Source organism: Lynx canadensis, chromosome C1, assembly GCF_007474595.2.
Source record: "Lynx canadensis isolate LIC74 chromosome C1, mLynCan4.pri.v2, whole genome shotgun sequence".
Classification (NCBI taxonomy): Eukaryota; Metazoa; Chordata; class Mammalia; order Carnivora; family Felidae; genus Lynx; species Lynx canadensis.
The window spans coordinates 96,297,895-96,369,983 of NC_044310.1; positions in this window are offsets into that span (position 1 = coordinate 96,297,895).

Sequence of the window (72,089 nt, forward strand, 5' to 3'; positions counted from 1 at the left end):
CAAAGGCATGGAGTTCACAAGCCACAGCTCTTTGTTGCAAAACGAGCGAGCCTGGGCTTACCCCTCCTTCGTTTTCTTTTTCTGGCTCTGAATAGGTCTGTGCGTACATAGCAGATGGCTTTCTGACGAGGCTCGAATTCATCCCGTCTTTGGGGAAAAAACTACAGCAAGAAGGACTGTTATTCCAATCTGATAAGGCTTTCTATTTCCAGCTAGAAAAATGAGTGTCTGTAAGTAGAAGGGGGAAAAAAAATAATGGGAAAGTGTAAGGAACAAAAGCAGTCCATACTTTACTTGAGAGATGGATTTGGGGAGTTTTCAATTATGTAAATCCTCTGCCTCCACACCCCTGATCTCCTCGTGGCTCAGAAGCCACTGGGAAGGCAGTTCCAAACAGTCAGATATACACCTAAAATATACAACTTCAGGACTGTGTTTACCTCTGAGGAAGGCTGCAGGGGGTCAGAACTGGGAAGGCTTCAACAGTTTCTATAACTTTTTTCCCTTAAATTTTTTTTTTCTTTAAAAAATTGCATATAGGGCGCCTGGGTGGCTCAGTGTGGTTAAGTGTTAGATTTCGGCTCAGGTCATGATCTCACCGTTCCCTAGTTCGAGCCCCGCGTTGGGCTCTGTATGACAGCTCAGAGCCTGGAGCCTGCTTCAGATTCTGTGTCTCCCTGTCTCTCTGCCCCTCCCTAGCTCACTCTCTGTCTCTCTGTCTCTCTCTCTCTCTAAAATAAATAAACATTAAAAAAAAAAAAGGGTGCCTGGGTGGCTCAGTCAGTTGAGTGACCAACTTCAGCTCAGGTCATGATCTCCCAGTTCATGAGTTCGAGCCCCGTATCAGGCTCTGTGCTGACAGCTCAGAGCTCAGAACTTGGAGCCTGCTTTGGATTCTGTGTCTCCCTCTCTCTTTGCCCCTCCTCCACTCATGCTCAGTCTCTTTTTGTCTCTCAAAAATAAGTGTTAAAAAAAGTTAAAAAAATTTTTTTTAATAATTAAAAAAAAAAAAAAAAAAAGGAGGACTATGGAACCAGTCTGCTGGGGTTAGGATACCAGCTCTTTCCTTTACAAGTTAGTAACCTTAGCAAGTTACTTAACTATTCTGTGCCTCGGTTTTCCCATCTTCAAAATGGGGATAATAATAGCAGATATCTTATGAGGTGGTAGTGAAGATTAAATGAGTTCATTCATTCATTCATTCATTCAACAAGTATTTATTGAGAGCCCACCATGTGCCAGGTACTGTTCTAGGTGCTGGAGTATCTAATAATGACCAGAGCACTTGAAAATCTATGTCCTCAGGGGCCATATATTCCAGAGAATAATAAGAAACAAATAATGAAAAATATAGTATGTGAGGAATGAACACTAAGGAGAAAAAAAGCAAAATAGATCGTAATGGTCAGCATTGACATTTTTAGATACAGTAGCTGAAGAGGGTCTCACTGAGAAGGGAGCATCTGAGTAAAGCTCAAAGTTGGAGATTACCACCAAGTCTCAGAAGAACACCTGGTACTTGATAAACGTTAGCTGTTGTTTTTATTATCTGTATTTGAAATATATCTCACTTGTTATGTTAATAATAAAACTCTCTAAATCACCAAGAGGAAGGATATATGGACATATAAAAATGACTGCAGTAAATAACAGAACCTTCACAGGATTTTGGAAATGCTTTGTCGTATTAAGAAACCTTACTACCAGGTGATACTGACCCACAAAGGGGGGAAAAATCAGCCCCAAACCAAATGACTCAAAGGTAATTTATATTTTAAAGAGAGACATAAAAAGAATTCAGTCATCTTCCTTCAAAACTGGGAATAGAAAACTATTGAATATTTAGGACTAGAAATGGACCGCCATTCAATATACAGAACAAAATTGTAAATGGGAGAAGAATTCCATATTATAACCTGGTAGAGAAGAGGGAAAGAATGGTAGAAAAGCTAATGAGGGGGAAAAATGAAAAGGACAATGAAATAGGTATAGAGAGTGAGCAGCAGATATGGACAAGCTGACACATATCCAAAAATAGGCAGAGAAAGAAGATACAAAATGACAGACTCACAAAAAGAGCAAGGAAAAGGCATAGAGCGAATTTCGTGGAGTCTAATCTCTATCTTTTTGTTTCTGGTGATGTTATCATTAAAAATTAAAATTAGTGCTGTGTTTCTGTGACTTCACATATTAATGGGCACAGTATTGGTGGTGCCTTTTTTTAAGGGAAGGATAAATGGAATTAAGGGCACAGGAGCCCCTGTCCCTGAGGAAGACTCTCAAGCTTATTTACTGTTGGGCTTTAAATTATGCTAGAATGTCCTTGGGGACTCCATGTGTGTCTGAAATTAGGAGACGGTGAGCCCAACAGGGACTGCGCTCCACCCATGGGTCTCCTCCCCCGAACCCAAAATATGCTCAGGTCAACAGACAATAAAAAGTGGAGAAGCTCGAGCGGATCACCCTGCGAAGTTTTAGCAAGAGAGGTTTTATCTATACACAGCACTCGCCCCATTTTTTAAGCAAGCTCTCTCTTTTTCCTGAGAGGAGACCACCAAAATCACAGGCACATTTAGTCATGCGATCGCCTTAGAGATAGTAAAATATGGACTGTCACCACCAAGGCCCAGATATCCATCCCACCAACAAGTAGAAGAGCAGCGAGAATGTCACGACAGAAACCGGAAAGCAAAAGATCTGCATTCTGATGAAGCGTCTTATACAGCAGAGCCAAAATGGAAATTCAGGCTAGATGAAAAATGCAAAACATTGTTGGAAGAGAGCCCTGTGGAGTGTTTCAGGAGGACATTTTGACCCTGGTTAGGTGAGCTCAGAGCAAGAAGCCAGTTCCCTGAGGCCCAGAGAAACTGAGTGGAGGGATTAGCAGCCAAACAAGAGTAAAGTCAAACAGAATTGAGGCCCACTCTTCAAGGAGAGACGATGCAGGAGACAGTGGAGCACCAAGAGAGGTGGCAGGCTCTGGGGGGCAGAGAAGGGAACAGCTCCAGAAAGTTCTAGTGGAATAGAAAATGGACAACCGTCCCAGGCACCTGGGTGGCTCAGTCGGTTGAGCGTCTGACTTCGGCTCAGGTCATGGTCTTGCAGTTCGTGAGTTTGGGCCCCACATCGGGCTCCCTGCTCTCAGCCTGTCAGCGTGGAGCCCGCTTCGGATCCTCTTTCCCCCTCTCTCTGCCCCTCCCCGACTTGCACTCTCTCAAAAATAAATACTTTTTTTTTTTTTTTAAAAAAAGGACAACCATCCACTATGAGGGATTCTTAGGGCCAACAGGTCCACATTTTGCATTTTATCTTAATAAATAACATAGGCCAAAAGGTACCTGTAAGATAAGGTTAAGCAAATTATAGCACATCCATATGCAAGAGTTATTATGTGATCATTAAAAATATAAAATATTTCAGGGGCGCCTGGGTGGCTCAGTCGGTTAAGCGACCGACTTCGGCTCAGGTCATGATCTCACAGTCCGTGAGTTCGAACCCCGCGTCGGGCTCTGTGCTGATAGCTCAGAGCCCGGAGCCTGCTTCAGATTCTGTGTCTCCCTCTCTCTCTGACCCTCCCTCGTTCATGCTCTCTCTCTGTCTCAAAAATAAATAAACATTAAAAAATATATATATATATAAAATATTTCAAACAGTATATGGGCACTCGTAGTTAAAGATACAAGTTGAATGTATACATTTACATCTACTCCCTTGGGAAACTCTGTAAGATTACATTAAAGGATCAAAAAGGCAAAAGCCGGGAAAGGAGAGGAGATCACAGCACATAAGAGATGTCATGACATTTTAGAAACTTGAAGACGAACAGATGAGCATTCCTGACTGGACATACCAAAAACATGACCACTAAGGGCCTGGGGGCAGGAGCCAGAGGGGAGCTAGAAGCAAGCCAATTGGGTCCTCAGAACCCCAGAAAGGCTCGGGAAGGTGGAGCTTGGTATGGGTGAAGCTGAAAAAAGTAGAGTGGTTGAGAGATTATAAAAATGATCTCGGGGCACCTGGGTGGCTCAGTAGGTTGAGTGTCTGACTCTTGATTTCAGCTCAGGTCATGATCCCAGGGTTATAGGTTTGAGCTCCGAGTCAGGCTCTGCATTGAGTGTGGAGCCTGCTTAAGATGTTTTCTCTCTCTCTCTCTCTCTCTCTCTCTCTGTCCTTCTCCCCTGCTTGTGTGTGCTCTGTCTCTAAAATAAATCTAAAAATTAAAAATTATCTAGATAACTTATCTAGATAATTTAATTATTAACTAATTAATTAAATATCTAGATAATCATCTAATTAATTTAATTATCTAGATAATTAAAAAATTATCAAGATAACCTTTTTCCAGCCATGGGTCTGTTCGTTTCCTCTCCTCCCGCCCCATGGAAGCCCAGAGGGTCCCTGCTGGGAGGGGCTAAGTGGCATCCACACTGAGGACAAGGCTCACCAGGCACAGCCAAAGGCAGGAATAGTTTTTGAGTTTTCCCTTTTTCACTATTCTACAAATTATCTACAATGAACTACTTGTAATCACTACACTACTTATAATCAGGAAAAAAATATTTTAAAGTGGTAGAAGCAGCACAGTAAAATGAAATTTTAACAGTGCTGAAGGGACCAAAGTTAAAAGTCCCCTCTTGCCCACCCTACTTCCACAGGGACAACCCTGATTTATAGTTGTTTTGTATATCCTTACAAAAGAAAAAGTTTTAAAAAATAAAATGAAAGCAAAACAGAAAAAAACAAGGCGGGGTGAAGATCGGGAGATTTCAGTTTTGTTAAAACTCAGGGAAAGGAGCAGAGATTAAGGCTTCCCTCCGAGATTCCAAGAGATTCTAGAGCATGAAGGAAAGGAAGTGGTGGGGGGAGGAGAGAGGAAATGAATCTGTCTTATTTTCAGAGTTGTTGGCCAAGGTATGGGGGCCTAAGGTCTCTTAATTTAACAGTGTTATTCCATCATTAAAAACATTTTTTTTTAACATTTATTCATTTTTGAGAGACAGAGAGCACGAGTGGGGAAGGACAGAGAGAGAGACACAGAATCCAAAGCAGGCTCCAGGCTCTGAGTTGTCAGCACAGAGCCAGATGCAGGGCTCAAACTCATCACGAGATCACGACCTGAGCTGAAGTCTGACACTTAACTGAGCCACCCAGGCATCCCAGGGTCGTTCCATCATTAAAGAAACAACCTGTGGCACAAGAATAAATAAGGAATAAGCTCATCTCTTCCCTGTGATTCCTACATTTGCCCATAAGGCTCTGACTTCCTGGGATTTTTAATAAAAACTCTGAATGTTTCAGCAGAACCATTTTTTGTTGTTAACAAATTGGCTGCACAAGTGGTGAAATACCATAGCAGAGAGGTAGACAGAGAAGATCCTAATACAGAGATGTTTTGCAAATTTTAAATTTATGGTGGGAAAGATTTGCTCTGTGTCTCTCCTTCTAATGATTAGATTTGGGGGTTGTACCCTGCCCGTATTCTGCCTCCACAGTAAAACCAAAGATCTTCCTGGGGCACCTGGATGGCTCAGTCGGTTAAACATCTGACTCAAGTCAAAATCTCAGGGTCGTGAGTTCAAGCCCCGCACTGGGCTCCACACACACAAAAATCATGGCTCTTTTTGCCTTATGCAAATACACAGATTTGCTTTTCTGTGCCCCTGCTGGCTGTCTGCACAGGGGTATCTTGCCAAGGTGAAGAATCTTGATTACATTAAGGATTTCCAAGGTCTTCTATGCACTTAAGGAAATATACCACATATGAAGTGAAGGTTTGATAGGTCTTCTAAGTAGGTTAGCCAGGCTCTTTCTTAAATCAAATTAGCAAATTCAAAATGCCTTAATGTGCCAAGGGATTCCCTAGCCCTTCTGTACTTGAATCATGACATTTTGTTAAAAGGAACTATGGAACGGATGTAGAAAAAAAATCCTATTATATGGTGAGCTGCACTTTAGAAGATCGTTTTTCTTATAATGTTCCTGGGAAGTGTTTCTAATATACTCAAGAACCTTGAGAGATTATAGAAGAGAGAGAATTTGAGACTTACCCGAAATATTGTTAATGACTTTGCTCTTGAACGTAAAACAAATGCAGCCGGGGGATGTGGGGGCCTGTTAAACATGTTTTCGTCTTACCAGAAGCCAGCAGATCCACTCACAGAAAATCTGTGGCAGACAATCACTGAGGTTGCTCCCTGGCATGTTTGGTGGGTTTTGCCTCAGAATTTCTGAGTTGATAAGGCTTATTTCCACCTGACACGCTGTATTTAAAGCTCTTTTCTTTACAGTGTGTTGCACTTACACATGCTGCGGCAGTTCCATACGCCCCCACGTGAGCTTGTTAAGGAGTGAGCGAGAATCTTCGATATGAGAGCATGGTGGCAGTGAGCACAGCAACCCCCCCACACCGCCCCTGGCTCCTCTGGGCCCCAGAAGGGCACCTGCAGAGCCACACTTCATTTTGAGAGAAAGGGTGCCCTGCACAGCTCGCCCCTCCGCATACATGAGAGGCCTCCTTCCTTCCACTCCAAACATTTCTTTTTTTACTTCCTTTTCCCCCAGTTTAATGGAATGCCCACCCCACCTCTTTTTGTGGTCCTTAAGAGAAGGTCACTTTTTGTAAAATAATCCAAGTGTAGAAAGGAGAGAAGAAACTCTTTGGTCTAATAAAGTGTGAGAGAATCAGAACGAGGTTAAATTTAGCAGGAGAAAAGTCTGCTGGTCTCTTCAGTACTCCGTTCTGAGGCCAGACCTCTGCACGGGCTTCTATCCTGCCTTCCTCCAGCTTCAGGATCTGAAGCTCCTTTTCGTGCCTCCTCCCCATCCAGCTGCGGGAGTAAGATTTGCTGCAGTGACTAATCACTGGGGCTGGAGCCTGGGTCAGGGTGGGAGGCAGAGACTAGATATGTGTAAGGGATTCGGTGGAGAGAAATGAGAGCGGGTAGGAATTGGGGGTGTTGTCAGGGGGATCGCTATGAGCGAGGGGTGACCTGTGGGACCTGCCCAGCATCTAGCTGATTAAATATTCCCCAGGATTCTCTGCCTATGCTCATGTGGCTAAAAGTTAGACCTTTTATTACTTTTGTCTGGACTGTATGCCCTCCTCCCGCTTTCCATGATAAGGGGTATAGTGATGGTATAACATAAGTAATACAAATTATAGCAAAATCAGAAAATGTAAGTAAGCAAATAATAATAATTACATATTTTGAAAACCCAGCACCCTGTAAAATCTAGAATTTAAGATTTTGGTGTGCAGACTACCAGACACGTTCCTAAGCAAATGGGTACAGAATCAGCCTAGAGCCCAACAAATCCATATGGGACCTGGGTGGGAGCTGGCAGAGAGTTCCAGGGGGGCAGCTCACCAAGAAAAAAAATGGAACTAATGGTGTCCTGATATATGTGAGCGCCTTGAGGGGGATTTCACAGCCCTGACAGAGTTTGGGAAGTATTGGTACCAAGTAAATAACAAATCAAAGCAAATGAGATATGAGGCGATCTTTAAATCTAGAAGGAAAAAATGTCACACAAGAAAGGACATGCAAACGGGAAAGGAAAGGACATGTACACTATGTGGCTCAGCTGTGAACTATATTTAGGCTTTATAATATAAACACTACCTACCGTTTTCAAAAAATGTTTCTTTTACAATTATAGATGCACAAGAAGTTGCAAAGATCATGCAGAGAGGTCCCACCAGTAACCTTCACCCAGTTTTCTGCACCCAGTTTCACGCAGTGGTTACGTTTACACCACCATGCTACAGTATCAGTCAGGAAACTGACATTGATATAATGTGTGTGTATTTCTTTGCCATTTAATCACATGTGCAGACTCATGTGACCACCACTGCCGCCCAGGTACACAAAACCATCGCCCCACAGAGTTAGAACAAACAATCCTAAAATTTGTAGGAACTACAAAAGACCCCAAATATCCAAAAAAATCCTGAAAAAGAAAAACAAAACTGGAGGCATTCTGATTCTGGATTTCAAGCTATTATTACAAAGCTGTAATCATCAAGGCTATATGGTCCTGGCACAAAAACAGACACATGGTTCAATGGAACAGAATAGAAAACCCAGAAATGGACCCACAACTATATGGTTAACTAATCTTCAACAAAGCAGGAAAGAGTCTCCATGGAAAAAAGACACTCTCTTCAACAAATGGTGTTGGGAAAACTGGACAGTGATACACAAAAGAATGAAACTGGACCCCTTTCTTACACCACACGCAAAAATAAATTCAAAATGGGTGAGAGACCTAACTGTGAGACAGGAGACCAACAAAATCCTAAAGCAGAACACAGCAGCAACCTCTTTGACATCAGCCAGAGCAACTTCTTACTTCACAAAGGCAAGGGAAACAAAAGCAAACATGAACTACTGGGACTTCATCAAAATAAAAACCTTCTACCCAGTGAAGGAAACAATCAACAAAACTAAAAGGCAGCCTATGGAATGGGAGGATATATATGATGAAGGATTAGCATCCAAAATCTGTAAAGAGCTTATAAAACTCAATACCCAAAAAACAATAACCCAATTAAGAAATGGACATGGGGCGCCTGGGTGGCGCAGTCGGTTAAGCGTCCGACTTCAGCCAGGTCACGATCTCGCGGTCCGTGGGTTCGAGCCCCGCGTCGGGCTCTGGGCTGATGGCTCAGAGCCTGGAGCCTGTTTCCGATTCTGTGTCTCCCTCTCTCTCTGCCCCTCCCCCGTTCATGCTCTGTGTCTCTCTGTCCCAAAAATAAAATAAAAAACGTTGAAAAAAATTTTTTAAAAAGAAATGGACAGAAGACGTGAAAGACACTTTTCCAAAGAAAGCATCCAGAGGGCCAACAGACACATGAAAGGATGCTCAACATCACTCATTAGGGAAATACGAATCAAAACCACAATGAGATACCACCTCACACCTGTCAGAATGGCTAACATTAACAACACAAGAAACAACAGGTGTTGGTGAGGATGTAGAGAAAGGGGAACCCTCTTGAACTCTCGGTGGGGATGCAAACTGTGCAGCTACTCTGGAAGAGAGTATGGAGGTTCTTCAAGAAACTAAAAATAGAACTACCCTTCCATCCAGCAACTGCACTATTAGGTATTTACCCAAAGGATAAAAAAATACAGATCTGAAGGGGTGTATGCAACCCGGTGTTTATAGCAGCATTATCAATGGTAACAAAACTACGGAGAGAGCCCAAATGTCCACCGACTGATGAATGGATAAAGAAGATGTGGTTATATACACAACAGACTATTACTCAGCCATCCAAAAGAATGGAATCTTGCCCTTTGCAACTATGTGGATGGAGCTAGAATATATCGTACTAAGCAGAATTAGCCAGAGAAAGACAAATATCATATTATTTCACTCACTCACGTGGAATTTCATTCAGATGAACATATAAGAAAAGTGGGGGAGAGAAGAGAGGGAAACAAACCACAAGAGACTCTTAACAATGAGAACAAATGGAGGGAGGTAGGTGGGAGATGTGCTAGACGGGTGATGGGTATTAAGGAGGGCATTTGTTGTGATGAGCACTGGGTGTTGTATGTAAGTGATGAATCACTGCTTTCTGCTCCTGAAACCAATATTGCACTATGTTAACCAACTAAAATTTGAAAAATTTTAAATGTTTTTATTTATTTTTGAGAGAGAGACAGAGAGACAAAGTGCAAACTGGGGAAGACAGACAGAGAGAGAGGGAGACACAGAATCCGAAGCAGGTTCCAGGCTCTGAGATGTCAGCACAGAGCCCAACGCAGGGCTTGAACTCATGAAGTATAAAATCATGACCTGAGCCAAAGTTGGCCACTTAACCAACTGAGCCACCCAGGTGCCCCCAACTAAAATTTAAATTAAAAAAAAAATAGGAAAAAAAAGAAAACCGTCACCCTAAATTGTCCTTCATGTTGCTCCTTTATAGCTGTGCACCTGCCTACTGCCACTCTAATGTTACCCTGGCAATTCCGAATCTGTTCTCTCTATATATAATTTTATGATTTCAAGAATATTACAGAAACAGAATCCCACAGTATGTGGCCCTTTCAGATGGGCTTTTTTTCCCCACACTCAGCATAACGCCCCCAACTGAGATCCATTTAAGTTGTGTGTATCATTAGTTTTTTCCTTTTTATTGTTGACTAATATTTCAACTATTGTTGTAAACAAAGGTCGTGATTGTAAGCAAAAGTGCCTGGCCAGCCAGGACCAGAGTCTGGTAGTAACTATAATAATGATAAATAGCTGAGAATTATTATTTTCCAGACATGTCAGATAAAGTGTTATAGTATCCAAAATCTATAAAGAACTTACCAAACTCAACACCTGAAAAACAAATAATCCAGTGAAGAAACGGGCAGAAGACATGAATAGACACTTTTACAAAGAAGACATCCAGATGGCCAACAGGCACATGAAAAGATGCTCAACGTCACTCATCGTCAGGGAAATTCAAATCAAAACCACACTGAGATACCACCTCACACCAGTCAGAGTGGATAAAATTAACAACTCAGGAAACAACAGACGCTGGTGAGGATGTGGAGAAACAGGAACCCTCTTGCACTGTTGGTGGGAATGCAAACTGGTGCAGCTTCTCTGGAAAACAGTGTGGAGGTTCCTCAAAAAATAAAAACAGAACTACGCTATGACCCAACAATAGCACTACTAGGAATTTATCCAAAGGATAAGGAGTGCTGATTCATAGGGGCACATGTACCCTAATGTTTATAGCACCACTTTCAACAATAGCCAAATTATGGAAAGAGCCTAAATGCCCATCAGCTGGCGAATGGATAAAGAAGATGTGGTTTATATATACAATGGAATACTACTTGGCAATGAGAAAGAATGAAATCCTGCCATTTGCAAAACGTGGATGGAAGTGGAGGGTGTTATGCTAAGTGAAATAAGTCAATCAGAGAAAGACAGATATCACATGTTTTCATTTGTATGTGGAACTTGAGAAACTTAACAGAAGACCATGGGGGAAGGAAGGGGGAAAAATAGTTTCAAGCAAAGAGGGAGGCGAACCATAAGAGACTCTTAAATACAGAGGACAAACTGAGGGTTGATGGTGGGGGAGAGGGGAGAGGGGAAAATGGGAGATGGGCATTGAGGAGGGCACGTGTTGGGATGAGCACCGGGTGTTGTCTGTAAGTGATGAACCATGGGAATCTACGCCCAAAACCAAGAGCACACTGTATACACTGTATGTTAGCTAACTTGACAATAAATTATATTAAAACAAAGTTATTATCTGCCAGATACTGCGCTCAGTGCTTCACCTGCATTATCTCATGTAGTCTGTCATGACAACAACACTTTGACTCTCTCATTTTACAGACAAGGAAATGGAGGCTGAGGGAGGTTAAGTAGCTTTCTCAGGGCCAAGCAGCTAATCATTTGGCTTGGACCCCAAGTGCAAGCTCTTGACACAGCATATACTGAGGAAACAGCATTTTGTTCCTAGGCCTCAAAAGGAGCCGAGCCACGGGCTGTGCCCCTCGCGAATGCGATCACCCTGCAGGCCCCAGCAGCTACCCCAGCTCTCTCCTGAATGCACAGACACTTTCTAAAAACCCAGAAATTCAACTTCTGGCTTAAGTCCCTAAAATTAGATTTACCTTTACAACAGAAGTAGATTGACTTACAAATGGCTTCTTAGTTTTATAACTTCGACCAAAGACTCCAGGATCCTCCACTAAGTGGAGACCATTAAGCGGATGTAAGTGGCAGCAGAAAGATTTAATATGCACAGAAATACAGAAATCAAACCCAGAGCCAGTTTCGAGACGAATGCCTTTAGGTCCTAAATGTGCCTGAGTGGTTTTTACAAAGCCTATGAAATTCTTCTTGTTATAAATGAGCAGCCAACTGTTCTGACAATAGGGCTAAATTAATTCACGGACTTGCCAAAGCTAGAGGAAGAGTAAGTATGTTCCTAATAGGAGTTTCCGAAGAAAGGGCATCTAAGCCCAGGGATCTTGCTGAAAGGGTACTATTTAATCCTTTCTGCCTTCTAGGGCTTTTCCCTGGGAGAGGCGGGGCTGCTCAGGACTGAGGATGACCCCAGCACTTGCCTTGCTCTGATTCTGCCACCGGTTCTTGGGGTCTCTGGCCAGCCCTGTCTAAAGAGCAGATTGCTGGTGACTGTCGTAGCCTCAGGAAGAAGCGCCAGGCAGAGGGATGGCTGTCTTTCTTGTGAACAACTGACTCTATTAGTGGCTGCGATAAGCCTATGGCAATGACCTGGGATAAAAAGCCAAACCTGCTCAGCCTCCTTGTGCTGTGTTCTCTGGGTGCTGGTTGGGCAATCTGCATCCTAACCATGAAAATAAGGACAGCAGGTCACATCCGTGAAATGCTTGCCAATCGGGAACTTTATGTGTATTATTCCTTTCACCTTTACAACAATTCCATGAGTTGGTCAAGGTGATCATTCTCATTTGTAAGTGGAAAACCAGTTCAGAGAGATGAGATGGCCCATGGTCACTCAGGTAGCTGCAGTGGTGCTGGGTGAACCAAGGGGGCTGAATTTCTTATATGAGCTGTGCGTAAGAGTCACCTCATAGCTGATGCGGGAAGTTGCAGCTGAGTGAAACTTCTGAGTGTTACAGCTAGTAAAGGAAGGAAGAATGAGAGAGAAATGGTACCACCACTGTGCAGCTCCTTACTGAATTAATGGAACCAACATTAGGCAATGAAAATCAGTGGTTTCTGACATCATAAAAAGAATCAGGTGTGGCTGGGTGGCTCAGGTGGTTAAGCATCTTTTTTTTTTAACAGTTATTTATTTTGAGACAGAGAGAGACAGAGCATGAACGGGGGAGGGTCAGAGAGAGAGAGGGAGACACAGAATCTGAAACAGGCTCCAGGTTCTGAGCTGTCAGCACAGAGCCCGACGCGGGGCTTGAACTCACGAACTGCGAGATCATGACCTGAGCCGAAGTCGGACGCTTAACCGACTGAGCCACCCAGGCGCCCCACCATCTGACTTTTGATATCGGCTCAGGTCATGATCTCATGGTTCGTAGGATCAAACCCCACATTGGGCTCTGCACTGACAGTGTGGAACCTGCTTGAGATTCTCGCTCTCTCCCTCTCTTTGCTCCTCCCCTGCTTGTTCATGTGCATGCTCATTCTCTCTCTCTCAAAATAAATAAACTTTAAAGAAAAATAAATTTAAAAAAAAATCAAAAGACTCAGCCATATACTATGTACCTCCAACACCACCTATGAAATGTTGCCAACACGTAGAACTTGAATCTGATTAACCCTCTACATCTAATTGCCAATTTATAGGAAATACAAGGGGCAGCAATATGTTGAAGACTCTATGGGATGTAATCAGCCAAATCCAGATTGTGGAAAATTCTATTGGATAAACTAGCTTCTTTAACAGAAAATTTTTAAGAAAAGAAGGGAAAGACTCGGAGGGAGACTATAAATTAAAAGACACTTCAGACACAAGCAATAGCAATGCTCGAACCTCATTTGGATGTCCATTCTAACAAACAGTAGGGGAAAAAAAATGACTAATGGACGATTGGGTAAATGTGAACACTAGGTATTTGGCGCTATTGAGGAGTGATTGTTGATTTTGGGAGAGTGTGTCTGATAGAATTGAGGTTATGATTTTCAAAAGATGCACTCAGAAACACTTGATGTGATGACTTGGGTTTACTTCAAAATAATCTGCAGGAAAGGAAAGTGGGTGGGGTCTAGGAAAAATGGGAAAGACTGCAAGCCGATCGTGGTTGAGAACATGATCATGAAGGCATGAGGCTTCACTGCACTCTTTTTTCTTTTATACATGTTCAAAGTTTTCTATAATAAGAGTTAAAAAAAATAGGTGAAGAGATACAACCTTCTAGTTAAAAAATAAATAAGTAGGGCACCTGTGTGTCTCAGCCGGTTGAGCATTGGTCTCAGATCAGGTCATGATCTCCTGGTTCACGAGTTCGAGCTCCAGGTCAGGCTCTGCGCTGACAGCTCAGAGCCTGGAGCCTGCTCCTGTCTCTCCCTCTCTGTCTCTGTCAAAAATAAATAAAACATTAAAAAAATAAGTTATGGAGATGAAAAGTACAGCACAGGGAATATAGTCAATACTATTGTAATAACATTGGATGGTGACAGATGTTGACTACACATATCATTAGGAGTACCGGGAAAGATGCAGAATTGTCAAATCACTAAGTTGGTCACCTGAGACTAATATAACATTGTATATTATAATAATAAATACAATAAAATAAATAATATTTATTATACTAACCACAGTCAATCATAGTATCAATAAATAATTAATAAAATAAATAATAATACATTTTTTAAAAATTAAAAAAAATTGCCCAAAAAGGGTAACCATGAATGAAAGAAGATGAGATAGCATGAGGGGAAGTGTAACGTCCCAGGATTCAAGGGAAGATTTGCTTAGGAAGTGGTCAGGAAGAGGGAGTGGTCACGGGGGTCAGATGCCGCTTCTGGTCAGGTAGCTGAGTCCTGAGGATGATGCCAGGTGTCCCAGGGAAGGAGTCCACACGCTGCCCTCACTTGGGGGTGAGTTTCCTCCCACCCAGGATAGTGTCCCGGGGTGTGGGTTGCCCTAGCCTCCTCATTTCCTGGCCTCATCCTTGTTTATCCCAGAATACTTAACGCTGTTAAGGCCAGAGTCCCTGAAGTATGTAGGTTACACAGCCCCTGTCTCCAACTGATGCCCTGCCAGAGTTCAAGTTTAAAAGATCTATTGAGGGGCGCCTGGGTGGCGCAGTCGGTTAAGCGTCCGACTTCAGCCAGGTCACGATCTCGCGGTCCGTGAGTTCGAGCCCCGCGTCGGGCTCTGGGCTGATGGCTCAGAGCCTGGAGCCTGTTTCCGATTCTGTGTCTCCCTCTCTCTCTGCCCCTCCCCCGTTCATGCTCTGTCTCTCTCTGTCCCAAAAATAAATAAACGTTGAAAAAAAAAATTTAATAAAAGATCTATTGACACGGCGTTCAAGGGGAAATTAGTGAAGCCACCATGAACAATGCAACTTTAGTTTGCAGAATCTAGCCCAAAGATTATGGACTTGTTCATTATGATCTTGTGAAGCCCTCCTATCTGTTTCAGGAGGACTACCTCAATCATTTCTTAGGTTTGGGTCATGATTTTGTTTTGTTATCTGAAAGAAGGACATTTCCTGGTGAAAACGTTAACCACTTGGGCTGCATTTTTGCCAACTTGAGTTGTCTTTTCTTAAATAGTCTCCCACCGCCCCCATTCTCTGCCCCTCTCTGTGTCATCTTTGTGTCCCTCACTCCGCACCCCCTTCTCTTTCTCCTTCCCCTTTTATCCCTCTCCCTCAATTTTCTGCAGTGGGCAGAGAATATGGTGTCTGGAAGTTTCTGGTTTTCAGATGCAGACCTGAGTAACTGGGCCCCAGATACCTAGCACTGTGGTGTGCTGTTGTTCTTACCTTTCCTGACTGTCCATCTGGTTGCCCCTTTTTGCTTATCATATTCTCCAGCCCTTCTGATCCAATCCATTCTCTTGCATTCCCAGTGACAAGCCTGGCTTCCTGGCCTCTGACTCTCTGTTCCAGCAAGACATCCTTGAAACACTGGCCATCATGTGGGTGGACAGCGGCACCCCCTGCCTCTCCCCGGTCTGTGAAGCCAGGACAACTGCAGAGAAATCCCTGGAGGTCAGTGTTTTTCAGTAATGTGTGATGTGCAAGGAGGATGTGTGTCCACTGTTTTCTGATTTTAGATCAACTGCCTTATGGTGTAAGAACAGAGTTCAGAGAACCTCCAGTGGGCCTCGCTAACCTCTGTGGTGGGGCCTCGCTAACCTCTGTGGAGGTAACAAGGCATCATTGAGCCACATGCTCCAGAGTCGCTAAGAATGGATTAGAGAATGAGCGGGGGCCTCTCTGGTTTGGCTATTTCTGTAACTGTCTGCCTCTGGTTTGCTTTTCTTCCCCAGGGGGCTCTCGTGGGAGCACCCATCTGGTTGTGCCTCCTGACACGGGCTGTTGTAGGGCCTCACGGGGATGCTCACCTCCCTCCCCAGCCCCCGTGTGGAACTCACGCATACTCACGTGCTACACGTGTGTAACCAGGAGTCGTATGCAGGTTATAGTCACTTAATTAAAAAAAGAACCTTCTCAGGACTCAAGGGCCTTGTGATTGTTCTACATTTCATCTTTGCTTCTGTGTTGATGGGTTGACTATTCAAGCTGCAATAGGGTGCTGGTCGTGTCTTTTAGCATAATTATTAGCTTTAGCAGCTATTTTCTTTTTCTTCATACATATTTGTCTTTTGTGTTAATTCTGACCTTAAGTGTCTCCATTTCAAATTCTGTACTTTTTCCTCTATAGTTAAGTTGTTTCTGTTTTTCCACTAGCACAGAGTCCAGAGAATACAGTAAGGTATACTAACAGCTCAGCTCTCAGAAACTGACTTTTTTAATGTTTATTTATTTATTTTTGAGAGAGAGAGAGAGAGAGAGAGAGAGAGAGAGAATCCCAAGCAAGCTCCTAGCTGTCAGCGCAGAGCTGGATGCAGGGCTTGACCTCACAAACCATGGGATCACGACTTGAGCCAAAATCAAGTCGGGACACTTAACCAACTGAGCCACCGAGGTACCCCAGAAAGTGATTTTTATACTTAGCTTCTTTTGGGTGGGAGACAAAGAGACTCAGTCAAGTTACCTCAAGAAAACTTGTGTTTGGAGCAAAGAGGCACATAGAACAAATCTCACCATTCTCTCTCTCTCTCTCTCTCTCTCTCTCTGCCTGCAGTGTATCTCTGTCTCTCTCCTTCCATTTGCTTCCTTCTCTTTCTCTTAACCAGTTTTCTTAGAGCTCTACATGTTATCACTTTAGATGGCTTATGATATAGTGTGCCCTCATGGGCCACAACTCTACTTCATGAACTTTCTGGTTCAAATACCACCTCTAACCAATTTGCTTTAATGTCTTCCCCAATTAAAATGCCCCAGAGTTGGGATGGGCTAAGTGCAGCTTATCTTTTTCTCATGGTCATTGGCCAGTCTGTGGTCTGGTTGCCCTTGGGTCAGGCACTCCCATCCAATTCATGCAGTGTGTGTAATGGGGGTGGGGAAGTCATGAGTAAAAAGGGCAAAGTATGGTCACCTAAGAAGCTGGGACTCTGGTAAATAGACAAATTCCCTTAAAGGGGGGTTGTGGACAGGCCAGTACCAGTGGATGTTGCTATATATTGGTTAACTGACAATCTCATCAATTACTGACCCAGAGAACCAGGAAGCTAAAATTGGTGTTATAAGTTCCACTGACTAAAATTCACATTCCCTACTTACAAGAAATCCCCTCGGCCATTCAATAGGTAGTTACTTTTTTTTTTTTAAGACAAAATATGCCCAAATATATTGGTTTCACATCCACCAGAGATTGTAAGTAGCAAATCTAAGAGGGCAAAGAAGGACTAATATAGGCAGATACTAATAGCATCGAGAGTCAATACCCAAGAGGCTGACAGCATGACAGAAAATCTATGAAAAGCAGACACAAGAACTCACGTAGCACAGTAGACTGGGACCACTTAAAATGTAGGTTAAAAACAGCCCTATGTACTTCAACAGTCCCGAGGGCATTGCTGTCTTGGAGCCTCGTTAACTGTAGCTAATGCTCACGTTGCTGAACCTCGAGTATATAAGGAAAGGCTAAGGGCTAAATTATGTTTAGAATATCCAACTTAAGAAGGCGAGAAATTACATAATATACTTAAGAAAAATTTCCATGCACATTTAAAAATTGGTGTTTAAATTAGTAAGCTCTTGGCTATCCAAAGCAAGTCATTTGCTAAGTGTCCCAGCATATAGCTGCAGCCATAGACGTGTGCTGTTTTTAATGTTGGCTGTGAGGAAGGAACCAGGATGGTAAAATGCCCTTGCTCATTCAAGCTGCCTGGAAAAGATTATCCCACTAAATCTCTCAAAGCCAAGATATATAACAGGAGGCAGTGAGGCATGGTCATCAAGAGCAAGTGATTCACAGTGCAGTCAGTCTGGGTTTGAATCCCGGGACCTTGGACAATCTCTTGATATGCCTAAGCCTCCATTTCCATATCAGAAAAATGGGCACAATTGTATCTATCTCAACGGAGTGTGAATGTCTAATGTCCGTGGGCATTTTTGCCTTGTTTAGAATTTTAACTTTTTATGTGGTCTTCCAAGTAAACAAAATAATGCAATTCATTTTTTAAATTTAGATGGTTCTCTATATTTTTCCTATAGGGCAGTGACTCTTAATAGAAAAAAAAGCCTACGGTAACACCTCAGTTTGAATCAGTCCATCAGATTAACCAAAGGGTCATACTGTTTTTTTTCTAGAGGAGGAGGACAGAACTGGGAATCCCTCAAGGGGGCGGGGGAGGACAGGAGTAACTCCAGTGTCCAAGTGGAAACCTTGAAGGCACAGGGCTTGTTGGTGGTTTGAAAAAGGGTGGAGGGAGAGTGGGTGTGTTTGAAAGTGAGAAAGGGACCCAGGAGAGCTGACAGAGAGGCACAGAAGGCAAGGCTTAAATATTCCTAGGATCATTGCCTTGGTTAAGTTATGATTTTTAAAACATATTCCAGGGGCGCCTGGGTGGCTTAATTGGTTAAGTGTCCAACTTTGGCTCAGGCCATGATCTCATGGTTTGTGGGTTCGAGCCCTGCGTCGGGCTCTGTGCTGACAGCTTGGAGCCTGGAGCCTGCTTCGGATTCTGTGTCTCCCTCTCTCTCTGCCCGGCCCCCATTCATGCTCTGTCTCTTTCCTTCTCTCAAAAATAAACAAATATTTCAAAAAGAAATTTAAGATTAAAACATACTCCAAGGGACAATTAGAGAATTTCAGTCAGTATGACTTTTCCTTCCGGCCCTGATGCCTACCCCCTTTTACAAGTGACTTTATTTATACCCCAACAAGCCACCATACGAGAAGAGGACTGTGAGGTCTCCAGAATCCTTGAAATCTTGGGTTAAAATGTCCTTCTGACATGTGGTTTGTCTGCCTACCCAGGAATTCAATCACCTGAGTCATTTTCTTCAGATAACCATTATTATATTCCTTTTAAAAATAAACAACTTTGGCTTCCCAGAATCCCTGATAGACGAGAGAGAGAAATTTCGTTGTCAGTCATAAGGTGAAGACATCAAGTTCGCAAACAGAAAATTGAAAAACAGAGGGCCTAGTCACTTCATGCTCTCCCCTGAACCTGGTATAATAATGTTCATTGAACAAAGCTCAAAATAATACAGGTACCAATGTCCCCTTTCACCATGTGCTTATCTCTTCAAACTAAAATTAAAGGTTCTACGTCTGAACTATTGCATAAAGTTGACAACCTTCATTCACAGACTAGATATATGGGCCCATCTCATTATGTTAGGTTTTTTTTTTTTCTTTTTTCAGGGATTCTGCCACTTTTTTAAAAAGCGGTTTAAACATTTTTCTGGTGTACTAGGGATTTGAGTTTGTTTGTTTTTAATAAAAGTGGCTCTTGACATAAATAGGTTGCTATCGTTGTTTGATAGTCAAATTCTCAGAAAGTATGATAAAAAGACTCCCCTCATATTCATCTACCAAGCTAATATGACAGCATTTTTGCAAACAGGTGCTGCAAAGCCACACATCCTTTTCTGGGCACCTGACTAAACAACAGATAAATCCTTCTGTCTGGGAGTAAGCCAGGGGAAACCAGCCTCAACTCTTATAAAAAACATCGGGCATAGCAAAGAGGTTTCAAACCGTTATGTCAATTCCAATAACTTGGTTGCTGATGTGTTTTGCTGAGAGAGTTTTAAGGCTGGATCCCTGCTCATCAAGAAAAAGTTCTGCAATTAATTAGTGATGTCTGATTTAGGTGCAGGATAGGACGACAATAGTATGTTTGCCATTTACTCACCATTTTGGCAGAAGATCAATGTATAGCAATTTGGCAATTTTATGACAGGAAATAGTTTATATATATTTGGGGGAGAATTACTGTTCCATTTACATCTTACTACGTAACAATTACTCTGAAACTCTGTGGCTTCCATCAATACTTTTATTATACTTATGGATTCTGTGGGTCAGAAACTTGGAACGGACACAACGGGGACAGCTTGTCTCTGTTCTACAAAGTCTGAAGCCTTACTTGAGAACACTCAAAGACTGAGGGTGGTTCAACGGCTGAGGGCAGAAAGCATCTAAAGGCTCACTCACTCTCACGTCGGTGACGAATGCTGGCCATCAGCTGGGACCTCCACTCCTCGCCTGGGGCTGTTGGCCAGAACTTACATATGTGGCCACTTCGGTTTCCTCCGCATGGTGGCTGGGTTCCAACAGGATTAAGAGGAAGCTGTTTTCCTTTTATGACCTGGCCTCAGAAGTCACATCTTGGAACTTACACCATCGACTTAAACCCTCCCAGATTCAGCTGCAGGGAACGTAGGCCCTACTGTGCCATGGGATGAATGCCAAGTTACATACTAAGGAGAGTGTATAAGAGAGTGTATGCGAGATACTTATGCGTCCATCTTCAGACAATGCAATCTGCCATAATCCCTGAGTTGGAGGATGTGCTAGCTACTGTGTCTCAATATATTTTGTAGTTTGTCTTCTGTTCTCTTGAAAATTACTTGCTCTGAGTAGTAACAACTTGATTGATTTGTGAAAAATGGTTAGCAGGGAGTAATGAAACTTTAGGGAAACTTAAAAAATTCTTTAAAAAATTCTTTAAAAAATTTTTTTTCAGTGTTTATTTTTCATAGAGAGAGAGTGTGTGTGTGAGAGTGGGGGAGGAGCAGAGAGAGAGGGAGACACAGAATCTGAAGCAGCTCCAGGCTCTGAGCTGTCAGCACAGAGCCCAACATGGGGCTCGAATTCACAAACTGTGAGATCATGAGCTGAGCCGCAGTTGGATGCTTAACTGACTGAGTCACCCAGGTTCCCCAAAACTTAAAAATTCTTAAATCATGGTTTAAAACCTGTCCAGTAAACCAATGATAAGGGAATAGAATTCAGAAGAATGTAATTTGTCTTTATATACATTTTAGTCTTTGCAAAGATGAAGTTTGCTAATGGTCTCTGGATGTTTCCCTAGGTAATATCATAGTGTTGACAGACCACATATATCTGTCTGACTTAGAGTTTCTTAATCTCGACACCATTAACATTTTTGGCCAGGTAACCCTTTGCTGGTCGGGAGGAAGACTGTCCTTTGCATTGTGAAATTGATTTAGCAGCATCTCTGGCCTTAACCTCTCCCACCAATCATGAAAATCAAAAATGTCTCAAACATTGCCGCATGTCCCTTGGGGAGCAAAATTGTTCCCAGCTGAGAGCCACCGATCTAACTCAGATCTATGTGCTATAAAAATATTCTCCAGAACCCATTTCCCAGGCTACTCTAAAAAGCGTGCATAGGTTTATGGTAGAGGAACTGTTACAGTTCACATTCATTTAGTATGTTCCATTCATTCAAGGAATTAAGTCTCTCGTAAACCGCATCTTTTCCTTATAAAGAACATTCATCCTGAAGAGCAGAAACCCCTCCTCTACTGCTAACACTGCAGGATTAAGTCAGGCAGGCTGATTTCAGTGAAAGGAAGCAAGAAGGTATTAATGTACTGGCTCACCCTACTTGGGAATGAGTGGGTGTGCATGGGGGGTGCTGTGAGTGCCACTGTGCAAACTCTTCCCCATCACTCACCCTTCACAACCTACCCCTCCTGCTTTCCAGGGAGAAGGTGTGAATGGAAAATGAGTCTCTCCTAAGAAGTGGTATGGTGATTACTCTGTTTCTCGCATTCACAATTTACTGGGTGGCGAGACTGTACGGTGAGAAGGAGTGAAAGCAAGGAACATTTTCTGCCCTGGGGTGTTACGGCATCTAAGCCACAAGGCACAGGATGGAATGTAGAATCACCGTGTGCACCCCGAGTGGAGGAAGCCAATGGAATAGGTGAAGCTGAAAGCTTTCCTAGATACTCACCAGTATATAGACACATTTGAATTTTGAGATTGGCTGGCATCGGGGGCGGGGGATATGGATAGGCAGCTCTCAACTTATAAGTAAATGGATTCTGAAAGTAAATTTGTTAGAATTTATACCTCATATCCCATAGAGCATGGGGTTATATATGCTAGTTACGTCCCCAGATCGGTTACCAAAAGCCTACGTAAGTCCATTGGTGTTGTGCCACAGTACTAAAATGTGTCATCACTGCTTCTAGGGAGAGCTGCATTCAGGTATCCAACATGAGATGTCAGCCACAAATATCTGGCTGCAGTGGCCTGCAGTGGTCAGCAGCCTCTCCCTCCAACTCCGCTTCCTTTCAGCAAACTTACCCTGAACACCTACAATGAGCCAGGCAGGATGTAGGTGCTGGAGGCTCAAAGAAAAATGAGTTCCTGCTTATAAGGTGCTTAACTGCCAACCCAGGCCACTCCTGGCTTCTGCACACACCCGCACACATCAGGAGAGCAAAGTCTCCCTTCCCACGTTGGAGGTGGTGACCTCTGTTTTGGCAGAGATTGGGGCTCCTGGAGGAGGAGGAAGGGAAGGGTTGGATCTGGGGACTTCTGCTTGTGTTTTTCCATTTTTCATCAGAGCCTCTGACTTGTGTTCCCATCCTTCTTAATAACCAACCACTGCGGACAGAAGGCAATTTTAGTTTCCCCCCAGCCCTATAGTCCCTGAAAAACACAGTCAAATAGTTATGGAAGGTTTGTAAGTAGAAGAATGGAACCCCTTAGGGACACCTGGGTGGCTCAGTCAGTTAAGCATCCAACTTCTGCTCAGGTCATGGTCTCGTGGTTCGTGAGTTTGAGCCCCACATTGGGCTCTGAGCTGATGGCTCGGAGCCTGAATCCTGCTTCAAATTCTGTGTCTCTCTCTCTCTCTCTGCCCCTCCCCTGCTTATGCTCTGTGTCTCTCTCTCTCAAAAATAAACATTAAACAAAAATTTAAGAATGGAACCCATGAAGCCAGTGATGGGGTGGAGAGTTCTGATCCTTATCACCCTCATTCCCATCCCCACTGCCCACAGACAATGAGAATAGAGGTAGCCTAAGGTGCAGAAAGGTGTCATTGCAAAGCCGATATCAGGTCTTTGGGCATTGTAGTGAAAGAAATTACCTTATGAGATAGTACCCTCCAAGTCTACCACCAGGTAAGCTATTCCAGAGGACATGCAACAGAAAAGTTCACATATAAAATTAAGATGTCCAACAACACGGTTTATTAGATGCATTTAAAACGTAAAATAAGAAGCAAAAGGAAAGATACAAGGCAGGGTAACACACTTAGGGTAGCATACAAGTTGGGTGGAAGGACCTCACTATCTGATTCGAGGGTTGTACAAGCTCATACTTCTTTCTTTTTTCAGTGACATCAGCTTTGCCCAATGATGGGGAAGTTATGGGAACCAGAGCTGAGATTTGTAATACTTAATTGTATATGTCAACTTGGCAAGGCTATGGTACCCAGAAATTTGGTCAAACACTATTGTAGATATTTCTGTGAGGGTATATTTTGGATGGGGCTAACATCTAAATCAGTAGAGTAAGTAAAGCAGAATGAACTCTATATTGGGGGTGGGCCTCACCCAATCAGTTGGAGGGCTTAAGAAAAAGACTGACTTCCCCAGAGACAAGAGAGGGAATTCTGCCTTTGGGCTCAAACTACAGCTTTTTTCCTGGGTCTCCAGCCTGCTGGTCTACTCTGCAGAGTTTGGACCTGGCAGCCTCCATAATCACATGCATCAATTTTCTATTCTACACACACACACATATTTTGTTGGTTCTGTTTCTCTGGAGAACACTGCCTAGTACAAGGTTGAACATGGGGCCTCAGCCCCAAACCAACACACATTTGCCCTATCAGACATAGTAGCAAGGACATTAGATGCATCTCGCTGATCAGTGAGCTCCATGGCCATGGGCTTGACCTTCATTTCTAGGGCAGAGCACATATGAGGCTGAAGGGGCACCAATATGCAGTATGGGGGGCTTCAAATTGGCCAATGTAGGGATGACTTAGCTATCATCCTGACATGCTTCATGCCTCATGACCTGGTCTCGCCATTCCTTTTTATCTACAAGGAACACTCTTCTTCATTCCGTGTTTATAGGTTACTTACTATCTACTTTAACCCATGAGTCTTGCTCGTAGTTCACAAGCTATTTGCTTTCTCTCTCTACTTAAGACTTCTTTTTCTTTTAAAGATTTTATTTTTTTTAAAGTCATCTCTACGCTCAACGTGGGGCTCACACTTACAACCCCAGGACCAAGAGTCGCGCACTCTATCGACTGAACCAGCCAGGTGCCCCTCTACTTAAGGCTTCTTTTTTTTTTTATTTTTTTAAATTTTTTTTTTTTCAACGTTTATTTATTTTTGGGACAGAGAGAGACAGAGCACAAACGGGGGAGGGGCAGAGAGAGAGGGAGACACAGAATCGGAAACAGGCTCCAGGCTCTGAGCCATCAGCCCAGAGCCCGACGCGGGGCTCGAACTCACGGACCGCGAGATCGTGACCTGGCTGAAGTCGGACGCTTAACCGACTGCGCCACCCAGGCGCCCCTAAGGCTTCTTATGAGTGGCATCCATCTCATTTGTTTTCCTTACCTTCTATATAGCAGAACTGAAGGTTATCGCATAATATGGCAAAGTGTGTTTTGATTTCTGGAGGCCCAGAGGCACTGCCTAGAAGCCAGGGTGCAGGCAGGGGGGCAGCACAAGGGACAAACACAGCACAATAATTGCTGTATCCATTGTGAGCAGGGGCCTGTGCAGCTGATGTTATACTGAGAGCAAAGATGGCCTCCCTTCATGTGTACCATTTCTGAGAATTAAATTTTGTCTTCAGGAGATGTATTTGTATGCGAATGATGGCTCCCCAACAGATGAACAGGAAGAATCCTCATTCTATAACGGCCACTGGACAGGAGTTCTCAGACCCAGCAGATGGGTGAGATCCAAACCCTCTCCCCCAGGGCCCCCCTCCCCCAGTTCTGGTAGTAGGAGTGGAGGGGCTAAGTACATCAGACTTGGGGGAAATTGTCACCAGAAATTACCATGTCCATCTAGGGAGAAGAGGATGATGTGTTGTGGGGTGAAGCCAGCCCTGTGGATAGGGAAGGGGACTCCCTAGAGGGGAGGGTGGATATTTGCACCGTAGGCCTAGAAGAGGGAAGAACAGAGGATAAGAGAACAAGATGAGATTCCAGAGGGGCTTCCTTGTGTAGAGTCGAACATCTCTGATGCCTAACTCCTGGGTCAGGAGGAGAATCATATGAAATGGACAGTTATAATTTTTTTCCCTCTGATATGACAGTGCCCCCTATTTTATCCCCAACTGTTCAGAGAAGTCTGACACATTGAGTACCGTTGGTGCGGTCATGGTGGGACAGGACAGAAAAGGGACGGGCGGCTTGTGTCACCACAACCCCCTGGGACTGCCCCCCGGGGACGGAGGAGTATCCCATCAGGGGACCTCTGAGTCAAAGGGAGTCAAAGCCAGCTGTGGGGCGGGAAACAAAGGAAAGAATATCCCTGCTGGAGGCAGCTGAGAGCACACAGCTGGACAGCTAGGCCCCTGTGAATGTAACAGGCATATATATTACGTCGGAGGCTAGCTCTATTAGAAAATAAAAATTCTAGCTCTTATGTGGAGAGGCAGGCAGTCTTATTAAACAACCAAATGTCAGATCTCAAATATTTACACATTATCTTGCCATGGCACATGTTCTTCCACCAGGGAAACTAGTGAAACTCTGTTGTACCACGTACACCGTTGCCAGAGTGAGATTCCCGAAACCTGCTCAAAAGCCTCGAGCACAGTGTTTGTTTACTGTTTGTGGTCACAATATTTTTGTGAAGCTGATGAAAGCTATGGTCTTCTTCCTAGAAAAATATATCCAAATTCGCATGTAACCATAAGGGGTGGGGCTGTAGCCCCTCCCCCCTCCCTTCCACCACCACCTCCCCCACCCCCACCGTGATAGTCTCCTGGTGCCTTGGATAAAATCTATCCCCCAAGCTGGCCTTCCAGGCCACCCTCCACACCTGCCCCAGCCCTCTGCTCTTTCCCATGCTGCCACAAACCTACCTTGTACTTTCCCACCTTTGAACCTGGAGTCAGAGGTCCTGAAGTTCTTTTAAGGTGCCCCAGGGACAGGAGCTGGGCTCCCACGGCCCACGCAAAGCCAGAGCAATAAAAGGCAAAGGAACAGCCACAACCTGTTCTGGAGCACCATCCCGGTCCCACCCACCTGTCTACGCAGCGCCAACTTCTGACTTGGTGTTGTTTTTTGGCCTCTCTGATTCACATCTGTCCTTGGGCTTGCATTTCCTGCTGCTCTCAGACCTCCTCATGGCTCAGATTCCTGGAAATTTGGGACATAAAGCCCGATAGAGCAAACAGGATTTGACCTCAGGAGAGGGCTCACCCTTTTCTTCTCTACCTATTCAATAAAAAACGACCCAGGCGTCACTCAGTGTCCACGGTGCTCAGGTAGGCAGTGAGCACACAGTGAACTAGACCCGGGTCCTGTCCGGGAGCTCAGTCTCAGAGGGGGTGGTAGGCAGCCACTCAGAAATGCGCTTCCTGGGAGCCACAGAGAGACAGCAGGACCTGGTATCTGCAGGAGGCAGGCGCCTTCTAAGGTGAGGCCCACAGATGTCCCAGGGAGAAGGTCTGTGTAAAACATTTGAGGGGCACCTGCGTGGCTCAGTCAGCTGAGCGTCCGACTTTGGCTCAGGTCATGATCTCGTGGCTCGTGGTTCTGTGCTGACAGCTCAGAGCCTGGAGCCTGCTTTGAATTCTGTGTCTCCCTCTCTCTCTGCCCCTCCCCCACTCGTTCTTTTTTTTCTCTTTCTCTCTCTCTCTCTCTCAAAAATAAGTCAACATTAAAAAAATTTTTTTAAACATTCTAGACCAGAAGAGGAAGAGGGCAGCGTGATGGTCTGGGCATATGGGTCCGAGTGCCTGGAGGGAGTGCCCAGAACAGGAGAGAGACTGAGGGAGAGATACTGAAGGTACCAGAGTTCTCGCTCTACCCTGAAGGTGGGAGAAGCGGTGAAGGTTAGGAGCAGGCCAGACCAGATGGCCTCCTCTGAGGCCGCTGGTGTCCCATTGTAGTTGTCTGCTCCTGTTAATGCTGCCACCTCCCACTCTGTTTCCTGGGGCTTTGGGCCACACAGCACGGGTTATAGGACACAGTCCTTCCAGCCCCTTACGGCTCCTGCACACAAACACACAAGTCCTTATTGTTTATGGGGTTGGTGCTTATGGTTTTGTAGCTGCTAATCCCCAAGAGGAGCCAGGAAAGGATAATACAATATCCTGAGGTGTGCGTACGGCCTGTGGTGGAGTGGGAAGGTTCCCGAACGTTCCACTCAGTCCCTACCCCTAGAACTGACTCTTGGTCCTAAACGCTCTCTCTTCTCTTTCGTTCCTTGTGGTGGGCTTCATAAACACCCCCCAGACCTCACTCTTGCATGCACTTTAGAGTCGTGGCTCAGCAAGTTTGTTGACCATTGACCATAGAAAGACATTTTACAACACGACCCAGTAGACACACACAGGCACACATGCATGCACTCAAACAAAATCAATTTCCTGGAAAAAAAATTATACTGTCTACAAAGGATACCCTCTGACATTTTCTAAAAATTTTTTTTTTTCAACGTTTATTTATTTTTGGGACAGAGAGAGACAGAGCATGAACGGGGGAGGGGCAGAGAGAGAGGGAGACACAGAATCGGAAACAGGCTCCAGGCTCTGAGCCATCAGCCCAGAGCCTGACGCGGGGCTCGAACCCACGGACCGCGAGATCGTGACCTGGCTGAAGTCGGACGCTTAACCGACTGCGCCACCCAGGCGCCCCTACCCTCTGACATTTTCTAGTATAGTCTTTTTTTCTTCCTTCCTTTCTTTCTTTCTTTCTTTCTTTCTTTCTTTCTTTCTTTCTTTCTTTCGGTGGGGGGAAGGGGGCTAGGCACAACCCACAGAATTGATTTCCAGACCCACCAATGGGCTGCAACTTGCAGTTTGGAAAACACTGCTTAGTGGGAGGACATGCTGAGACCTTCCCTGAGAGCATCTCTCCCAGTCGAGACATTCCAGATGGAGCCCAAAGTCCCCATTGGCTGAAGGGGTTATTTTGAGTTTTGAGCTGCTTCCTGGGCCTCCCTTGGCCAGCTTAGAAATGTTCCCCTTTGGTCATTGCCACGAATAGCACAGTTCCTAGAGGAGCCTTAGATCTGGGTGTTGTTCCAGCCCTGGTGCACTGGAGAGAGAATGGCACAGGACACAAGGGGCACACAGTGTTGTCTGTGCCTGAGAACAACAACAGAAGCAGTGGCGGCAACAGTGATGATAAGGCCAACATCTACTGAGTTTGACCAGATGCTCACTGTGCTGGGCTTTGTCTCACTCAGTCTTTACCACAACCTTTGAGTTTACAGAGTGTGAAAGGGAGCACAGAGGACCCACCTAGGGGACAGCACTACAAAGGGGCCAAGCCAGGATTAGCCCAGGTCTGCCGGACACCAGAGCCTAGGTCTTGATAAACCTGAGTTTATTTGGGGTATGGCCACTCACCTAAAACCACTTGAGAGACCCATCACCAGTACCATAGGCTGGGTGGCTTATAAATAGTAGGAATTTATTTCTACAGCTCTGGAAGCTGGGAGTCCAAGATTAGGGCACCAGCATGGCTGGGTTCTGGTGAGGTCCCGGGGCTTTCTTCCAGGTTGTATCCTCACATGGTGGAAAGAGGGCTATGGAGCTCTGGGGTCTCTTATAAAAGGACACTAAGCCCATTCCTGAGGGCTTCACCCTCATGACCTAATCACCTCCAAGGCCCACTTCGTCAAACCATCACATGCAGGATTAGGATTTCTAGTATGAATTGAGGGGGTGGGGAGATGGGCACAACATTCAGTTCCTAGTAAGTGTGTGTATTTCACAAGCCGCCCTGCCTCAGGGATTCCTCACTGGGGTCCATGTTTCATTAGCAGGGTCCATGAGCCCTTGAAATAAGCGATGGAATCAAACTTTAAACATATGCTTTTGCGGCTAACTTTTCACAGCGGTCCTTGATCCACTGACCCATCTGGCTGAGCTGAAGAATCTAAAGGATCATTTGCTCGGCAATGATAAATTCAAGTGTGTGCGTGTTGGGGGGCGGTTCTGAACAATCAGGGAGACTGTCTGTCGGTCCCCATGAGACAGGAAATGTACCTGGGAAGGAGATGCTCGCATCTGAAGTGAGTGGGTGATGGGAGCATGGGAGAGCTGCTTCCTGGTCCACAAATGAGGGATTGTTCTAGACTGGGTTTCTCAGAGCCCTGCCGAGTTTCACAGACATGCCCTGAAGCTCTCCTTCCACCACATAGGGCTTCAGGCCAGCAGCTCTTCCCTGCTTTTGTTTGGGGGGAAAGGAAACAGTCTCAGCTACTTAAAAAAAGTAGGGGCATGAGGGAAGACATTAGGCCAATCCCAAATGAGGTACATTCTACAAAATACATGACCAGCGCTCCTCAAACTCTTTAAGGTCTGAGAAACTATCACAGTCGGGAGAACACTAAGGAGACAGGATGACTAAATGTAACGAGATATCACTGATAAGATCCTGGAACAGAAAAAAGACAATAGATAAAAACTAAGGAATAAACTGTGGACGTTAGTTAATAATCATACATCAATATTGGTTCATCAATTGTGACGAATATACTAATGTAAGATGTTAATAATAGGGGAGGCTGGGTGTGGGGAAAATGGGAACTCTGTACTATCTTTGCAACTTTTCTGTAATCTAAATCTATTCTAGAATGTAAACCTTTATTAAAAAGAAGGAGGGTGCTGCTGATGACCGATCTCAAAGCTAGCATTCCCAACCAACGCTAGCATTCCCTGAGCAGTGCATGAAGTTGGCCTGGGCAGGGGGTTGGGTGAGAGAGGCAGCTTCCAGAGTTTCCGAGCACAGAATCCAGGCATGTGAGCAGTGCCTGAGTGCCAAGGAACTGCAGCGGAATATGATTTCAACTTGATCTTGGGTCCCCGCCCTTGGTGTCTAAGCAGAAAAGAGGCCACCCTCAAGAATCAAGTCTGAGCGTTCTAGAATCAGAGATGCGATGCACCCTTTCATCTCCTTCCTCTTTTCCTGCCATCGAACACCAACCAGGGCCTCAAAAACAACTTGTCAACCCTGCGCTCGGGGTCCCACCCCCTCAGCCCCCATACCCGCTCCTCATCCTGTGTCCTGGCAGTGACACTCCTTTCTCCACCGTCCTGTGCAATGGCCGGCATGTCACCCCGGACACCTTTCTCTTTCTCACCTCCCACATGCAGTCATAATATCCTGAGCCACCTGTGCCTGGTGTGACTGGTGTGACCCACACACCCTCTTCACCCTCACTCCACTGTCTCAGCTCACCCTTGCCGTGGCCCTGCTGTCACAACCACCAGCCAGTATCCAGGTGCCAACCTTTCCAAGCCAACCTTTCCAAAAAATGAAATCTCATAGGCAGACCAAAAGGTGCAGATAACAATGCAATGATCCCACCACCAAGCACAAGAAACAAAACCTTACCGACAAAGCTGAAGCTGTCTATGTACCACGTCTGACTCATTCCCCACCGTCCATTCCTGTTCTCATACATCTTATCTTTTTCCTTCTCTGTGTGGCCTTCTCTGACCACCCAGTTGAACACTCCAGTCCACACTTCGCCTCCCCACTGCCCTTGATCTCTTTTACGTATGCCTTTTAAAAATACTGGCTTGTCATTTTCTGATATACTACATAGTTATTTATGTAAACTAATATCTGTATTCGTCTGAGTGGGCTGCCATAACATGATGCCACAGACTGGTGGTTTAAACAACACAAGTTTATTTTTTCATGGTTCTGGCAGCTAGGGGTTCAAGATGAAGGTGTCAGTAGGCTTGGTTTCTCCTGAGGCCTCTGCCCTTGGCTTGCAGATAGTGCCTCTCTCTGTGTCATCACCTGGTCTGTCCTCTGTGCCCGCTCATCATGTGTCTCTTGGGTGTCCAGAATTCCTCTTCTGGTAAGGATAGCAATCAGACTGGATGAGGGCCCACCCTATCCCTTATTTTACCATAATCATCTGTCTAAAGACCTTATTGCCAAATACAGCCCCATCCTAAGACACTGGAGTTTAGGATTTTCCCATGTGAATTTAGGGAGGAACACAGGTCAGCACATAACAATGTCTATTGTTTGTTCCTGCCTTTCTTCACTACTGTGTTTGCCCAATGTTGTTTTTGTCTGTTTTATTCACTGGTAAGTCTTTTTCTTTTTTATATTTATTTATTTGGAGAGAGAAAGAGAGCACGAGCAGGGTAGGGGCAGAGAGCGGGAGAGAGATTATCCCAAGCAGGCTCCGCACTGTCAGCTCAGAGCCTAATGTGGGGCTTGATCTCACGAAACAAGATCATGACTTGATCTGAAATCAAGAGTCAGACGCTTAACCGACTGAGCCACCCAGGCGCCCCTATTCATTGGTGAATCTTAAGGGCCTTGAACTGCCCCTAGCACATAGTAGGCATTTGATAAACATTTGTTGAATTGCATTTTCACCTTGTCTAGGACTTCCAGGACAATGCTTTCTTGAAACAATGATAAGCATTACCTTTCTTTTTGACTCCAGCGGAAATGGTTTTAGAGTTTGACTGTCAAATATGATTATGTTTGCTTCAACATTTCAACAGGTACACCTTCTATCAGTTTAAGGAAGTTCTCTTCCACTTCCAGTTTGCCAAGAGTTTCTGTCATGAAAAAAATTGTGCGTTTCATCAAACACTTTCTGTGCGTCAGCGGAGTGGATCATGCAGCTGCCCTCCTTTAGTCTGTTAATATGGTGTTTTACACAACCAGATATCCTTGCATTCCCGGGATAACACTGCAGGGGTTTAACCAGACGATTAGCATGATCTGATTTACATTTTGAAAAGTTCTCTCTGGATGCTGAGTGGAGAGTGCCGTGTCAGGGAGCAAGAGGGAGAGCAGGGTGATCAGCCAGGAGGCTATTACAGTAATCTGGGTGAGAGATGATGGTAAAAGTAGAAATGGAAATAAGTGGGAGGATTTGGAATGTATTTTGGAGATAAAACCAACAGAACTCGCTGGTGGATTTGATGTGGTGGGGGGAGGGGAGAATTGAGAGTGACTGCTAGGTATTAGTGGGAGCCACTAGATGGTTCTATTTTACTTAATGGAGAACATAGGGAGGGCAGGAATCAAGGATTCAGGTGCCTGTTGGACACCGAAGGTAAGATACCGAGCAGGCTGTTAGGTGTGTGGCTCAGGGGCAAGTCTGAGCTGAGGATATAGATGAGGGACACATCAGCAAAGAGGCACTATTTAAAGTTTATTTTTATTTATTTAGAGAGTGAGATAGAGAACAAGTGGGGGAGGGGCAGGGAAAGAGGGAGACAGAATCCCAAGCAGGCTGCACGCTGTCAGCATCAGAGTCTGATGAGGGGGCTCGGTCTCACGAACCACGAGATCAAGACCTGAGCCAAAACCAAGAGTGGGCTGCTTGGCTGACTGAGCCACCCAGGCGCCCCAGAGAGGCACTGTTCAAAGCCATGGCCGTGGATGCAGTCACCAACAGGGAAGGGTGACACAGAGAAGGTGAGGACCAGGACCAAGTTCAGGGCTTCCAGCCTTAGTCAGGCAGCCAGCCAAGGGCCAGCAAAGGGGACTGGGAAAAAGGCAGGCTGTGAGGTGAGAAAAGAAGCCCAGAGAGGAGATGGTTAAGGCAGCACTGGCTGATTGCAAATGCTTTTGAAAGGAGAGGGAACATGAAGACACAAGTATCCAGGGGTTACCAATAGATTTTATTAAATATTTCCAAATTTTGTGCTTAATTAGGTGAGGGGAAAACCAAGGACCATTTGCAGATAGTACTGAAAGACCCAAACACGTTTGGCCCTCTATAAGATTTTCTGGGGGCAGGAAGGGCGATTTTTCTAAATGCCTCCTTCTCGAAAGAGCATCTCCAGATTCACCTCTAGGTCAATGGCTCCCAGTGTTTGTGTAGCCATGACCCGCCACATGTAGTTTGATTTTGCTTGACTCACAGAGCTATAAATGCAACAGTTTCTACACACACGGAACTCATCCTGTGAGTGAAGTACCCTAAAGGGCTATAGAGTTCACAGGGAGGAAAAAGCACTTCACCTTTGGCCTGAAGGTTCATCTTAAAAGTGAAACTGAGTTTCAACTACCTTCACTGAGACAGTTGCATGCCACACCCTTTGACATAACATTTTCAAATAACACTGGGGATCCTGGCCATAAGATGTCAAAACAGTCGTTGGCACAAGCTTAAGGTATGCATGCAGGTTACCAGAGACCGGAAGACAGCCTTACCTAAAGTTGGCGGCATTCAAGTTTCTAGAGTCTCTGCCTTTGGGATTCGTGTTTGGCCGAGAAAAGAGTGAGGGCCTCCTCTCCTCCCAGGCATGCGCCCGTAATTGTTCCAATTTCCACCAGCCCTCCCTTTCTTAAACAACCAAGATGATTCCCCACAAAGGTAATTTTCTGCTTCTTTGGCTCAATTCAATTTATCTTTTTAAAAGCAATTAGTATCCCTTTAGAGTTCTTTTATGCCTGACTAATTGTGCCTTAGTTCAAGAGTTAAAGCTTCTCTCTATCCATTTAGGCTACTACAGTAATATCTAATTAAAGTCAAGGCCAGACAAAAATGCATATTTTGGATTAGAGTCTCCTTAGCTTCCTAAGTATTTAAATTTCCACCAGTGGAGAGGACTGGGTGGGGGAGGAGGGGAGTCCATTTTTATTCCAAGTCATTCTTGAGGAGGATGTATTTCCAATTAACCGAATATTGGAGGAATTGGGAATTAGCACAGCTACAGGACTTAAATATGCATTAAGAAAAATTCCACTACTCATTTGAAACTAGTTGATAGGCCCATAAGTATCAGAAACACCATGTAGCTTGTATTTTTCCTTTGTAAACCACACTACTTGTTTCCTTAAGTCCGGTAAGGCAATCTGGACTCACCAACACACTGACCCGATTAGACAGAACTTTTTACGCTGTAGACGGCTTTAGAGACATTCCAGGTGTTATGGAAAAACAGCTGGCCCTGGGATGCTCTTGGTTTCCAGGACAGAGACCAGTTGAAAGAGAATCAGAGAATTTTAGAGCTCAAATAATCTTAGAAGAGAGTCGCCTATAATTTTACAGGTTGACACATTCAGTGGCAAAGGGCAGGGTTTGAAAAGTGGCTCATTTTATTCCCAGCCCATTGGTCTTTCTGCTAGAGCCTTGGTTCTTGACTTTGTAGCATGCTGGAATCACCTGGGAGTTAAAGCAAAAACAAAACAAAACAAAAGCAAAAACAAAACCTTCCCCCAGAGATAGCGATTTAATTGGTCTGGGGAGCCATCTGGGCACTAGAAGTTGTAAACATGCCTTTTCCCCACTCTGAGTGGTAGAGGGAAGGAAACGGGCAACTGAGTTAGTTGCAAGGCCTGTACTACATATTTGTAAGATATTTACCCTAATCCACCGTATGTGCAAGATATCCACTCTAATCCATTGGACCTCACCTTTCACAGGGATGAATTCTTGAATTAAAGAGGCTCTTCTTGAAATTCAACCTCCCGTCCTTTTTGATTTACAGCATATAGTGTTCTTTCCTTCTTTAAGTAGAGAGGGCCTGGAACCGATTTCCACTTGGCTCCTGGACTGGTGTATTCATTTGGTAAACAGAGAATGCTTTGCAGAAATCTAGAGGTTGTGAGAGCCAGAAGAATCATCTCATCTCCTGGGAACCAATTAGGGTTCCTGAAGGGCAAAACTCCTGGGTTTTTTTGTTTTTGTTTTTGTTTTAATAAAAATCACAAAGCACTCTGAAGAGGCACACTCAGAATGACTCTGGAACTTTCCACTGAAGAGGCAAGGGAGGGAGGCTCTGGGCCAGTTTGGCAGAAGGTCGGGCAGCAGTTAGACTCTAAGCAATGAGGAGAGGAGATGGGGTGACCACCAAAAATCCAATACCATGATGTAACCCGTGGCAGGCGCACACATACAAACATGATGTATTGATTTTGGCAGTGGCTCCCCATTATTTTTTATATCAGAAGCCAGCCAAGTTGAAAAGCTATTGGCAACGTAGGTCTAGAGCTGGGCTGAGAGCTGGTGGGTCCCACATCTTGCTCAGTTCTATTGCCTTGTACCTATCTTGGGGGGCGTAGCACCTAGCAGAAAGGGATGATAGAGCCGTGAAACCCAAGCCCCATCTTGCAAACCTTTCTCGACATTCCAAGTGAACCATTTACTTGAAGCTGAAAGTTTCCTCTGCTCAACTGAGTGGTGAGAAATTAAAAAAAAAAAAAAAAAAAAGACACACACACACACACACAAAGCTCCCTCAACCTGCCCAACTGGTTCTGAGACTGGAAACTTGTCCAGCTCCTTTATGTAATATATAACCCGGATGTTAGTCCTGGCTCCACTCAGCTCTTGGTTCACAGCAACACCCCAAATCCCACAACACACACCATCTTCCCAGATAGATTGCCCCCCCCCCCTTTTAACAATTCCTAAAGAATTTTAGCCTGGCACAGTCTTCGTCAGGGTCCACAGGAAAGCAAATACTTTTAAAAGCAGCATTCTGTAGCAACAAAGAATCGGGAAGAGTGCCAAAGTGAATGACAATCATAGAAACAGTCAATTAACTGGTAACTCCCTGTCGTCTCTAGGCTGAACTAGGAATGAGTGTGCGGAAGGAGGAAAAGCAGCTGCATCCCAATTAAACTCAGTAGCTCAGGTGCCCGAGAGGATTCTCACTTCTGGTTTACCTAAACAGATCTGCTTTCTTGGAGATCTTAGGGGACCTCTGTACAGAAGCATGGGCTCTGCTGATTTTCTTCTTTATTGCTCTAGGTAACTGAGCTAAAATATACATATAAGCAAACTGAGAGGGTGGATGGGTCACAAGCCTCAGAAAACATGCTTTTCTTGGCTTCTGGGTAGAGGACAAGGGAGACTGCTGGACCCTGCAATAAGCCAGCCTGAAGACACTGTATGCACGCACAGCCCAACAGCTGGAGGAAAGACCATTACGGAACCAGCACCCACTGGAAAGTCTGTGGGCATCCAACTGATCCTTCAGTTAACGAATTTGGAGAATCCAGAATACCCTGTCAAGAAATGGGCTCTGAAGTAAAGATATTATGTAACCCTAATAGTTGGGCACTCTGGTCAGGGCCATGAAATACTTCTGTGTACGTGTTGTTCACTACCTAGAGCAGAGCCATACTAGAGTTCATTCTCTCAGTCTGGTCCTGGACAACTGTGACAGAATCACCTGAGCTGCTTATTTAAAAGACACCCCAATCGGGGCGCCTGGGTGGCTCAGTCGGTTAAGCGTCCGACTTCAGCTCAGGTCATGATCTCGCGGTCCGTGGGTTCGAGCCCCGCATCGGGCTCTGTACTGACAGCTCAGAGCCTGGAGCCTGTTTCAGATTCTGTGTCTCCCTCTTTCTCTGACCCTCCCATATTCATGCTCTCTCTCTGTCTCAAAAATAAATAAATGTTAAAAAAATTTTAAAAAAATAAAAGAAAGAAAAGATTTATTAAAAATAAATAAATAAATAAATAAATAAAATAAAAGACACCCCAATCTAGAATCAAAATGTCCTTGGTTCCCCCAAACCGGCACCATTTTTAAAAATTAAAAGTTGTTTTCTATTTACCCCGAACATGTTTAAACATACACAACATTAGAGAGAATTGTCTGATGGGCCTCATGGTACCCATCATTCAGCTTCAACAATTTATCTTGTTACTCTTGTTTCCGTTCTGTCTATACCAACTTTTTGGGAGGAGGTGAGGCTGAAATATTTAAACGTGAATCCCAGACATCTTACTCTTTTGTCCATCGTTCCTTAGTATGTTTCTGTAACAGATAAGGACTTTTTTTTTTTTTTTTTAACGTAATCAGATGCCATCATCACAGTCAACAACATCAACTTCTTGGTGTCGTATTCCCTAGTCCATGCTCCATTTTCCATAGTAGGCTCAAAAATATCTTTTTGCATTTGATGTGTTCAAATTAGGATCCAAAAAGATACACATGCTGTGCCTGGTGGGTATGTCTCTTTCAACTTATAATAGCCCCTTTCCATTATCGTAACACCGTTTATTTGCGGAGGAAACTGTTTCATTTGTTCTGTAGAATTTCCCACATTCTAGATTTGGCTCATGGTACTGCTTGTAACAGGTTCCTCTCTCTCTCTTATTTTCTATAAACTGATGGGTAGAGGCTTGATTAGATTCAGTATTTCAGGGAGAAGAACATTATATCCAGCTATTCCACTTTTAGTTAAGATTGATCCGCTGGTTCAAGTGTTGTTGTCCTGATCTATCCATTATAAAATTCTCCATCAGCATTTTATTTAAAGGCTTTAGCAGCCCATTTGAGCCTTGCCTGGTTCTCCTCTTTCATTAGGGGTTACAAAATGGTGATTTGGGTTTCAGTTCTATTTTTCTTCCTGCATTTATTAGCTGTGATTCTTCTATGTAGAAGAAATTTCCTTCATAGGCTATTTGGTTATCAGGAAATACAGTCTGTAGAGAAAAGGCAAGATAAAACCTTTACTCTTTCCCTTTATCATATTTATATGTATCAGAATGATTGATATCCTAGTACTCTCAGAAAGTAACCATGAAGCTTTCTTTCTTGGCTGGGGAAGAAAGAGATACATACAATGGGTTCGTAAACTTTTATATATTTGATGGGTTTTAATTCATTGCGGTTGTTACTCTTTTACTTTCTCTCTTATTTGTTTGTTTCTTGTCAGTCTCTTCATGTTCAAACGTTCCGTCTTTGCCAATGGGGGACATTTCAAGTCGGCTCCTGTGCTGTTTGTTTGTTTGTTTTTGTTTTTTTAATGTTATTATTTATTTCTGAGGGGGGAAGAGGGGCAGAGAGAGGGAGATAGAGAATCCAAAGTGGGCTCTGTGCTGACAGAGGACAGCTGGATGCGGAGCACGAACTCATGACCTAGGCCGAAGTCGGACGCTTAACCGACTGAGCCACCCAGGAGCCCCTCCTGTGTTTGTTTGTTTGTTTGCTTGCTTACTTGCTCTCATATGACCCTATAGTCTCTGTAATTTCCTTACTTTCAGGCACAAGATGCTCCAGGCTCATCTACCTCAGATCTATAATTAGCCATTTCTCCACGGAGTCCTCATTCCTTTGTGGGGAAGGGTATTTAGAGATTACAGTCTGGGCTTTCAGGGTGTTCATTGCTCATCAATCCTGGCATTTTTAGTGGACAGAGCTAGGAAGTATGCATTCTTTAGAAAAAAGTCAATTATGAGTTAATACTTATATTTCTAATTCAAATGAAGATAAGTTTTTACATATTTCCTTTGGTTTTATATTATCTCATCTCTTTTATGCTAAAAAGTTTGCCTTCTAATGATACTAAAATAATCATGTATTTGCTCTTTCTCTTTATATATATTAGTATCTAATATTATTAAGTATATATATTGGCATTTTATTCTGATATATTAATATATATTTCAATATATCTCAAACACAGCACAGTAAGTTGCTTCCATAATTTGGCTATTGCAAATAGGCAATCTAAGATATCTTTGTGTGTAAGTTTGTCCTCAGGATACTGTGTTTTATTTTTTTTTTTTAATTTTTTTTTTCAACGTTTATTTATTTTTGGGACAGAGACAGAGCATGAACGGGGGAGGGGCAGAGAGAGAGGGAGACACAGAATCGGAAACAGGCTCCAGGCTCTGAGCCATCCGCCCAGAGCCTGACGCGGGGCTCGAACTCACGGACCGCGAGATCGTGACCTGGCTGAAGTCGGACGCTTAACCGACTGCGCCACCCAGGCGCCCCCAGGATACTGTGTTTTAAAATTACTTAAAACAGGGGCGCCTGGGTGGCTCGGTCGGTTAAGCGTCTGACTTCGGCTCAGGTCGTGATCTCACAGTTTGTGGGCCCGAGCCCCGCGTCCGGCTGTGTGCTGACAGCTCAGAGCCTGGAGCCTGCTTCGGATTCCGTGTCTCCCTCTCTCTCTGCTCTTCTCCCACTCACACTCTGTCTCTCTCTCAATAAATAAACATTTAAAAAAATTTTAAGTTACTTAAAATAATTCTTCTCTTTATGTTTCTAGAATCAACTTGATCTATAGCTAGGTTTATTTGCTTTGTATTTTTTAATAAACTTTGAATTTGAAAACAGTCTTAGAGAAGGTAGTACAGAATTCCCAGATATCTCACACCCAGCTTCCTCTATTACTAACATCTTATATAAATGTGATGCATTTGTCACAATAAATGAACCCATAGTGATCCATTTTCTAAAGTCCATGGTTTTATTCAACCTTCTTTAGTTTTCCCCTAATGTCCTATTTCTCTTGCAGGATCCCATCCAGGATACCACATTACTTTTGGACATCATGTCTCCTTAGGTTTCTCTTGGCTGTGACAGTTTCTCACACTTTCCTTTTATAATATTGTAATTGTTTTTTCTCTATGAAAAATATGGTGTTGGGCTTTAAAAAAATTTTTGTTTTAATTTTAAGTGCAATGCAGTTAACCTACAGTTTTATATTCTTTTCAGGTGTATGATATAGTGATTTAACATTTCCATATATTACCCAGTGCTCATCAAGATAAGCACTCTTAATTTCCATTACCTATTTCACCCATTTTCTCCACCCACTTTCCTTCTGGTAACCATCTGTTTGTTCTTTATAGTTAAGTGTCTGTTTTTTGGTTTGTCTCCTTTTTTTCCCCTTTGTTCATTTGTTTTATTTCTTAAATTCCACATAAGGGTGAAATAATATGGTATTTGTCTTTCTCTGACTGACTTATTTTGCTTTGCATTATACTCTAGTTCTATCCATGTTGTAGCAAATGGAAAGTTTTCATTCTTCTTTATGGCTGAATAATATTTCCTTGTCTGTATATGCCACATCTTTTTTATCCATTCATCTATTGATGGGCATTTAAGTTGCTTCCATAATTTGGCTATTGCAAATAATGCCTCTATAAACATAGGGGTGTATGTATCCCTTTGAATTAGTGTTTTGGTTTACTTTGGGTAAATACTTAGTAGTGCCATGGCTGCATCATAGGGTAGTTCTGGGTTGTTTTGTTTTGTTTTGTTTTTAATGTTTATTTTGAGAGAGAAAGAGTGTGAGTGGAAGAGGGGCAGAGAGAGGGGGAGAGAGAATCCCAAAAAGGTTCTGCCTCTGCCAGCATGGAGCCCAATGCAGGGCTCGATCACACTAACTAAACCATAGATCATGACCTGAGCCAAAATCAGGAGTCAGATGCTTCCGATGCTTAACTGACTGAGCCACCCAGGCATCCCAGAGCAGTATTTTTAATTTTTTGAGGAACTTTCATACTGTCTTCTACAGTGGCTACCCCAGTTGTATTCCCACCAACAGTGCGCAAGGGTTCCATTTCTCCACATCTTCACCAACACTTGTTGTTTCTTGTATCTTTGATTATAGCCATTCTGACAGGTCTGAGGTGATATCTCATTGTGGTTTTGATTTGCATTTCCCTTATGATGACTTCTGTTGAGCAACTTTTCATGTGTTGGTCATCTGTCTCCATTGGAGAAACGTCTATTCATGTCTTCTGTCCATCTTTCAATGGGATATGTGTGTGTGTGTGTGTGTGTGTGTGTGTGTGTGTGTGTGTGTGTGTGTTGGGTTGTATAAGTCTTTATATATTTTTGGATTCTAACCCTTTATCAGATATGTCATTTGCAAATATCTTCTTCCACTTAGTAGATTATCTTTTGGTTTTGTTGATGATTTCCTTTGCTGTGCAGAAGCTTTTTATTTTGATGTAGTCCAAATCATTTATTTTTGCTTTTGTTTCTCTTGCCTCAGGAGACTTACGTAGAAAAATGTTGTTATGGATGATGTCAGAGAAGTTACTCTGCTCTCTTCTAGTGTTTTTATGGTTTTGGGTCTCACATTTAGGTCCTTAATCCATTTTGGGTTTATTTTTGTGCATGGTGTAAGAAAGTGGTCCAGTTTCATTCTTTTGTATGTACTATCCAGTTTTCCCAACACAATTTGTTGAAGAGACTGTCTTTTTCCCATTGTATATTCTTGCCTCCTTTATTGAAGATTAATTGATTGTATAATTGTGGGTTTATTTCTCGGCTCTCTGTTCTGTCCCATTGATCTAGGTGTTTGTTTTTGTACCAGTATCATACTGTTTTGATTACTACAGCATTGTAATATAACTTGAAATCTGAGATTGTGATACCTCCAGTTTTGTTTTTCTTTTTCAAGTATGCTTTGGCTATTTGAAGTTTTATGGTTCCATACAAATTTTAGGATTATTTGTCCTACTTATGTGAAAATGCTGTTGGTATTTTGATAGGGATTGTATTAAATGTGTTGATTACTTTAGGTAATATAGACATTTTAACAATATTTGTTCCTTCAATCCATAAGCATAGAATGTCTTTGCATCATCTTCAGTTTCTTTTATCAGTGTTTTATACTTTTCAGAGTACAGCTCTTTTGCCTTTTTGGCTAAGTTTATTCCAGGTATTTTATTATTTTGGTGCAATTATAAATTGAATTGTTTTCTTGATTTCTCTTTCTGCTGCTTTGCTATTAGTGTATAGAAATTCAATGGATTTATGTATATTGATTTTGTAGCCTGCAATGTTACTGAATTCATTCATCATTTCCAGTAGTTTTTTGGTGGAGTCTTTAGGGTTTTCTATATAGAGTATCATGTCATCTGCAAGTAGTGAAAGTTTTACTTCTTCCTTACCAATTTGGATGCCTTTTATTCCTTTCTCTTGTCTGATTGCTGTGGCTTGGACTTCCAGTATTCTGTTGAATAAAAGTGGTGAGAGTAGACATCCTTGGATGACCTTAGAGGAAAAGCTTATAGTTTTTCACCACTGTATGTGATGTTAGCTGTGGGTTTTTCATAGATGGCCTTTATCATGTTGAGGTATGTTTCCTATAAACCTAGTTTGTTGAAGATTTTATCATGGATGTTGTACTTTGTCAAATGCCTTTTCTGCATCTATTGAAATGATCGTATGTTTTTTATCCTTTCTCTTATTGATGTGATGTATCATGTCGATTAATTTGTAAATGTTGAACCATACTTGCATACTGGGAATAAATTCCACCTTATCATGGTGAATGATTTTTCTCAATGTATTGTTGGATTCGGTTTGCTAATATTTTGTTGAGGATTTTTGCATCTATCAGAAATATTGGCCTATAGTTCTCTTTTTTGTTGTTGTTGTCTTCATCTGGTTTTGGTACCAGGGTAATGCTGGACTCATAGAATGAATTTGGAAGTTTTCCTTCCTCTTCTATTTTCTGGAAAACTTTGAGAAGAATAGGTATAACTCTTCTTTAAATGTTTGGTAGAGTTCACCTGTGAAGCATCTGATCTTGGGCTTTTGTTTGCTGGCTGTTTTTTTTTTTTTTTTTAATGTTTATTATTTATTTTTAAGAGAGAGAGAGTAAGAGAGTTAAGAGAGAGTGCAAGCAGGGGAGGGGCAGAGAGAGAGGGAGACGCAGAATTTGAAGTAGGCTCTAGGCTCCAAGCTGTCAGCACAGAGCCTGATGCAGGGCTCGAACTCATGAACCATAAGATCATGACTTGAACCAAAGTTGGACACTTAACCAGCTGAGCTACCCAGGGGCTCATGCTGAGAGTTTTTTGATTACTGACTTAATTTCATGGCTGGTAATTGGTCTGTTCAAATTTTCTTCCTGATTCAATTTTTTTTTTTTTTTATTTTTTAATTTTTTTTTTTCAACGTTTTATTTATTTTTGGGACAGAGAGAGACAGAGCATGAACGGGGGAGGGGCAGAGAGAGAGGGAGACACAGAATCGGAAACAGGCTCCAGGCTCTGAGCCATCAGCCCAGAGCCTGACGCGGGGCTCGAACTCCCGGACCGCGAGATCGTGACCTGGCTGAAGTCGGACGCTTAACCGACTGCGCCACCCAGGCGCCCCCTTCCTGATTCAATTTTTATAGGTTATATGTTTCTAGGAATTTATCCATTTCTTCCAGGTTGCCCAATTTGTTGGCATGTAATTTTTCATAATATTATCTTTTAGTCCTTTGTAATTCTGTGTTGTCAGTTGTTATTTCTCCTCTCTCATTTCTGATTTTGTTTATTTGAGTTCTTTCTCTCTCAGTGAATCTGGCTAGAAGTTTATCAATTTTGTTGATCTTTTCAAAGAACAAGTTCCTGATTTCACTGACCTGTTCTATTGTTTGTTATTTGTTTTGTTTTGTTTTTTAGCTTCTACGTCATTTATTCCTGCTCTAATCTTTATTATTTTCTTCCTTCTGTTGAATTGGAGTTTTGTTTGTTCTTCTTTTTCTAACTCCTTCAAGTGTAAGGTTAGGTTATTTATCTGAGATATTTCTTGCTTCTTGAGGTAGGCCTGTATTGTTATAAGCTTCCCTCTTAGAAGAGCGTTTGCTGCATTCCAAAGATTTTGGATCATTGTGTTTTCATTTTCATTTGTCTCCATGTATTTTTTTTTATTTCCTCTTTGATTTCTTGGTTGACCCATTTATTGTTTAGTAGCATGTTATTTAACACCCGTGTATTTGTGCTCTTTCCAGATTTTTCTTGTGATTGATTTCTAGTCTCATTGCATTGTGGTCAGAAAAGATACATGATTTTGATATTTTTGAAATTGTTGAGACTAGTTTTGTGAGCTAATGTGTGATCTGTTCTGGAGAATGTTCTGTGTGTACTCGAAAAGAATGTGTTTTCTGCTGTTATAGGATGAAATGTTCTGAATATAGCTATTAAATCTATCTGGTCCAGTGTGTCATTCAAAGGCACTGTTTCCTTGTTGATTTTCTGTTTGGATGATCTGTCCATTGATATAAGTGGAGCATTAAAGTCCCCTCCTACTATTGTATTACTATCAGTTAGTTCCTTTATATTTGTTATGAACTGTCTTATGTAGTTAGGTGCTCCTATGTTGGATACATGATATTTACAATTTTAGTCTTCTCATTGGATTGTCTCCTTAATGATTATATAGTGTCCTTCTTTGTCTCTTGTTGAAATCTTTGTTTTAAAGTCAATTTTGTCTGATATAAGTACTGCTACTGTCTTTCTTTCGATATCCATTTGCATGGTTAATATTTCTCCATCCCCTCACTCTCAATCTGCATGTGTCTTTAGGTCTGAAGTAAGTCTTTTGTGTGCAGCATATGGGTCTTGTTTTTATCCACTTCATTACCCTGTGTGTTTTGATTGGAGCATTTATTCCATTTGCATTCAAAGTAATTATTGTTAGGTATGTATTTATTGCCATTTTGTTATTTGTTTAATGTTTGTTTTTGTGGATCTTCTCTGTTCCTTACTTCCCTTGCTCTCTACTCTCACCATAAGTTAGCTTTCTTTAGTGATATACTTTCTCTTTATTTATTTATTTATTTATTGCATATCTATTGCTGGTTTTTGATTTGTGGTTACCATTAGGTTTGTACATAACATCTTTTGCATATAGCAGTTTATCTTTAGTTGATGGTTGCATAAGTTTGAATCCATTCTTTACTCCTCACCCCACATTTTATTTTATTTTTATTTTTTTTTATTTTTTTATTTTTTTATTTTTATTTTTTTTTATATATATATGAAATTTATTGACAAATTGGTTTCCATACAACACCCAGTGCTCATCCCAAAAGGTGCCCTCCTCAATACTCATCACCCACCCTTCCCTCCCTCCCACCCCCCATCAACCCTCAGTTTGTTCTCAGTTTTTAACAGTCTCTTATGCTTTGGCTCTCTCCCACTCTAACCTCTTTTTTTTTTTTCCTTCCCCTCCCCCATGGGTTCCTGTTAAGTTTCTCAGGATCCACATAAGAGTGAAACCATATGGTATCTGTCTTTCTCTGTATGGCTTATTTCACTTAGCATAACACTCTCCAGTTCCATCCACGTTGCTACAAAAGGCCATATTTCATTTTTTCTCATTGCCACGTAGTATTCCATTGTGTATATAAACCACAATTTCTTTATCCATTCATCTGTTGATGGACATTTAGGCTCTTTCCATAATTTGGCTATTGTTGACAGTGCTGCTATGAACATTGGGGTACAAGTGCCCCTATGCATCAGTACTCCTGTATCCCTTGGATAAATTCCTAGCAGTGCTATTGCTGGGTCATAGGGTAGGTCTATTTTTAATTTTCTGAGGAACCTCCACACTGCTTTCCAGAGTGGCTGCACCAATTTGCATTCCCACCAACAGTGCAAGAGGGTTCCCGTTTCTCCACATCCTCTCCAGCATCTATAGTCTCCTGATTTGTTCATTTTGGCCACTCTGACTGGCGTGAGGTGATACCTGAGTGTGGTTTTGATTTGTATTTCCCTGATAAGGAGCGACGCTGAACATCTTTTCATGTGCCTGTTGGCCATCTGGATGTCTTCTTTAGAGAAGTGTCTATTCATGTTTTCTGCCCATTTCTTCACTGGGTTATTTGTTTTTCGGGTGTGGAGTTTGCTCACCCCACATTTTAGCTATTTGGTATCATACTTTACTTTCTTTTGTTTTTTGAGTCCCTTGAATGACTTTTACCGCTTTTGTGCTTCCTACTTTTCTTACTCTTACTTATGGTCTTTCCTTTCCATTCACAGAGCCCCTTTTAACACTTCTTGTAGGACTGATTTAGTGGTCATGAACTCCTTTTTTTCCTGAAAAACTCTTTCTCTCCTATTCTGAATGATAGTCTTGCTGCATAGAGATCCTTGGCTGCAGACTTTTTCCTTTTAGCACTGAATATATCCTGCCATTCCCTTCTGGCCTGCAAAGTTTCTGTTGAAAAGTTCACTGATATATTTATTGGGTTTCCCTTGTATGTAACTGTTTTCTTTTCTCTTGCTGTTTTTAAAATTCTTTCATTATCACCACTTTTTGCCATTTTAATTACTATGTGTCTTGGTGTGTACCTCCTTGGGTTGATTTTGTTGCGGTATCTCTATGCCTCTTGGATCTGAATTTGTTTCCTTCCCCAAATTTGGGAAGTGTTCAGCTATTATTTCTTCAAATAAAACCTCTGCCCCTTTTCTTTCTCATCTTTTTCTGAAGTCCCTATAATGTGAATGTTATTACTCTTGATAGAGTCACTGAGTTCTCTGAGTCTATTCTCATTTTGCATAATTTTTTTCCTCTCACCTGCTCAGCTTGATTACTTTCTATTTCTCTGTCCTCCAGGTTGCTGATTCATTCTTCTGCTTCTTCTAGCCTGCTATTTATTCCATCTAATGTATTTTTTATTTTAATTATTGTGCTCTTCATCTCTGATTGGTTCTGTTTTATCTCTGTGTTAGGGTCTTACTGATGTCCTCCACTCTTTTCTCAAGTCCAAGAAGGATATTCATGATCATTACTTTAAATTTTCTACTGCATATTACTTATCTCCATTTTGCTTAGGTCTCTTGCTGTGGTTTGGTCCTTTCATTTGGTCTTTCATTTGGGTCATATTCCTCCATCTCCTCATTTTGTCTAACTCTTTGTGTCTGTTTCTATGTTCAGAACATCAGCTACCTCTCTTGTTCTTGAAAGTAGTGTGAGGGGGGGGTGCAATTTTATTTATTTATTTATTTATTTATTTATTTATTTATTTATGATTTATTTATTTTTTTAACGTTTATTTATTTTTGAGACAGAGAGAGACAGAGCATGAACGGGGGAGGGTCAGAGAGAGAGGGAGACACAGAATCTGAAACAGGCCCCGGGCTCTGAGCTATCAGCACAGAACCTGATGCGGGGCTCGAACTCACAGACTGTGAGATCATGACCCGAGCTGAAGTCGGATGCTCAACCAACTGAGCCACCCAGGCGCCCCAAGAGGGTGCAATTTTAACAAGGTGGTGCTGATCCTCTTCAACAGGGAACATGCAGCCACTGCCAAGAGCACGGCTGGGTTGGCTACTCTGCAAACTGCAGTTTTAAAATGGTGTACATGTCCTCCCCAGGAGGTGAACAGTCACTGCAACTGAGACCAAGGTCCTGCAAAATGTAGGGGTTGAGAATTATGTTGTTGGTGAGGTTTATGCCAGTCTTCTGGGGGAGGGGACGTGCAGCACCAGAACTGAGGCTTTAGCACTCAGTGTGACTGGAAAGGGCAGATCCACTGAAGTACAGGGGATGGGGGTAGGGAGGTTGGTGTAAGCAAGTTAGGCAGCAAGTGTGAGCTGCTCTGCTCCTGCAGGTGGTTGTGTGTTTATGCTGGGGGGCAGGGAAGGGAAATGGTGCCTGCCAGCTCCTTTGTTACTGGAGAAGTCCTTCAGTGAACTCAGATTAGTAAATAACTCTCTTTCTTGTATGCTTCTGGCATTTTTTTCAAACTGCTCCTTCTAGACTGTAGACGGTTTGTCTGCTGTCTCTTTAAGGATGGGGACTCAGCTTCCTATCACCCTTTAGGCTCTCCTGGAACCAAGCCCCCTGATTTTTTAAAGTTTCAGGCTTTATGTCCTGCTGATTGTAAGAACTCATGATATTCAGCCCCTCTAATTTTCAAAGCCAAACTCTACAGGGATTCATCTTCCCTGTGCAGTGTCCCTGGTAGGGTTGTCTGTTTCTTGTTCTCTGCACCTGCAGCTTCTTCCCTCCAGCAGCCAGACCACAGGGTTTAGCTCCCCACAGCCTCTTTGCCTTTCCTACCCCTTTCGATGCAGCCTCTTCTCTACATTTAGTTGTGGAGTTTGTTCTGCCAGTGTTTGGGTCGTTTTCTGGGTTATATACACTGATGTGAGTGTTATATAATTGTATTCTTAGGATGAGGTGAGTTTAAGGTCCTCCTACTCTGCCATCTTCCCAGACTTTACTTGCTTTTGATAACCTTTGATAGTTTTAAGGAGTACTGGCCAGATATTTTGTAGAATATCCCTCAACAGGGACTTGTCTGATATTTTTTCTAATGATGAGACTGGGATTACATGTTTTGGGGAGGAAGACAGCAGAGGTAAATTCTCATCAAATCATATCAAGGGCACCTACTATCAACATGACTTAATCACTATCAATGTTAACCTTGATCATCTGGCTGAGGTAATATGTGTCAGGTTTCTCCACTGTAAAATTATTCTTTTTTTCCTCTTTTCATACTATACTCCTTGGAAGGAAATCAATGCCAGTATGTGAAGTCTACATGTAAGGAGTGGGGAGTTATCTTTCATTGACTTGAGGGTGGATATTTACATAAATTACTTGGAATTCTTTTGCATGGGTGATTTGTCTCTTCTCTTCTGATTGATTGATTGATTCAGTCATCTATTTATATCAATATGAACGCATAGATATTTATTTTATACTTTGAAATTTTATTTTCAGTTCTACTTTATTATTTTCTTTCCCTGAAATTGGTTCAGTTTTTGTCATTGGGAGCTCTTGAGTTGGCTTTTGTGTCCTTTTGACATGACCCCACAATTTTTTAAAGCACTTCCTTACTTTCTGGCACTACAAGATGCCCCAAACTCATCTTATATATTTCCTTCCCCAATTCTAGTATTGGACATTTCTCCCAGGAGCCATGGTTCCTTCTGTTAAAGAATGGTTTTAGAAACCAATATCTTGGTGTTCAGTGTGCTTGTTGCTGTTGGGGTGTCATTGCTTCCAGGCCCTCAGCTGACAGACCAGGAAATAATGCATGTATACTAACCTCTGTATGTACACATGTCTATAAATATTTCTATGTGTCACCCTTTGTATTTGAATTGTTCAATACATTATAGCTAATAGTAAGTTAAACATTAGTTCATGCTAATGTCTCTAATTCTATTTCATTATCACATGGATCATTCTGGCTTCCTCCTCTTACTTGTCTGTAATATCCCACTCCAACAGAGAGAAATCTGGCTCCCATCCATTCACTTAATTGTTCAATTCCAGCATATATGTATAACTATTTCAGTTTTTTTCTAATATTTTCTTTTGGTTTAACTTTGTTTTTGAATTATATGGAAAAATACTTGGTTCCAAAGTCAAAACTGTAAAGCTAAGTACATTCAGGGATATCTGTCTTCATCCCAGTTTCTTCCCCACTGGTTTCTCCCCTTCACAGATAATTTTAATTAGTTTTAAGTCTATTCATCCATTGTTTGCTTTTGAAAAAATAAGCACATATAGAAATAGTCATATTCCTATCTTTCTTACACAAACCATAGCATAAGGTATACATTTTTCTTCTCTTTGCTTTGTTCACTTAACAATAGATCCTGGAGATGATCCAAAGCAGTCTGTAGCAATCTTCCTTCTTCCTTCTCAGTACTCTTTTATATAAAGGTACCATAATTATTCAACTAGGCCTCTATTGATTGACACTATTCCCCTCCCCACCCCCTGTCTTTTGCTTTTACAAAGAGCACTACAAAGAATAGCTTTGAACATACAGCATTTCAGATTTTTGCCAGTGTATCTTTACAATAGATTCACAAAAGTGGGATTATTGGGTCAAAAGGAATGCATGTGTAATCCTCCTAGATCTGCCAAATTCCTGTCTATGAGAGTTCTATCATTTCACATTCGCAGTAACAATGTATGAGAGATTCTATTTCCCTACAGCCTTGTCATCAGAATATGTTGTTCTCCTTTTGGATTTTTGTCTATCTGAGAGGTGATAAATAGTAACTCAGTGAGACTTTGCATGTCTCTTATTATAATGAGGTCCAGCATCTTTTCAGACATTTAAGTGTCAATTACATTTCTTATTCTGTGAACTGTCTGTTGATATCTTTCTGTACTAAAGCTGGAGATCCACTGCCCTGGTAAATGTACATACAGCATGGAACACAGACAGACCTCATCCTTGAAGGAACTTCTAGGGGCTTACCCAAATGGTATGCCCAAAATGACAATCGGGAAACAAACAATATGATTCAAATTTTAAAGTCTTTGACATGGAATAGATGTTTGGGGAGTTCAGAGAATAGAGATAACTGTGAGGTAATTAGGGAAGGCTTCACAGAGGAAGAGGAGTTTGAACTGGTATTTGAAAGATATCTGGGGTGGCATAAGCAGCGGAGAGGAGGGCAGGAGGACACGCCAAAAGTAGATTGAGAACAAAGAACATACGTATACAGAGAGAGGACACAATATGCTTAGCTGTTTGGATTGTGGGCTCTGGAGTCAGACTACTTGGGTTCTAATCACAGCCTCATTTATTAGTGGTTTCAGATTCTTCATCTGTAAAATGGACTAATAGTAATAATACTACTACTTACTTTGAGAGGTTATTATGAGGCTTAAATGATATAATGTTTAGCACAAAAAATGTGCAATAAATATTAGTTGTTATTACAAAGCACAAAGGACCACCTGACTGAAGTCAAGTGTTCTATTTGGAATTGTGAGACATTTAGTTGAAAAATATATATGAGGTAGGTAATAGAGGACATCAAACTCTATGCTTAGGAGTTTGGATTTATCTAAAGGGCAAGAGAGAGGTATCGAAGGGACCTCTTTTTTAAATTTTTTTTTTCAACGTTTATTTATTTTTGGGACAGAGAGAGACAGAGCATGAACGGGGGAGGGGCAGAGAGAGAGGGAGACACAGAATCGGAAACAGGCTCCAGGCTCTGAGCCATCCGCCCAGAGCCTGACGCGGGGCTCGAACTCACGGACCGCGAGATCGTGACCTGGCTGAAGTCGGCCGCTTAACCGACTGCGCCACCCAGGCGCCCCTTGAAGGGACCTCTTAAAGCAAGAGAACCACAAGGCAAAAACTTTCATCTGCATATAACCATAGTGTTGAACAGGGAGGACTCTTGACTTGTTATCAGAAAGAGACTATTTTGAACTTCTGCTGTGTCTTAAAAATAGGGCAAGTTCTTCCCTTGCTCACCCTTAGAATCTCTTTCAATAATAATCACAGTTTTTTGGTTGATGGGGGGGTGGAAGGGAGGGGAAAGTGGGTGATGGGCACTGAGGAGGGAACCTGTTGGGATGAGCACTGGGTGTTGTATGGAAACCAGTTTGCCAATAAATTTCATATTAAAATAATAATAATCACAGTTTTAATTCAATAATGAATAGTGTGAAAGACCATGTAATAATCAAAATTTCGAAGCTGATCCTCCTCCTATTTTCCAGTTACATCCCTCTGTGGGAAGGAGAAGGAGGGGGGTGGTCTCTTTCTCTCTCTGTCTCTCTCTCTCTCTCCTACTACTTCCACTTCTCTTCACCCTTTTCACTAAGTGTGATTTCTGGCCTCTCAACAGTTGAAGGGGAAGAGGACGTGACAGATAGACAAAGCAGGAAAGTTCTTGCTCAATTAGAACTATCCTAACAGGGCTTCACTATTTAGGGACCCATTTTAAAGCTCTTTACTGGGCCTTTTTGTGGATCCGTGAAAGCCTTCATTGGAAAGATTCAATAGCATTTCCTGTGACACAGGTGGTGCATTTTCCTCTGAATGATACCTTCAGCCCCAGTTTCCTGGCAGCCCTCTCTCCACAGACCTCCAGGTGGTCCTCTTGGGCAGAATTCAAAATGGCTCCAAGCCAGCTCTCATCCCTACACGAGCCACGTGAGTTCCATGAGAAATATCCCCACGTTCATTACACCCCCACACTCTGCGTGAGCAGGCTGCCAGTACAGCCACTGCTTCTCCACCTGGGCCATCAGAACAACTAGCCAGCCCATCTTTACCTTTTAGATTTTCCAGGCAGGGGTCAGACGCTGGTCTACAAAGCCCCCCTAACTCTGGTGTCACATATCAAGCTCACCAAATGATCTCCTGAAGCCCTTTTCCCCTGATCTGTGGACAAAGGGGAGCAGCCCTCCCCCAACCCTTTGGAGGAATGGGATTCACAGCCAGGTCACACATTGTCCTTTGCACAAATCTCCTGATCTCCATTCTCAACTCATATATTAGAGGTGCGGACAAAAGGGCTTAAGGATCGTCTTGGCTGCTAACTTTGAAATTTTTGCATGGTAGTGTTTCTAAGAGATAGCACCTATTATCTTTTGCCCTAGCAAAACTGAGATAGAAGAATCTCATTTTAGCACCTATTACATATATTTTCCCAGGACAGTGACTACACCTTGGTGGTTGATAATAGTTGCATAGGAAGACGGCTCCAGCTGAAGTTTGCATGATAGGCTGGCATAAGGTAGAAGCAAGACTAGTTTGAGTCTGCGGTGATCCAGGAATAAGGAAACAAATGTTAGTAAATTAGAGACATTTAGCTCAGAGAAGAGAAAACTTAGAAGGGTATGGTAATTCTCCTCAACATAAGGTAAAGAAAAGGGCTGTCATATAGGAAAGAGGAAAGACTCAATTCATTTTGTTCAAGGAGAAGAATTAGGATAAAAGTATCAATTTATAGGGAAACAGATTTGGACTCTATGTGATTTTTCAAATGTTGGTGGCTCTGCAGTGAGTGTCCCACGTTAGGAGTATAAAAGCAGATATGTGATTCCGTCCACCCACAAACTTACCCCACCCTACAGTTTCCCACCTCATGAAATGACATCACTGTCCCCTCATTGTTTGAGCCAAAACCTAGGAGTCGTCCTGATTCTTCCCTTCCCTTTATCCCCACACCTCTCAACCCATTCTCCATACAGTAAGTAAAGTAGCTAGAGTGATGCTCTAGAGAAGCAAAACAGGTCACATCACTGCCTTGCTTAAAACCCTACTATGGTTTCACCTTGAACTTAGGATGAAACTCTAACTCCTCAGCCTAGCCTAAAAAGCCCCAAATGGGCTTACCATGATCGCTTCTCCACTCATATGGCTCTCCTCTTAGGTCACTGCACTAAGCCACACCAGCCTTTTCGTGGTTTCCCAAACAAGCCAGTCTTACTCCCAAGGGCCTTCACACTGAATATGCCCTGCCTGGTACCCTGGAATTCAAAATGATTGTCTCCTTCTGTTCATCGGGGTCTGAAATGAAACATCACTATTTCAGAAAAGATTTCCTAATCACAGAAGAATTCTGGCCTACCTCCACTGTCGCTTTCTACTATGTTACAGCATGTTTTGTTTTCTCTCTACCAGTTATCACTGTCTGAAATCATTACTTGTTTTTCGTTTATCTGCCTGACTACAGTATGAACTTTACGAGAGCAGGGGCCTTGCCTTCTTTGTCCAGTGCTGTATTCCCAATGTACATAATAGGTACTCAATAAATCCTTGTTGCCTGAATGAATTGTCTTGGCCAGGGACATTAGAAAAGCCTGCCATTACTAAGAGGAGGGGGAAGCTAAACCTCTGGGGTCACTTCAGTCTGTGTCTTAGGTGGTGGGTTGGATGGGAATGAAGAAGAAGGAATACATCCTTGAAAAACAAAACTGATGTGTGTGGAGGATAAAGGTAGGGAACAGTGAACATTAGCTCCGTAGTCGGGGGCATGGTGGACTCAAGAATAATCTGATAGAAGCTTGGAAACTGGAAAAAGCAATTTAAAAAAATTACAATGGGGCGCTTGGGTGGCTCAGTCTGTTGAGTGTCTGACTTTGGCTCAGGTTGTGATATCGCAGTTCATGAGTTCAAGCCCCACACTGGGCTCTCTGCTGTCAGTGCAGAGCCCACTTTGGATCTTCTGTCCCCCTCTCTCTCTGCCCCTCTCCCTCTTGCGCGCACGCACGCATGCTCACTCTCTCTCAAAAAATAAATAAATAAAAATTGGTTTCTTTTTTAAAAACTACCATAAGCTACACATGCCATTACATTTTTACATTTGGACTCTTGTAAGGTGTGTAGTTCAGGGGATTAAGTGTCTTCACATTGTTGTGTGACATCACCACCGTCCTTCCACAGAGCCCCCTTCACCTTGCAAAACTCTGTACCTATTAAATGCTAATTTTCAGTTGCCTCCTTCCCCCAGCCGCTGGGAAGCTGCATGCTAACTTTCTGTCTCTATGATTTTGACTACTAGGTACCTCCTATCGGTGGAATCACAGTATTTGTCCTTTTATGACAGGCTTATTTCACTCAGGTTAATATCCTCAAGGTTCATCCACACTGTAGCATGTATCATAATTTCCTTCCATTTTAAGGCCAAATGATATTCCATTGTATGCATATATCACGGTTTATTTGTCTATTCATCCATCAAGTTGCTTCTATCTTTTGGCTATTGTGAACAACGTTGCGATAAACATGGGTGTACAAGTATTTTTTTGAGACCCTGCTTTCAATTCTTTGGGGTATGTACCCAGAAGTGGGATTGCTGGGTCATATGGTAATTCTACTTTCAATGTTTTAAGGAACCTAAAAAAGAGTTTTCGCAGGAAGTTTTGAGCTTGTGTTGGACGTGTTGATTTTAGATTGGAAATAACGACAACAGAGTCTGGGGGTGAGAGGTTTGGGCTAAAGGCGTGTTTGGGAATCATATACCAAGAGTTGATCATTAGGCTGGCTGGCCAGGTTATTTGGGGTAGCTGACGTCGGGAAAGCAGAGGAACTTCCTGAGGAGGAGACTGGGGCAAGCAGTGAGCCAGAACTGAGTGTCAGGCAGTGCCCGCGATGAGGGATCGAGAGATGGAAAAAGAGCCACAGGGAAGGTAAAGATTAGGGTGAATAGAGAGATAGGAGGAGAGTCATGGGAGATCAGTGTCCAGCAAATTAAGAACGAGAGTTTTAAGTGAGAGGTGGAGGTAGAAGACAGAAGCATTGTTTAAATGTTAAGCGCGCGCTCATGTGTGAGCGTGCGCGCATACACACAATCTATGACAACAAGAATGCAATGAGAATCATAGGCGATGTTTAAGGGCAGTTGTGATAACCTGATGGCATAGCTTCCTACAGCGAGAGACTGAGGAATGAGCCGTGGTGACAGTGTCGGCGAGCAGATGGAGAAAGTGCTGTGCGTTAAAGGATGCGGATAGAAAAGGCAGCACAGTGGACAGAACAGCTGTGGCACAAGGCATCTTGTAGTTCAGAAATCAGAAATCTGCATTTTAAGGGGAGCAAGGAAGGAGGGCAGGCTTCAGTGGGAGGTCCTTTAGGAATGGTAAGGAATGGGGTCCAGCACTTAGGTGCAGAGGCTGCTTTCAAAGAGAAGGGTTTTGGGGCGCCTGGCTGGCTCAGTCGGTTAAGCGTCCGACTTCAGCTCAGGTCACGATCTCACGGTCCGTGAGTTCGAGCCCCGCGTCGGGCTCTGGGCTGATGGCTCAGAGCCTGGAGCCTGCTTCTGATTCTGTGTCTCCCTCTCTCTCTGCCCCTCCCCCATTCATGCTCTGTCTCTCTCTGTCTCAAAAATAAAATAAACGTTAAAAAAAATTAAAAAACAAAAAGAAAAACAAAAAACAAACAAACAAAAAAAAAAACAAAACAAAGAGAAGGGTTTCCTGCCAGAGCTGGGCCATCTGTGCTGCCATAGTTCTTGCTCCTGTCCCAAGGCGGGGTTGTCTGTCCTTCTCAGATGTTCCAAACCTTCTTTTCTCTCTTCAGATCCCCTTTCCCAGCCACGCCTCAGTCGTGGCACGTGACTGGCCTTCTCACTTTGCCGAGGAGAATGAAAGCCCCAGACCCTTCCCCTCAACTCATTCTCTCTGCTTCCACACGGCCAGCTTCACCCACGGCCTCAGTGGATGGAGGCCCTGTCACCCATCTCTTCCCTTTTCACAGCACTGCTATTCTCACCTCTGTCATTGTCTTCTTTGTCCAAGGCCACCAACTCCTTCAATGACAAGGTGGAACAGGAATCAGTTGGTACATTAACTAAAGATAAATCTCACCATCTCCCTCAAACCCAGCCTTTAAAAACTTAAATCAGACCGTATAGTTTTCCTAAAACACCCCCACAACTTCCATCTAGACTGCGGGGTGGGGGGGCGGGAAGTACCCTCCTTATCATACCTGTAAAGCCCCCCATGTGCAGGCCCCTGGCTGCATCTCTGGCCTCACCACCCACCCCCACTTGCTGGGAGTGCTCTGGCCACTCCAGCCTTCCTGCCCCTCCTCCAGTTCATCAGGCTTTTACCAGCCCAAGGCCTCGACACTTAAAAGTTTCCTCTGCGTGGGGTGCTGACACCCACATCTCTCCTCCTTTCATATCTCTGTTCAAATGTCCCCTCTGAGGAGGGGCCATTACATAATGGGCCAGGTAGATCATTTACAGGGCCCAGTACACCGTGAAAATGCAGGGCAGGGCCCCTTATTAAAAGGCAGGAAGAAAAGCATTTTCCTTTCTTTTCTGGTCTTTCTCAATCTGTCAAGGTGTGTTTTCTTTGCCGTATATCCTTTGGGTGCAAGGATACTCATGGGCTAAGTGCAGACCTTCATAGGTACCCCCACCCTGTGCCTACCCTGACCCTCCCTGTGCCCGAGCCCAGGCTCCCACTAGGATAGAAGGTGGCTGTCATCACTCTGAGTCTTGGGGACAGGTGGCTGAGAACCCAATGGAGGTGGCAGGAGGTGGGAGTTAAGGCTTCCAGCTCCAGACGCATGCTCCATTGCCCCATCGGATTTCATTTACTAATCAGAAACACAAAACTAACATTATTAAACAACTCAAGATAGCAACTGTGGAGGATTAGACCCCAAGCACAGAGTCCCCTCTGAGCGTGCTGGCCCGTGCAAGTGCACCAGTTACCTCATGAAGCTGGCCGTGCAAAGGGGACTTTCTTGACCACCGTGTCCTGGTAGGCTCTCTTTGTTCTCCCTCCTGTCTTTCTCCATCACTTGAGTGCACTCCAGTTTCTTCAAGCTCTTCTATCTACCTACAGTTATATTTGTTTATCATCTCTCCTACTAGATGCAAAGCTCCAGGAGGTCAAGGACCTTGTCTGCCAGGCTGGAGTAGATGCTCATTAAATAGTTATTGCATGAACGAATGACAAGTTCACAGCATCAACGCGCGCACACGTGTGGCCCGCTTTCAGCCACAGGCGGCGTCACCTCAAAAAACCGTAATGCCTTTTTCATAACATTCTCCATGGCACCTTTCGCTGTACTTGAGCTGCAGGAGGACGAGTTTTAATTTTTCAGATCTCAAACGTGCCGCATCTTTGCCAAGTCTTCATTTTCATCTTTCAGAAGACTGAAGTGCTTCTCTGGATGAGGAAATAATAACAAAGCTGACCATCTGATATTCCGTTTATCAAAGCCTCAGCAGTGCCTCTGTCTCTTGCTGTTGTCCCATGGCACCCACTCTTCATTTTGCTCTCTCTCACACTGAATCAGGGGTTTGGGGGCAAGTTCAGGAAGCCTCATCCCATAGGAATCCATCCACGGCCTCACAGCACATTACGTCTATACAGTCCTGTACAGGATCAGAACTACTCATTCATGCTTCGGGCTCCCTGCTCTATCGAGAGCTTTTGGAGAAGAAGGCCTTCCTACCTCCCCCTTCCTGACATGCCTCCTTCCTCCCTTAACTGACTCCTTTGGTTCTTTTTTTTATTTTTATTTTTAATGTTTATTTTATCTTTTGAGAGAGAGAGAACTGGGAAGGGGCAGAGTGAGAGGGAAAGAGAGAATCCCAAGCAGGCCCCATGCTGTCAGTTCAGAGTCTGATGTGGGGCTCGATCTCACAAACTGTGAGATCATGACCTGAGCCGAAATCAAGAGTCGGATAGATGCTTAACTGACTGAACCACCCAGGTGCCCCTAACTCCTTTGGTTCTCACTGTAAACAGCACTTATTTAGGGAAAGCTTCCTCAAGCACTCAGGCCAGACCCTCCTCCTACTCTTTCACATCACCAGTACACTTCCATCAACTTCTACAATTTCAGTGAATCCGCTAATTGTGTGATGATTTGTTTAATGACTGTCTCCCTTACCAGGCTATAAGCTCTATGTGAGAGAATGGTACAGACTGAATGCTGTGTGTCCTCAAAATCCATTTGTTGAAATTCTAACCCCTGATGTGATGGCGAAGGTGGTACAAGGCCTTTGAGAAGGATTAGGTCATGAGGGTGGAACCCTCATACCCTTACAAAAGAGACCCCCATCCCTCATCCCGTCAGCCATGTGAGGATACAAAGAGAACACAGATATCTCTGAACCAGGAAGCTGGCTCTCACCAGGCACCAAATCCCCAACCTCCAGAACCGTGAGAAATAAATTTCTGTTGATTACAAGCCCCCCAATCTACGGTAGTTTTGTTAGAGCAGCCTGAACGGACTAAGACAGAAGAGATTGTCCTACTCATCGCTGTGTCCCCAGCCCCTACTGCCTGACAAAGGGCAAGCACTCAGTAAATATTTGATAAATGACCATGGATCCCCCAGTACCTAGTGATGGTGTTTGGCAGCAGGTGTATAGGTGTTCATAAATAATATTGGGAAAATATATTTTCTCACCAATTATGACTTGCTTAGAACTAGCCATTTTCCCTTATTAGGAAAATAAAATTCAGAGGGGATCGTCGAGCCATCTCCCAAAGAATGGTCTTTCCTAACTGGAAGACCAGTGGGGAGAATACACATGCAACTCCTTGGAAACACACAAGCTCAAGGGTTGACTCAGGTGAGGGCATTTTTGCCTTCTCTTATTCTTCACGTCACGAACTCTCCCTTTTCTGCTTCTAGGCACAGCCGCCTGTGTCCTGTGTTTAAACCTATTATCTAAGGCCCAGCTTTGTGTCCCTCAAAATCATTATGTTCCAGCTTTGGGAACCATTTGATACTAAAAGTAATTATTGGCTGACTTCTGAGACAAAAACCTAATTCCTTCATGGTTTTTCCTATCAGAATAAAGACTCTAGAGGTAAGGATTCAAATGAGACCTAAGGTTGCAAATTGTTTTCTGACGGAGGATATATCATTCCCTGTCAGGGCAGTGGTGCACTTCCTCTCTCTCACAGGCAGAATCAATAGTGACAAATGGCGGGGCCGGAAACACATGCTTTGCGCCAGTGGCCAGGCTGCGTGGTAAGTCCCAGAAGAAGATTTACCTTTATTTGGCGATTGTTATTTCTACCGGTCTTTTACGTTCGAGTGTATTGATTCTCTATTTAGTAATAATGGAACACGGCACTGATAAATAATGTACGTCCACAGCAATATCCAGGACAGAGGTTAATGCTTTTCTGAAGTGTTGGGGAGTTTTGTTTGTCTTTAAAGCATTCTTTAAAATGTTTATTTATTTTTGAGAGACAGTGCCAAGCAGGGGTGGGGCATAGAGAGAGGGAGACACAGGATCTGAAGCAGAATCTGTCAGAACAGAGCCCGACGCGGGGCTCGAACCCAGGAACCGTGAGATCCTGAGTTGAAGTCAGATGCTTAACCGACTGAGCCACCCAGGCGCCCTGTTGTTTTTAGAAGCCAAGCAGGTGTCGTGTGCCAGTCACGATCTGAGGGTACTGGCCCCTCCAGTCAAGTGCTGAAGAGGCTCCCGTCACCATCGTCTCTGGGTCGCATTTGCTGCCACCCCTCCTTTCGTTGCCTTTACCTGCATCACACGTTCCCTAGTGTGACATTAATCACAGTGTGCCTTGCCAAAGTGGCTTTGTGGAGAAACCACACTCAATGAAATGTAATTTATGGCCTTAATACTGTTAACCACACGGCATCCTTTATGTTATTACGACTAATTAGGCTGCAGCCCTAATGTGATTACAGATGTATATTTATATTGTGTGTGTATGTGTGTGTATGCGTGAATATAACAACTCATTCTCAAGTTTCCATTTGTATCAAGGTGAAACGAATCACTCTCCTCTTCAAATGCAATTATGTCCCATTTTTTTTTTCTCCCCTAAGACATATGACCAAGTTCCCTTCCCTCTAAAAGGCTCATTTAACACTTTTCCTCTGACTCAATATCCTGATAATGGAGCCACAGTGGAAAGGTTCAAGGACCTTGGAGGCGGTGGTTGGTGGTGAGAGGGATTGAACCTGAGCTCCGATCATCCTGTTCCAAGAACTGAAAGACTTCAGTAAACATCGTTAGCCCCATTTCAGCTCCTTCTGGAAGGTGACAGCAGAGTTAGTTGACAATAAGAATGTAATACGGACTGGGTTGGAACAGGATCTGAGATGAAAAGCACCGATGTGAAAACAGGTGGTGTTAAATCCTATTTAGGAATCAAGAGTCCTCGTTTAAAGGACTCTCTACCCCAGTGTAGCTGACTCTGCCTGCAGCGTGTCCTTGAAGACTCGGCCGGAGACTTCACTGGTGCAAAGAACGGCCAGCTCCTGCACGGCTGTACAGCCCTTATTAGCACTTACCATCTAGAAGTGTACCTATTTGTTTTTACAATCTGTGTCTCTGTTCTACCAGCCTTGGAGCTCTGGGAGGGAACAGCCTCATTACGGCCATATCTTTACAGCCTAACACAGTGGCTACGACACAAGGTATTCAGATAAAGCTGCCTGCTCTTCTGATGGGCAGATAAGTACCTTGGAAGGGTTTCCTTGGAGATTCGGTCTTTTTAAAATTTTTTCCTCATTAAAAAAAGTTTTATTATGGGGGATTGTGAAAATAGACAGACCATTAGACAAAAATAGATAGATCCTTATAATTACACCAGTTCACACCTTCACCTGTGGCTGAGTCCAGCCAATTGCCCCCTGACTCCCTTCCCTAGTCACACTGTTCTGAAGTACACCCGGATATAATATGACTTCATCTCTAAACATTTTGTCTGACTCTCTAAAAGGAAGGACTCATTTGTTGAAACATCACCGCAAATCCCATCCCTGCAAAACCCCTGTAGTTCTTAAGGGCATCAGCTATGTGGCCAATGTTCACGCTTGTAGTATTTCACGAATGTCACATGTTTTTATAGTTTGAATCAGGATCCAAATAAGAAGCACATGTTGCAATTGGATACTATGTCTCTTTCTTTTTAAAGATTTTATTATTGATTAAAAAAATTTTTTTTAATCTTTATTTATTTTTGAGAGAGAGAGAGAGAGAGAGAGAGAGAGAGAGAGAACAAGTAGGAGAGGAACGGAGAGAGAGGGAGACACAGAATCCAAAGCAGGATCCAGGCTCTGAGCTGTCAGCACGGAGCCCGACACAGGGCTCGAACTCACAAACTATGAGATCATGACCTGAGCTGAAGTCGGATGCTTAACCAACTGAGCCACCCAGGCGCCCCAATTTAAAAAAAAATTAATGTTTATATTTGAAAAAAAGGGGAGAGACAGAACGTAAGTGGAAGAAGGGTAGAGAGAGAGGGAGACAGAATCTGAAGCAGGCTCCAGGCTCCAAGCTGTCAGCACAGAGCCTGACACGGGGATCGAACTCACAAGCTGTGAGAGCATGACCTGAGCCGGAGTTGGATGCTTAACTGACTGAACCATGCCCCCTTAAGATTTTATTTTTTTAAAAAAAATTTATTTTTTCAACGTTTATTTATTTTTTGGGGACAGAGAGAGACAGAGCATGAACGGGGGAGGGGCAGAGAGAGAGGGAGACACAGAATCGGAAACAGGCTCCAGGCCCTGAGCCATCAGCCCAGAGCCTGACGCGGGGCTCGAACTCACGGACCGCGAGATCGTGACCTGGCTGAAGTCGGACGCTTAACCGACTGCGCCACCCAGGCGCCCCAAGATTTTATTTTTAAGTGATCTCTATCTCACAACCCAGAGGTCAAGAGTCCCATGCTCTGAGATGCCTGGATGGCTCGATCATTTAAGCATCTGCCTCTTGATTTCAGCTCAGGTCAGGATCCCAGGGTCGTGGCATGGAGCCCCGTGTCGGGCTTTGCACTGACAGTGCAGAACCTGCTTGGGATTCTCTTTCTCTCTCCCTCTCTCTCTCTCTCTCTACCCCTCCCTTGCTCTCTCTCTCAAAATAAATAAATAAACATGAAAAAAAAAGTCACACACTACACTGACTGAGCCAGCCAGGCACCCCAGATGATGTCTCTTAAATCTCATTTAATTTATAGGTTCCTGCCCATTTCTTTTATTTTTTTAACTCTTAATTTTAAGATAACTGGAGACTCACATGCGGTTGTGAAAAGTAATGCAGAGAGATTCCTATACCCTTCACCCCCTTTCTCTCAATGTCAATATCTAACAACAACAGTATCACAACCCGGAAGTTGACACTGATAATTGTCAATCTACCAGCATTACTCAGATTTCACCAGTTTTATACACACTCATTTGTGTGGTTGAGTGTATCTGTGTATGTGTTTGGTTCTATGCGTTTTTATCATGTGTAGATTTGTGTATCCACCACTATAGTCAAGATACAGGACAGTTCTATCGCAAAGATTGCTTGTGCTACCCTTTCTGAGGCATGGCCAACCCCCTTGCCCCCTCTCCCTAACCTATGGCAACAATTCATCTCTTCCCCATCTTCGTAGTTTTGTCATTTCAAGAATGCCATGTAAATGGAATCATACAGTAGGTAACCTTTTGAGGATGGCTGTTTTCCTGCTCAGCATAATTCCCTTGAAATACAGCCAAGTTGTTGTGTACATCCACAGTTTTTTCCTTTTGATTGCTGAGTAGTGGTCTATGGAATGGATGTACCACTGTTTATTTAACCATCCACTCACTGAAGGATTTCTGGGTTATCTCCAGTTTTCGTTGATTACAAGTAAAGGAATACTTGTATATAAGTTTTTGTGCGAAGCTATTACTTCTCTAGGATAAATGCCCACACGTGCAGTTGCCGGGGTTTTTGGTAAGCACGTGTTTTGTAAGCAACTCTTTTGCAGATGGGTGTACCATTTTACATTCCCCCCAGTAATGTATGAGTGATCCAGGTCCTCTGTATCCTCACCAGCATTTGGTGTTACCATTATTTTTAAAAGCCAGTTGCTATTTGTGTAGTGATGTTTCGTAGTTCTTCTTACATTTTTAATCTCGATAAGAAAGCTCATCTTGTCATCGTATAAAAGCTTATTATGAAAAAAGTAGAAAACAAGACAATTGTAAAACTATAAAAAGGGAAAAAGATCACCCATAATCTATCCATCCAGATAGAACTGAGGTTAACATTGGTATGTGTCCTTCTGGGTTTTTTTCTTTATAAATCTCTATAGACAGCTCTCTATATTTTACAAAGACAATTCAGTGCTCATCATGATAAGTTTACTCTTAATCCCTTTCACCACCTCCCCTCTGGTAGCCATCTGTTTGTTCTCTAGAGTTAAGACTGTGTTTTGTTTGTTTGTTTGTCTCTTTTATTCTTTGCTCATTTGTTTTGTTTCTTCACTTACTGGCTGAGTAATAATTCATTGTGTGTGTGTGTGTATATATATATATATATATATATATATATATATATATATATCACCTCTTCTTTTTTAAAATAAGTTTTTATTTTAATTCCAGTATAGTTAACAGTGTTATATTAGTTTCAGGTGTACAATATAGTGACTCAACAATTCCATACATTGCCCAGTGCTCATCATGACAAGTGTACTACTTAATCCCCATCACCTATTTCACCCATCCCCTCACCCACCTCCCTTTTTGTCACCATCAGATGAGTCTCTATAGTTGAGTGTCTGTTTCTTGATTTGTCTCTCCCTCTCTCTCTTTTTCCTTTGCTCATTTGCTTTATTTCTTAAATTCCACATGTGTGAAACCGTATGGTATTTGTCTTTCTCTGACTAACTTACTTCTCCTAACATTATACTCTCTAGCTCCATCCGTGTCATTGTAAATGATATATTTCATTCTTTTTTATGGCTGAGTAATATTCCATTGTATACATATACCACTTCTTCTTTATCTATTCATCTATCGAGGGACACTGATTGCCTCCATAATTTGCTATTGTAAATAATGCTACAATAAACAGGGGTGCATATATCTTTTCAAATTAGTGTTCACATATTCTTTGGGTGAATACCTACTAGTGGAATTATGGGGTCATATAATAATTTTATTTTTAATTTGTTGAGGAACCTCCATACTGTTTTCCACAGTGGCTACACCAGTTTGCATTCCCACTAACAGTGCACAGGGGTTCCATTTCTCCACATTCCTCAGCAACACTTGTTGTTTCTTGAGGTTTTGATTATAGCCATTGTAACAGGTGTCAAATGATATCTCATTGTTGTTTTGATTTGCATTTCCTTGATGATGAGTGCTGTTGAGCAACTTTTCATGTGTCTGTTGGCCATCTGTCTGTCTCCTTTGGAACAATGTCTATTCATGTCTTCTGCCCAGTTTTAAATTGGGTTATTTGAGTTTTTTGTTGTTGAGTTGTATGAGTTTTTTATATATTTTGGATACTAACCCCTTATCAGTTATGTCATTTGCAAATATCTTCTCCCATTTAGTAGCTTGTCTTTTTGTTTTATTAATAGTTTCCTTTGCTGTGCAGACACTTTTGATTTTGATGTAGTCCTATAGTTTATTTTTGCTTTACCTCCAGAGACACATGTGGAAAAATGTTTCTACAACCAATGTCAGAGAAATTATCCCTGTGCTCCCTTCTGGGATGTTTATGGTTTCAGGTCTCACATGTAGATCCTTAATCCATTTTGAGTTTATTTTTGGGTAGAGTGTAAGAAAGTGGTCCAGGTTCATTCTTTTGCATGTAGCTGTCCAGTTTGCTCAACACCATTTGTTGAAGAGATTGTCTTTTTTCCCGTTGCATATTCTTGCTTCCTATGTCAGAGATTAATTGACCATAAAATCGTGGGTTTATTTCTGGGCTCTCTATTTTCGATTGGTCTATTTTTCTAATTTTGTGATAGTACCATGATATTTTGATGAATATGACTTTGTAGTACATTTTGGCATCTGGGATTGTGATACCTCCAGCTTTGTTCTTTCTCAAGATTGCTTTAGCTAATCAGGTCTTTTGTGGTTCCATACAAATTTTAGGATTATTTGTCCTAGTTCTGTGAAAAATGCTGTTGGCGTTTTGATAGGGATTGCATTAAATCTGTAGATTGCTTTGGGTAGTATGGACATTTTAACAATATCTGTTCTCCCAATCCATGAGCCTGGAATATCTTTCCATTTGTTTGTGTCATCTTCAGTTTCTTTCATGTATATGGTTTTCAGAGTACAGGTATTTCACCTCCATGGTTATGTTTATTCCTAGGTATTTTATTATTTTTGGTGTAATTGTAAATGAGATGTTTCTTAATTTTTCTCTCTGCTACTTCATTATTAGTGTATAGAGGTACAACGGACTTCTGTATGTTGATTTTGAATCCTGAGACCTTACTGAATTCATTTATCAATTCTACTAGGTTTTTGGTGGAGTCTTTAGGATTTTCTATATAGAGTATCATGTCAATTGCAAATAGTGAAAGTTTTACTTCTTCCTTATCAGTTTGGATGCCTTTTATTTCTTCTTCTTGTCTGATTGCTAAGGCTAGGACTTCCAGTACTATGGTGAATAGAAGTGATGAGAGGGGGCTTCCTTGGCTTGTTCTTGATCTTAGGGAAAAAAACTCTCAGGTTTTTACCATTGAGTATGATGTTAGTTGAGGTTTTTCATATATGGCCTTTAGCATATTGAGGTATATTCCCTCTAAACCTACTTCGAGAGTTTTGATCATGAATGAATGTTGTACTTTGTCAAATGCTTTTTCTGTATCTATTGAGATGATCATGCAGTTTTTATCCTTTCTCTTGTTGATGTGATGTGTCACATTATTTGACTTGCAAATATTGAACTACCCTGGCATCCAAGAATAAATCCCATTTGATCGTGGTGAATGATTTTCTTAGTGTATTATTGGATTCAGTTTGCTAATATTTTGTTGAGGATTTTTGCATCTATGTTCATCAGAGGTATCGGCCTGTGGTTCTCTTTTTAATAGTGTCTCTGTTTGGTTTTCGTATCAGGGTAATGCTGACCCCATAGAATGAATTTGGAAGCTCTCCTTCCTCTTCTATTTTTTGGAATAGTTTGAGAAGAATAGGTATTCATTTATTCTTTAAATGAAGAATTTAAAGTTGGCAGAATTCCCCTTGAAGTCATCTAGTCCTGGACTTTTGTTTGCTGGGAGAGTTTGGATTACTGATTCAATTTCATTGCTGGTAATTAATCTGTTCAAATTTTCTTCCTGATTCAGTTTTGGTAGGTTATATATTTCTAGGAATTTATCCATTTCTTCTAGGTTGTCCAATTTGTTGGTATATTTTCATAACATTCTCTTAGAGTCCTTTGTATTTCTGTAGTGTCAGTTGTCATTTTTCCTCTTTCATTTCTGATTTTGTTTATATGAGGTTTTGTGTATTTCATATGTCTGTCTGTTTTTCATGAGTCTAACTAAAGGTTTATCAATTTTGTTGATCTTTTCAAAGAATCAGCTCCTGGTTTCATTGATCTCTTCTTTTGTTTGTTTGTTTCTATTTTGTCTATTTCTGCTCTAATCTTTAATTACTTCCTTCTTTCTACTGGTTTGGGGTTTTGTTTGTACTTTTTTTTTTTTTTAGCTTCTTTTAGGGGTAAGGTTAGGTTGTTTATTATGGTGACAATTTTTGAACTCTTATTTTTGGACATTTATGTAATTTTTGAATTTTTGATATTATAAATATTTCTTTGTCATCCTTATACATAGATTCTTATTAAATTTGTAGTTATTTATTTATAATAGATGCCTAAAACTGGGATTGCTGGGACAAACTATATAAAACATTTTTAAGACCTTTGGTTTACCCATATATATATCCAAAGTGCTTTCCAGAAAGATTATATTTCAAACTCACCAGAGTGCCTATCTCACTAGACCCTCAACTACACTGAAAATTTATGTTTTTATCTTTGCCAAGTTAATAGAGGAAAAAATTATCTCATTGTTTTGATTTGCATCTCCTTGATAATAATGAAGATGAAATATGTTCATAAGCTCTATTTGCTATCTGTATTTTATCTTCAATTAATTGTCATTGCTTGTCCTTTGCCTGTTTTTCTCTTATGCTCATATTTGTCTTATTATCTGAAAAAATATATATAATATATTTTATATATATTAATTAATATATATTATAATATATAATATATATTATGGATAATAATCATTTCTTTCTAGTACTTGTTGAAAATATTTTTCCCTGTTAGTTCCCTGTTACTTTTGGCTGTGGGTTTTTTTAGTCATTTCTTCATTCGGTAAACCTATATTGGACATATTTTATATGCCAAAGAGTGTGCTAGTAATGGGATGTTTTTTAGAAATTGAATATCAGATTCCAAGTCCTCAAGGAATTGAGCGTACGGTGAAAAAGATACACATATAAATAAGTGTTTGCCCTACGCCAATTTGGTAAGGATAGTGTTAAGGAAAATCCATGGAACTCTGGCTTCGTAGAGGAGGCAGTATTTGAGTTGCACCTGCAAGAATGAGTAAGAACTGGCTAGGTGCAGAGATGGGAGAGGTGATGCCAGGCAGAATGAGCGTGGGCATGAAGGCACACACAGTCATGAAGGTACACGGTGTTTGCAGAATGGCATGGTGGGACAGTGTCCCTGGAGCACAGATGAAAGTGAGATGATGAAAACTCATCCTGTTTCTGAAAACACAGAAACTAAAGAAATTGGGCAACACAGTAAGTGATTCTACATCAAGAATATTCAGAGTCTGTTTTTCATCTGCGGTGTAACAACTCTAAGGGAGACCACTACCCAAGACTAACACCACCCTGGCGCTTACCCCCTTCCCCTCCTTGGCCAAGGAGGACAAAGGCTGTGGAACCCCCAAGAGATCATGCTAAAATCACGGCCACAGGCTCTGCTGCAGACCTTCTGTTTCTCTCACATAGTTAAAGATTTGGGACAGACCGGAAGGAGGAGAATGAGAAGGTGAAATGGTCTGGTTGTGGCTTGTTTCTCTCCTCTTGTCCTTACTCTTGACCTTGCCCCTCATTTAACTCAGGCTGAAGAACCCAAGAGGTTGCTGGTGTTCATAGGTACAGTGAATGGCAGGCATACTCTCCCCATGGTGACAGCCAAGGACTTTAGGAGCTGAGCTGTCTCAATCCTCACTCTGTGCCGAAGTATCCTGGAGATGGGTAGGACATCCGAGGTGTGTGGCATCGCATTGCATAGCCTCCCTCGCTTGCTTGTTCTCTCCTTCCTGCTTATATCCTGTAACTCAAACAGGTGGCGTGATACCAGAGAAGTCAGCACACTTCGTCTTCCCTCTAAAATTAATTCCTTTATAAATCAAGCTGCAGCAGGTTCACATTTGGCAAAATTGGTGCCTGGCCAAACACTGAGGGTATGTTAAAAGTATAAAAGGTACATCTATCTTTGCACTTCATTTCATCGCTCTGTCCTCTGTACCAAAAGATGCTGATGCTGACGATGTCCATGATACTGTTGAAGAGAATCAGGAGAGGAGAGGCGAGACCAGCGATTCCAGCTGCTTTCCCTTGAGTAATCCCTACAATTCAGGTGCTACAATCTACAGTCCTTCCTGACATGTGTCCCATTGTCCTTTACCACTTCCAGGACTCACCCAACTCATTACCTCCAACTTGAAGTCTAATTTTTTTTAAGTTTAATTTTTTAAGCTGTAAGCTGTTCTTTTGTGCTTTTTAGACATCCAGGTAGCTGTAACTATAAACCCTGGTGACTATTTCCTGCAGCAGCGGTCAGGCGTTGATAGATCGGCCCATGAACGGGTGGAGAGCTGAGTGACATTTAGCTGCCTGGTGAATGACTCTGACCTATTTTGTGTGCGCCTCTCTTGGGAGCCTGGAACCCAGCGTCCCTGTCAGTGAAATAGGGGCATGGAGACAACTTCGCAATCTCCAAACTCCCCTGCCCTGCACCACCATTTCTGACCATTCTAGGTACCTGTAGATCTTAGTGAGGACTTTTGGTTGGGATTTGTTGGGAGCACAACTACCTCACAAAAGCCCTGCAGGAATGCCTACCTGGGCTTGGTCACTTCGAAGTGAAGTCAAGTGAAGAGGGCTTCATTTTGATGAGAGACACAATCTAAAGAGCTCATACCTAGCAGTCCCAGGCCTTTCCCCTTTACTGTGGGTTATGTTTTCAGAGAGCCTTCATTGTCAGGAATTTAATATCAGGATGTCAGTTGCAAGACAGTGGAATAGAAAGACAGCTGTATTGGGCACCTGGGTGGCTCAGTTGGCTGGGCGTCCGGCTTTGGCTCAGGCCATGATCTCATGGTTTGTGAGTTCAAGCCCCGTGTAGGGATCTGTGCTGACAGCTCGGAGCCTGGGGCCTGCTTCAGATTCTGTGTCTCCCTCTCTCTCTGCGCCTCCCCCACTCACACTCTGTCTCTCTCTCTCTCTCAAAAATAAGCATTAAAAATTAAAAAAAAAAAAGAAAAGCTGTGTTGAGAAGTGGGATTTAAAAAACTAATCTAGGACAGGCACGTGTGCATGTGTGTGTGTGTGTGTGCGCGTGTGTGTTTTACTTGAGTTTCCCCCTTGAAACAACCTTGGCTGAAACAGTCTCCTTCCTAGAATGCTGTTTCACACTAGGAATGAGCTCTTCGATTCTCCAGTGAAAACATGGAAAGCGGCCCCAACAGTTCTGAATTGAAAACAGTAATCCTGGACCTGCTTATTTCAAAAGCTTCTGAGAAAGGCAGTCTGGGCTGAAGAAGAGAAATCAGGTGAAAAGAATTGTAAAAAGTCAGGAACTGTAGGCCAGCTATTTCATACAAATTATGAAATAATTTTCATAATTATTTCCCGGGAGGAAGGAACGATCCCCATGTCACAGAGGATGAAACCGAGGTTCCAAAGAAGTAAAGGAACTTGCTCAGCATCCCAGCCCTAGGCAGTTGAGGCAAACTGGAGACGAGGCCTACCCAACCCCACAGCCTCTTTCCACTAACTACTCTCCATTACCTGTTTAACGACACCACACACAGGAGTCTGATCTGAGGGAAGCTGGTTTGCATGTGTGTGGCTGTGAAGGCCGAGCTCCCGGCTCCAGGCTCACTTTGAATTCAGGGCCAGATTATCCTGCAGGGTGTGGGGTCAGCGAAGTGGAGACTCACTATGAACACTGGCATGCCTTTTTATTTTTCTTTAGCTTTCCTCATTTTCTTATCCTGATGGAGACCAATTATTTCCTCTCAGTTTCTCTCAACAAAATTCTGAAAAGCTCAGGAACAGGGTGGCATCGTTTGTCTTTCTCCAGCCGCGATGGCTGAGGAGCTTCAGGGAAAGTTACCTCTCAAAGCTAAACCACCTTCATTTGCCCCCAAGCTATTTTGGGACATATGATTTGTTACATCTTAACTTCAACCCCTATTTCTTGAAAGAGAACTTAACTGTGAGTATTTATAATCTTCTTTTTATCTTCAAAGCACTCTACAGTATTAACTAATTAAACCTCAGCAACACCCTTGATTAACTCCTTTTTATAGATGTGGGAAAAGAGGCATGGAAATAATAAAAAGCGCCCTTGGCCATGATGGAATCGGCATTCCAAGGTAGGATTAGGGTTTAAAATGTCCCATCTCTACCTCTCGTAATACCAACAGCCCCGTCTCCTACCTTGATGCCTCGGTGGGAGGATATGATCTAGCTATCTCGTTCCTTCTATTCCTTCAACACCAAAGCCTTCTCAAGAGTGTCTGTCCCTCCTCCAGCACTCTTTACTATTCATTGTGTGTGGTTCGTGCCATGACTTTCTTCACTGCTTAAAGCAGAGGAGTTATTGAAAAAAGTGAACAAAATGCCCAGTTCTTATGGTTCCACTCAGCCCTCCTGCATCTCCCCTTGGAATCTATTCTTAGACATACCATCCGTGCAGGAATCCAAGGTAAGCCAGCTTTATCTGGCAGTGTTCCCCAAAGATTTCTTCTTTCCATATGTCCAGACAGAAAGCTAAGCAGTAATTCAAAGACAGAAAGGGGTCAGCACTAACCACTTTCACAGCTACCAGGCAGAAACTCGTTGTCAATTTCATCTTCAACACGCTTTCCCAATCTTTTTAATGTTGGAGGAATCACTTGAAATGTGAGATTTATGGGCAGCTGTTCCAGCCGGGTGAGATTCTTGCTGACAGGTATCAGACTGTTATTAGCATTCTGTGTTATAAATTAAAGGAGAAGACCTGTCTCTGAATATGTACCAGAGCCTTGTAAGGTTGGCAGGGGAAGGTGGGCATTAGAATTCCTAAGCCAAACAGACTCTTGGCAGAGACTGAATCCCCTTGAAGGACCCCCTTTCCAAGATTGCGTTATTCCTTGCTGGATTTGATAGCTTTGGTACAGTTCACACGGATTGTCATTGAGACGATAAGGACCTTACATTAAAACCCAGTCCCGATATTTGGTGGTGCTTGGAGATTGTACGACTGGCCCCCTGTGGCTCTTGCCCACCGCTGTCCCCCAACCCATTGAAATCAGAGTCAGCAGGTTCAGTAGAATAGCACAGGATTTGGCACGGAAAATCCAGGTTTGAGTTTTGGCTGTGCTACCTACTAGTTATGTGATCAATTAACCTTGCTGACTTATGGTTTTTTCACACTAAAATGGGATAATAGGGGCGCCTGGGTGGCTCAGTCAGTTAGCATCCAATTCTTGATTTTGGCTCAGGTGATGAAATCATGGTTCATGAGATTGAGCCCCTGAGCTAATAGCATGGACCCTACTTGGGGTTCTCTCCTTCTCTCTGCCCCTCCCCTGCTATCTCTCTGTCTCTGCCTCTGTCTCTCTCAAAATAAATAAACATTTTTTTTAATTCTGTGAAATAAAAAATGGGATAATATTTACCTCGCATAATTAATAAATAAAACAAATGTATTTTCTGCACTCTAAAGAATTTTTTAATCAATTTTAGTTATTAATGATAATGGCCAGTATTTATTGAGCCCTTACCATGTGCCAGACACAGTATTTAGGGGACTTTTATGTATAATTATTTCATTTATCTTCCCAAGAACCCTATGAGGTAAGTGCTATAATTATATGCCTCTTAGAGATGGGGAAACTGAGACCTCAAATCACCTGCCTAATAGATGACACAAACCCGGTCCAGCTAGACCTGTGCTCTTGGCCGCCACACAATAATTGTTTTTAATCTCCACCTCCTTGCTGGACATTTCTTTTCAGATATTCTGCAGGTCTCTGGAATGTGACCAGTTGCAAACAAAATCCACTATCTCCTCTCAAATTACAGTCTTTGCTCTCACATTCTCATTTGTCAAAGTTACTGTTTCTATCTCCCCAGCTTGAAATCT